This window comes from Hyperoodon ampullatus (genome assembly GCF_949752795.1).
Source record: "Hyperoodon ampullatus genome assembly, chromosome: 12".
Taxonomy (NCBI): Eukaryota; Metazoa; Chordata; class Mammalia; order Artiodactyla; family Ziphiidae; genus Hyperoodon; species Hyperoodon ampullatus.
This window is the reverse complement of record NC_136925.1, coordinates 10,337,476-10,409,564: the sequence shown is the minus strand read 5'-3', so window position 1 is coordinate 10,409,564 and position 72,089 is coordinate 10,337,476. Positions and strand designations below refer to the sequence as shown.

The window sequence follows — 72,089 nt, the reverse complement described above, 5'->3', positions numbered from 1 at the left end:
CTTTTTATTTGATTTTTTTCAGTGCTTTTACTAGTTAGAAAACACTTTCCCATCCTGAGATCTGGTAAGTGCCCACATTTTCTTCTAGATTTCTGTGTGTCTTCAGTTTTTAACATCAAAATATTTAATCAGTCTACAGTTTATTTTGTTTTATGGTTCAGAGTGAGAACCTAACTTTATTTTATTTCAGTTTGTTAAATAATTGTCGCACTCAATGAATCCTCTTTAATGTCTTCACAAACTTATGATGTCACCCTTATCTCACACAGGGTTTTTTTATTCTTGTCATTATTTTATTTTTTAATCTACTAGAGTTGGCTGGTTGTCTGTCTATTGATATTTAATTCCATTGTTATACTTATTTTCACATCCCACTACAATCTAGTGGGACAAACTTTCTCCATTAAACTTTTTTTTTTTTTAGTTTCTCCCTCTTATTTCTGATAAACTTTGGAACTGCTTTGAAAAGATATTCTTTCTGACTGATACTCCAAGAATGTTTATTGGAATTTTGATGGATTACATTAAACCTATTTTCTCCCCATTCAGTCACAAGGTGTGCTCTTCTATTATGAAAGTCTTTTTATTCTTTTCATACCCTCTTGTAATTTTCACTATACAGGTCCTATACAATTCTTTTTTTAAGATTATCTTTTGTAATTGTGTATTATGATATTTGGTTATTATTGTGAACAAGATATTTTTCTTTATATTTTGATTGTTTATCATTAACATGAGAAATATGATTGATATTGTATATTTATTTTGCATTTAATCACTTTACTGAAGTATGTTATTAGATCCAATACTTTTTTCAGCTGATTCCTTTAGATTACTTAGGTAATCATATTACCTGTAAATAAATGTATCTGTTCCCCAATTTTTTAAAATTTACAAATACGCCTTATGTTTATGCTTTGTGTTTGTTTAGGCTATCATTTCTAGAACAGTTGGAAAGATGGTGGTAATAATAGATATTCTTGGCTCGTTTATGATTCCACCTGTGTGTTGTTATAAAATATGGTGTTGGCTGTATGTTAAAGATAATTATTATTTATTATGTCCATGAATTATCACTTTATTCTGACCTTATTAAGCAAGTTTCAAAACCCAAAAGAGTTCATTAAATTTTATCAAATTATTTTCCAGATCTATTACGATGTTTATTTTGCAACCTATTGATGTGATCTATTCATTTGGAATTATATTCATGCATTCCTAGGACAATCCTCAAATATTCAGAGTTTTTAAATATAATCTGAATTAAGTATGCTAATCTTTTATCAAACTTTTGCATCTATACTAAGCATTTTTAGGTTTTGCTATAAAGGTCATCCTGGCTTTGTAAAATGAGTTAGAACATTTTTCCTACTTTTTTAAAAAATATGGACAAGAAGAGTATACATCGCAGGAGTAATTTATTTCTCATGTTGAAAAGTAACCATTGATAAAACTCTTGACTCTGCAGCTGCCTTGAAGGTAGTTGCTGAACACGTTTTCAATTTCAATTCTTTAATAAATAGTGGTCTTTTTAGGTTCAGCTCACAACCATTTTCCTTCATTACCTTTGAATTCTCATCATTAAGATTTTCAGCTTTACTAAGCTAATTTATTTATGCTAATACTTTTAAAATCATGTTTTAAAATTATCCTTGGATCTGTTATAAGTTCTTTAAATATTATATATTCTTTCTGATTTTATTTATTTGTACATTCTTTTATTCTTGATTAGATTTGTTAGCACTTTCAGATTGCTGTTTGTTCGTGTTCTTTAGGAGTTCAGTACTGTAGTTTATATGACAGATTTATGGTTTTTCTATTTTCTCATGCATTAATTTATACATTTGTTTGATTTCTTACACATTTTGTTTTAATTTCTTGAAGTTACATTCAAGTTTATTAATTTTTTTTGTTTTAGTTAGAACATAAAGTACTTCAGGCCACATATTTGCCTTTGAACACTTTCTATAATGTTTGATAAGGCATAGTTATATTTTCACTATTTTAAACAGTTTGTAAATTTACCTTTAATTTTTCTTTCCTAAATAACACTTCAGGAAGGCATTTGAAACTTGCAAAGTGTTTGAGTTTTTGATTGTTTATATTTTAAAAAATGTATTGTTTTATTGCATTGTGGTTGGAGAATGTAGCCTCCATAATTTCTGATCTGTGTGGCTATGGAACATTTTCTTTGTGACAGTATTTGTTGTATTTTTATTGAAGTTATATTAGTCTTGAAAATAATATACATGTATATTTATATTTTTCTCTTCTTAGGATTCTCTAAAAAACAACTTAACTTTACACCTCAAAAAACTAGAAAAAGAAGAACAAACAAAACCTAATGTCAGGAGAAGGAAGGAAATAACAAATATTAGAGCAGAAATAAATGACATGTGACTAAAAACACAATAGAAAAGATCAATGAAACTAAAGCTGGTTCTTTGAAAGATAAATAAAATTGACAAATCTTTATCTAGATTCATCGAGAAAATAAGAGAGAAAACTGAAATTAATACAATAAAAAATCAAAGAGGAGGTATTACAACTGATACCACAGAAACACAAAGGATCAAAAGAGACTAATATGAACAATTATATTAACAAATTGGACAACCTACTTATGTTTCTAGGATAAATTTCTAGAATCGTACAACCTACCAAGACTGAATCATGATGAAATAGAAAATATGAACAGAGCAGTTACAACTAAGGAGATTGAATCAGTTATTAAACACCTCCCAACAAACAAAAATCCAGGGCCAGATGGCTTTATTGGTGAATTCTATCAACATTCCAAGAAGAATTAATACCAGTCCTTCTCAAATTCTTCCAAAAAATAGAAAAGGAGAGATCTCTTCCAAACTCATTTTACAAGGCCAGCATTACCCTGACACCAATATGTGTGGAAGACACAAGAAAGGAAAGTTGCAGGCCAATATACCTGATGAACAAAGATGCAAAAATCCTCAACAAAATATTAATAAATGGAATTCAACAATACCTTAACAGTATCATACACTGTGATAACACAATGATCAAGTGGGATTAATCCCAGGGATGCAAGGATAGTTCAACATCTGAAAATCAGTCAGTGTGATACAACAATTAACAAAATGAAGGGTAAAAATAATATGATCATCTCAATAGATGCAGAAAACATTTGACAAAAGCCAACATCCATTTATGATAAAAACTCTCAGCAAAGCGTATATAAAAGGAATGTACTTCTACATAATAAAGACCATATTTGAGAAAACCACAGCTAACCTTATATTCAACAGTGAAAAAGTGAAAGATTTTCCACTAAGATCAGGAACAAGAGAAGGATGTCCACTCTTGCCACTTTTATTCACCATAGTATTGTAAGTCTTAGCCAGAGCAATTAGGCACAACAAAGAAATAAAAGACATCCAAATTACAAAGAAGGAAGTAAAACTGTCACTATATGCAGATGACATGATATTATATACAGAAAACCTTAAAGACTACATTAAAAAACTGTTAGAACTAATATGAATTCAGCAAAGTTGCAGGATACAAAATCAATATGCAAAAATCTCTTGCATTATTACACATGAATAATGAACTATCACAAAGAGAAATTAAGTAAACAGTCCCATTTAGAATTTCATCAAAAAGAAGAAAATAGGAATAAATTTAACCAAGGAGGTAAAAGACATGTACATTGAAAACTACAAGACATTAATGAAAGAAATTGAAGAAGACATAAAGAAATGGAAAGATTTTTTGTGCTCATGGATAAGAAGAATTAATATTTTTAAAATGTCTATACTATCCAAGTAATCTACAGATTCAGTGAAATCCCTGTCAAAATACCAATGGCATTTTTTACAGAAATAGAACAAGCAATTCTAATATTTGTATGGAATCATAAAAGACCCCAAATAGCCAAACCAATCTTGAGCAAGAAGAAAAAGCTGGAGGAATTATGTGCCCTGATTTCAAATTATATTACAAAGCTATAGTAATTAAATCAGTATGGTATTGGCATAAAACAGACACATAGATCAATGGAACTGAACAAATAACCCAGAAATAAACCCACATATATAGTCGATTAATTTACTACAAAGCAGTCAGGAATATAAAATGGGGAAAGGAGAGTCTTCCTCTCTCTCTCTTTTTCTTTTTAGCAAGAAACAAACCCGATTGTTAAAAAATGGACAGAAGATCTGAATAGACAGTTTTCTGAGGAAGACATGCAGATGGCCACAGGTGCATGAAAAGATGCTCAACATCACTAATCATCAGGGAAATGCACATAGAAACCACTATGAGATATCAGCACACACCTGTTACAATGGCTATTATCAAAAAGACTAGAAATAAAAATGTAGGTGAGGATGTGGAGGAAAAAGAACTCTCCTACACTGTTGGTGGGAACATAAATTGGTGTAGCCACTATGGAAAACCGTGTGAAGTTTCCTCAAAAAATGAAAAATAGAACTACCATATGATCCAAATGATCCAGCAATTCCACTTCTGGGTATTTATCTGAAGGAAATGAAAACATTAACTTGAAAAGATATATGCACCCCTATGTACATTGCAACATTATTTACAATAGCCAAGATATGGAAACAACCTAAGTGTCCATCAGTAGATAAATGAATAAAGGAATTGTAGGATAAAGTCTGCCCTCAATTCCATTAGTTTGATATCTTGGATTCAACCAATTTCAATCCATGGTTGGTTGGGTCTGAGGGGCATCCAATGATATGGAGGGCCAACTGTATTCATTGTACTGTGCCACTTTACATGCGACTTGAGCATCCAGGGGATTTTGGTGTGGGGTGCCCTGGAACCAGTCCCCTGGTAATACTGAAGGACAACTATATATACATAGTACAATGAAATATTATTCAGTCGTAAAAAAGAATGAAATCTTGCCTTTTTCTACAGCATGATGGAACTCGAGGGCATTATGCTAAGTGAAATATGTCAGGCAGAGAAAGACAAATACCAGTTGATTTATCCTACATGTGGATGTGGAATCTAAAAATATATATATGTTAAAATAAAACCAGGCTCATAGATACAAAGAACAGATTGGTGGTTGCCAGAGGTGAGGAGTGGGAGGTGGGAGAAATGGGTGAACTATTTTTGTTTCTGTTTTCAGTTTAAACAAGTAGATTTTTGTTTTTTTAAAGGAGATTATCCTGAGTGGACCTGACCTAATCAGGTGAGTCTTTTAAAAGAGGGTCTAGAGATCAGAGTTGAATGAAGTTGAGATTGAGAGCAACAGCACACTTCTGCTGTCCTGAAAAAAGCAAGCTGCCATGAGTTCTACAGTTGCAAGATAATGAATTCTGCCAACAAAGACATGAGCTGGAGAGAGGACCCTGAGCCCCAGTGAGACCCCAGCCCCAGTAATAACACCTTGGATGTAGCCTTGTGAGACCCTGAGCAGAGGACCCAGCTAAGGTGGGCCTGGAATCCTGACCCACAAAAGCAGTGAGATAATAAATCTGAGATAGTAAAAGGGTTCTGTTTATACATACACACATACATATACATATACATATATATACATGGCATATTTATTTATTTATCAAAGGCTAGGAAAGATGTGTTGAAGTCTCCCATAAATAAGGACATGGTTTCCTTTCCACATTTCAAATACTTGCTCTCTGTGTAGAGATATTATCTCATTCCACTTATAAAATTGAATGATTATTATTTTCTTGAGATACATATCTCTATTAATATGTGATGACCCTTTGGTCACCATTAATATCATTTACCTTTTCTGAAATTATTGTGCCCTGTTTTCTTTTGTGAAAGCCTGATGTATACTTGCACTTTCTTTTAACTTGTCTGTGCCAGTTTGTTTCAGAGTTTCTCTCATAACTATCATGTGATTCATGGTTTTGAAACTAGGTCTGAATTGTTTTTGCCTTCTATTACAGAGTTCTCAGTTACTCCAATTATTATGGTAACTGATATGTTTACTCATTTCTTTTGTCTTGATTGGTGACTTTTCTCATGTTTTCTTAGTAATATCGCTATGTCATAAGCTTTTGCACTCTCTAGTATTTGTTTTATATAAAGATTACCTTTGGATTTTCCAAAATTGTATTTTTACTCATATTTTTAATTATCAGGATAATAAAAGACAAGATAGATTTTGACTACCTTCATACACAATGAGGAATTTTGCTCATTTTCCTTCTCAGCTTTGACCTTTCCTCACTTTTGTGTTTCCCTTACAATAATATGTAATTATAGACCTAGAAAATTACACTAAATACTTGATATGTTTGCCTTCTGTTCTGTAAAAATATTAGCAACAGTTCTTGAGATTATCTTTCTGTTGAACAGGTCTGATGGATGCCCTAACTTCCTTTGTTTCAGGTCTTTGTTAGGATTTATCTCTTGGTTGATAGGAGTACAACTTTAACCTTTTCACATGGATAATTCATTTTCTGAGCTCTTGCGAACCTGAGACTATCTGTTTCCTTCTTACCTGAAGGTCAAATTCTCTGGGAACACAGTTTTTGAAACTTTTACTCTCACAATTTTTCCCTTAAGAGATGTTGCTGCATTGATTTCCATAATTTTGTTTGTGGAAAATAAAGTCTTATAAATAGCATGTGGTTCAATTTTATTAGAAGTCATTAATTCTTTTCCTTCCTTAATGCTTAAAATAAACTTTCTTAATCATTGAATTCAAAGTTTCTTTTTCCCAGAGCATAATTCAGTGTGGTTCTATTTCTTGTTTTTCATGAATTTTTGCCTTGAATATGGTGAACACTTTTGATCTTAATACTCAGATCATTTAGAGCAGTTATTCATTGATTTTTTTTCCCCCCTCTGGAATATTTTTATGATCACATCTATTCCAGTAGTTTTCTTTTTCTTGAGATTACCTATAACTCTTGGGTTGCGTTTTGGTTCTCTGTCTTCCATGACTATAGTCTTATTTCTTAGAATTTTCATCTTTTCTTCATTTTCCTCCGCTTTCTGAGAAAACTACTCAAGTTTGTCCTTAAGATCTCTGATTTGATTTTCCATAGTGCAAATTGTGGGGCTTATTGCTTTTGTTGTGGATTGAATTCAACTATTAAATATTTAAAATATTTAAAAATTATTTATTTATTCTTTATTTTCCTGATGGACATTAGGGTTTTTGTCAGATTTTGCTATGATAAATTACCACATGATAAGCATCCCTACTTATAACCCCTCACACACCTGTGTAAGAATGTTTCCAGGGTTAGGTGCCCACCCAGGAGTGGGATTTCTGAGTTACAACTGCATTTTTAGTTTTCTTGTATGTCTTTTGGTTATCACTCATGTCTCATAATCTTATCTGACTTTCTTTTCTTTCATTCTCTTCGTAACTTTCTCTCCTATTTCATACAGGAAATATTTTCTCACATCCTTTAGAGGATGACAAACATCATTCTAAAGTAGTTTAAATAATGTCAAGGAGTCTGTTTTTAATATAGGAGTTAAGAATTATGTTCCTTTCCCCCTTTCCTTTAATTGCACCATTTTCAATTTATTGTAGGTTTTGAAGTTTTTGTCTCTACCCTCACTTAAGTAAATAGCCTATTTTTTCTATGCAAATGGTATGTCAGTAGACCTTAGCACCACTATTTTTCTACTGTTAGACAAGCTAATATACCAACTTTTAGCCCCATTATTACTGTTATGTTCTACCTGACAGTTCCATTGGCTTATGATGGAGTCTTTTTTTCCTGAATCTCCATTCCTGACTTTCTGCCCATCTGGAAAGTTGTCTGTGAGCAACTGAAACACTGAGCACACCCTGCTCTCAGGGCTCTTCTCTCTGCCCAGTAGTTTGACGTTCCTGGAAATCCCTCCCAGATTCTGGCACAGGTTTGCCCAAGAGTCTTAATTTCCTTGCATTGTATTTTCAACTGTTTCTTTAATTTTAAACAAATTTGGGTGAGATGCTGTGAAAAGCTTCCTTATGTCCTCCTAGCCAGGTTCCTCTTTAAAACAGAGCCCTTTGTATATTTCAGATAGATTCTTCCAAGCTGGAAAGACTTGCTATATCTTGAGTTCCAGAGGGTGCTTTGGAGTTTTGTACCTATATGACTCAATTAAGCAATCAATGATGAAAATGAATAATTCAAAGAATTGTTCATCACACACATGCTAGTATTTTTTGTTGTTCTTGTTGGTGTTTGTGTTTTTTTTTTTTTTTTTTTTTGTAGCTTGGTGTTTCCTGTTGACCTACTTCTTCATAAAATAACAATTAGCTGGTCCTGAATATCTTACTGAAACTAACAGAGTGCCATCTGTTGATATGGGTGATACTCTCTAGTATCTGTCCTTGATTGCTTTGTGGAACTCAAAGCACTTCACAGTTTTGTTTTGCTTTTCATCTAAATGTCTCAGAGTCACTGTAAGGAAAACATAACATCTTACAGATGACCACCTTGAAGCAAAAAGCAAGGGAATTGTGCTGTAGTTGAACAGAAAGGCACTCCCCAAGTCAATAGTGCAATCCAAGTCACGTGATTTCTGTGTAGATGGTTTCTCCCATTTCTCAGCATCTGTGTGAACTTCCCATCTTTAATGGGTGTTTATAACTGTAAAGTTCATCCCTAACCATTGCTGCTCCCTCTGGGAAGTTTCTGTCTGCAAAGCACATCTTTGCAAGCACACTTTGAGGAGTGGTAAGGAGGAGAGGGTTACTTGTTCAGCCAGATGACACACCCTCACAGTGATTCTTTAAGGAATAATCAATAATATTGATTAAACGTTTTCATCCAGTAAGCTAGCAGGTATTTTAATGATCTTATCTTTGATTAGTTGTTTTCATTCAGAGAATCCTGGCTTGTCCAGATAATTAGAAAGAGGGCTTTATAGAGACCTACCATTTCAGAGGAAAACGTATGCAAAAACCTCTGAGTTTCTATTACATTTCTAAAAGTTTTAGTATTTCTTTTAGTGATTTATGGTTTGGAGAGATACATGCATCTTTAGGAGTTTGTGGTAATAGATAGCTAGGCTTCATTAACAAAGGGGTAGCTATACTTTCTTACTGAGGAATAGAAAGAGACATAGGAAAACACAGACTATTAATACTTATAATAGCAACAACTCACATTTTGTGTGCTTACTATATGTCAAGTTCTTTTCTACAGATATTATAACTCATTTAATCTTCAGGACTCCACACGAGATAGCTAACATCATCATCTTCATTTTACAGATGAGAAAAATGACAGTAAGAAACCCTCCCAAGACCTTAGAGCAGGTGTATTGTGTAGCACAAAGTCACACTCAAAGGAGTCTCAGACCAGTTTTCACACTAGTCCCTTCCATGACATCCTCCCTGCAGAGAGAGCCAAGAGTTTTTCAACCCTGTTTTATAAACCAAGCTGATGCACTTAGGCAACTAATCCTTGGTGGATGAAACAGTGCTCAGTTCATATGGGAAGAATTAGCAAACCATTTCCCAAAAGGACACATTCAAGAAAAAATAAGAGTGCTAAAGGGGACATGCTTATGGAGGTTAATTCAAAAGAAGTGTCTCTTTGAGATCTCTTTCCCCATTCCTTTGCCTGTTTCACTCCACTGGGACTAGCCCAGCCCCCAGCTTAACCTTTGCTTCCTTGGCTTACTTTGTAGCTTCAAAAGTGGGAAACATTGTGAAAAGGAGCACAAGTGTCAGAGCGGCAAGCTGGCTGAGGGACATTCCAGTTGCTTTGTGCGTCCGTCTGTGCTGTTTTCATTTCAGTTGTTCTTTGGCACCCACAAGTCAAAGACTCAGCTGGCTGTTGGCTTTTCAAGGGATGACAACTCTGCAATATTCCAAATGTCCAAACACAGCTCACCAGATCTGCTCTGTGTGGACTTTGAGCAAGCTGTAGTGAGTGGAAAAATTCTAAGGTCATGGGTTGTTGAGAAATAAAGTCGCAAGAATAGGAAAGAACAATCCTCTTTATTCTGTAGCTTTGGGTCTCCAGTAGGCTAAAGGGCTGAGAAACAAGGCCCTAAAACATAGCCCTGTTGTAGCTTAAGCGTGGGCAGGGCTGCTCTGTGGCTCCATGGGGCTTAGAGAATAAAGTCAAGGCACGTCACTCGGCATCCGAGGTGTTCCCTGCTCTGCCACAGCCTCCCATCCAGTCCCATCCCTCAGACATGTCAGGCTGCCATTCAGGGGCCACCCAACTGGTCAGCCATGCCTTTGTCTGCACCTGAAATGTATCTTAATTGACCAGTGTTTATGCCTTCATAGGTGCTAAACCTTTTTAATATCACCCCTTTTTCTCATATGTTTCATATACCATACTTTTCAAAATGAAATCCTATTTCTTCTCTTAGACTGTATGCTTCTTAAGATCATTGATTCTGTCTTATTCCATTTTATATTTACCATAATGCCTAGCACTTTCTGGGCCCATAGTAAGTGCTAAGTAAACTTGTGATATGAATAAGAGAGTTATAAATACTGGGAGAATATACATTTATGCTTCTTATCTTGCCGTGAGATGGGAAAACAGTTGTAGGTAGGCTGTCCTAAGAAGGAAGAATCTGTAGACCTCCCAATTCTGCTGGCACAGAATCTCCCAACGCCTATGAGAATGCAGCGAGAAATTGTGAAACCATTGCGTGGGGAGCAGAGAGAACCTCCTTAGAAGCTCAGTTTCTGTGGAAAGGAAAAAAGTTGAACGAATACACAGGAACAAAAGAGAGAAAAATAAAAAGTTCCTATGACTAGGAAATATCCCAGAGATTCACTCAAGGTAGATGCCCTGGACTCTAACTGTCTAACACCCATTGTCTCCCCAGGTGCCAAGAAATGAAGGCAGCTAATAATTATTCAATATCTATTAATGTTTATTAGATATATTTTAAAAATTCCATCTCAGACTTCAGTGCCAGGCTACCTGGATCCAAATTCTGGTTTTCCAGAATCTTGTGCTATCTTAATTCCTCAGAAGTTAAATTGGGATAATAATAGTAGCAACATCAAAAATGGTCAAGAGCATCATAAAATAAATAAATACTTATACAGTATGGAGAACATGGGCTAGTGTGTAGCAAACAACAAGTAAGCATTAGTAAATTGAAAATGTAAATATATTGTTTCCCAAGAAACATTGCTTTATGCGGTAGCTCACTGTGGTTTTACAGCACTAGAATGTTCATAGTAGTACTTATCATAGTAGCTCCAAAATGAAAAGCACTCAAATGGCCTTAACATTAGAATGGAAAAACAAATTGTGGTACATTCACATAATATCATGCCATTTGGCAATGAAAGCAAAAGACCTACCCCTACTTGCAGTGGTATGGATGAACCTCACAAGTGTTATATTAAGTGAAAAAAGTCAGACACACAAAAGAATACAAACCATATGACTGCATTTATATAAAGTGTAAAAACTGGCAAAACTAATATGGGCTGTTAGAAGTCAGGATAACTGTTACCCTCCTCTACAGAAGGCTTCTGGGGTGCTGGCAGTGTTCTGAATCTTTGTCTGGGCTCTACTTACCCAGCTGTGTTCGTTGTGTGAAAATCCATCAAGTAGTACATTTAGGATACATGTGCTTTTTGTATGAGTATTGCACTTAAATAAAAAGCCCCCCAAATGATGTAATAGTCAAATAAAAGTAGAACCTATTGCAGTAATGGGTTAGTAAATGATCAGTGATTAATATATCAACTAGGAGGGCCTCCCTGGTGGCGCAGTGGTTGAGAGTCCGCCTGCCGATGCAGGGGATACGGGTTCGTGCCCCGGTCTGGGAGGATCCCATATGCCGCGGAGCGGCTGGGCCCGTGAGCCATGGCTGCTGAGCCTGCGCATCCGGAGCCTGTGCTCCGCAACGGGAGAGGCCACAACAGTGAGAGGCCCGCATACCACAAAAAAAAAAAAAAAAAAAAAAAAAAAAAAATATATCAACTAGGAAAGCAGTTAGAACGATAATCTGTGAAAGTTTTGGAGTAGGCAGATGGAGACTTGGTGGGGAGAACCAACCAAAGAAAGATTTGCAAGGATTTTGGCTGCTGAATTATAACAAAACCTATAGTTGACCCAATAAGTGAGTTTTCTTTCACTTCTTTGTGGCCATCTCAAATTTGTATCACTTTTATTTCCTTCGAATATTTTAATTTTACTTAACACGAGTTCAAGTGATTTAATGGCATGGAAGAGGGAGTCATCCCATCACAGTTTCCTTCTAGGTCATCCCGTTATCCCCTCAAAGCACCATCACCCCCCCACCCAGGGCTCACAGCTAAATCTCCCTGCTCTCCTGAAACTGTCTCCCCTGACTTGTTCTTGCTCTTAAATCAAGCGATCCCAGTGTCCAACCCATAGTCATTCTATATTCTTATAATAACTATTGCCTTCAACAGGAAAAGAAATACAGCTAAGGAGTTAGTATTTATGATCACAAAGGAACTAGATAACTTTTTTGTGACAGCCTTGTTTATCTTACAAAGTGCAAGTTAATCAGTAATCTCTTTCCTTTCTAAAAATACCATTGATATCAGTGCAAATAACACCGATACCTAGAAATTACTGAATGAGTTGGTGAGTTATACTGGTCATCGCACAACTTATTAATGTGTCTATGAAGGAGGGACTTCGGGGATTCCCGAGGGTTGTGTGATTAAATACAGGAGTGTCAAGGAGAGTTTGCAGGTTGGCATGAAGTTTGATTTCTGGGAGGAATTGGTAATTCTGAAGAGGCTTAAATGGAAGAAGGCAGCTGGGTGATGAACAGCTATGGAGATGGAAGATCCTGGAGTGTGAGCTACTTGTTTCTCTAGGGGCCAAATAGAAGAGTAATTACATTCTGGTTGGCTCTTGGTAATTACTTCTTGATTGAATAAATCAATAAATAACTGAATGAACGGAAGAAATGGGGTCGTCTAAAGAAAAGGCTTTCAATCTAATGCTGAAAATCTTACAGTCTAATCTATTGTGCATGGATTTTAGATTAAGCCTTCTGAAATTAAAACTAAGAACCTTTTATTTTTTGGATTCTAGATTTTCAATCAAGAACATGCTCAATATTTCACAAGACTCAGAAGATCCCTGTGAAGTGCAATAGTTTGTTCTAGTTGACAGATGTGGCTATATCTAGGTAGAAATTCATATAAACAGCCTTTAAACCAGTTTAAAAGATTCGGTAAATTTTAATTGTGATGAGCACAAACTTTAAGTGTAACAAGAACAAAATAGTTAATTATATTTTAAGGAATTTTCTTTCATGTGGTTAATACCTAATTGTAGGTGTATTTCAGTACCTTCAGAAAATAGCATTTCCCAAAAGATTTAAAAGGCTGGTAAGAATACTGAGGAACCGGCAGTCCATTATCAGTTTGCCCCACCAGTAGAGAAGACAATTTTTTATTGTGTTATGTTATTATTATACTTTATGCATTTAAGCAATCCTTTCTTTTAACTAATGTCTGGTAGGTATTATAATTTCTATTTTATAGGTAAGAAAACTGAGATTCACTAAGTAACTTGTCTAGGTCACAATATGTACTTGGAGGAAGTAGGATTCAACGTAGGATCATCTGATTCCAAAATCTGCTTGATTTCTACTGTGAATCCTGTCTGTAGAGACAGCCAGATGAACGAACATACACACACACACACACACACACACACACACACACAAACAAATAGCAAATTTCTCCCCTTCTATCGTAATCCAAAATCTTGTCATGGCATCAAAAGCATACAGGTGCTATAATAATTATATAGGCAATCAAAAATGCAACAAAAGCGTATTCTGAATTGGACAGAACATGGTTTATTCTTCTAATCACTTAACTGAATGTAGTCACTCCATTGACTCGGGTTGTAATTGAAGCACAGTGGAAGGTGAGAAATTTTATGGTTAATGATTCTTTTTATTTACCTCTTTCCTTGTAAATGTCACTGGGTGCTGTGACTCTCTTCACTCTGAGGTATTCCCTTGTCTCCATGTCCTCGTTTCTCTGACACCGTGTTTCTTCCTACGGTGACAGTCTTAGGTGCTGGAACTGCCCCCTTTTACACCGGTGTGTCTGCAGAATTTAATAAAACAACTCAATTCAGCTTTCTTTAAATGCTGTCTGTCCATTTCAAACTGCTACCAAGTATGTCACTACTAAATCGAAATTTCTAGGGAGAGAAATAAACCATCTGCTGCTTTTCCCTTCAGCATATTTCAACCATATGGTACTAGGAATGGGAGGGTAACAGTGCTAGTAATTTAGACTTCCCAAGCTCCCAACACCACCATTCTCCAGCCGATTAAAAAAATCCTTACTACTGGCCTGGAAAAATTGTCTATGCCGAATAATTAAGGAGCAGGGTTAGGAAAGAAAATGTAACTGGAAGGTACATTTTGGATGAAGTGGGCCTGGGCTGAGACTGTAGTTCACAGAACACACACTGAACTCCCGTGAGGATTCTGTTTGACTTGATTCTGTGTGGAACAGAGCTCCCGCACTGTCACTGATGCACTGACACCATAAAAGCTAAGCCCTGGCATTTCATCTGATTTACATTTGTTGCGTATTTCAGAAGTGACAGGAGTTACTCCGGGTAACGCTATATAAACGTTTTCAACGGTGGAAGCATGACCACAAATATCTTTGACATAAAACTAATTAGAATTTTAAGTTTTTAAAATGTTTATTAGAGCTTAGAAATTAGTCATGCAGAGATGCAATGTCCACTGGTCAAATACAGTTATTCATTTAAATAAAAAGAGATCATTGAGTGTCATTTAAGAAATTCTCCCCTTCCTCAAGCTCATAGTTTTTTTATATATCTTTTCTTCTTAAAGTTTTAATTTTCACTTTTAGATATTTACTGAACTTGAAATTTATTTTTGTGTATAGTAGGGGTAGATACCTGATGTTTCCCACATAAGGAAAACCAACCATCCCTGTACAATTTGTTGGATAATTCGTGGTTTCTGACTAATTTGTAAGGATACTTGTATTACACAATATTTTTTGATGTATGTCTGGGTCTGTTTCCGATCTTTGTATTCTGTATGCTTTGTCAATTTTCCTATCCTTGGCCTAATACATCACTGTTTTAATTACAATAATATAGGGAGTTCTATCTCATAGGACAAGTCCCTGTTTAATGCTCATTTTCAGAATTGTCTAGAATATTCCTGGCCTTTTAATTTTCCAAGTAAATTTTAGGATAACTATGTCAAATTCCTTAAAAATGTGTTAGAGTTTTTATTGTAATCACATTGAATTTATAGATGAATTTTGGGGAAATTGAAACTTCATATTTTTGAGTCTCCCCATCCATATTTTGTTGGGTAGAACCCTAACATCTACAGGTTTTGAAGCTATTTTGAATGGAATCTTGTTTTCTTTTATATTTTCTAAGTAGTTACTGTTAGAGTATTGAACTGCTATTGATTTTGTGTGCTGATATCACAACCAGTGAATTTTCTTGACTTGCCAATATTTTAAATAATTTGTATATTTCTATGGATTTTCCATGCAATTGGGTCATCTCTAAATAAAGATAGTCACGCCTTTTTAATGCTTGTATCTTTTATTTTTTACTTATCTTAGTGCGGTAGCTAGCGTTTTCAATAAAATGTTAAATAAAATGGTAATGATAGTCATCTTTATCTTATTTTTGATTTAAGATGATGTGTTTAAGTCTTTACAATTAAAGACCAATGATTGCTTTAGGTTTTTCACAGATATTCTTTATTGACTAAGGAAATAACCTTCTTTTCCAAGTTTACTAAACATTTTAAATTATAAGCATAATTTTAAACAATTTATTGTATTTTCAGCACCTACTTTGGTGATTGTATCATTTTTCTCCTTCACTTGTTACTATAGTGTATAAATAATGGATTTTCTGATGTTGAACCATCTTGACACCTTACATAAATTTTTCTTGTTCATGATATATTAATTTTTAATAGCTTACTTATACTTGCTTGCATTTTATTTTGTGTTTTAGCATCTATGTCTATATGTGAGATTGATCTATACTTTTCTTGTATATTCCTTGGTGGTGTTGACTGTTGCTTTGTTGCTATTGTTCCTGTGGTTTTCTGTAACAGTTTATATAAAACATTAATTTTTTCCTTGGAGTCAAGGTTTGTGGAATCTAACAAATAATCTAACTATTAATAATCCAATTTCTGTAAGGTTCATTGCTTTATTGTGGTTTTCCATTTCATCTTGAGTTTTAGTGATTTATATTTTTCTAAATATTTTCCATTTCATCAAAATTATAAATATTTTTTATTGCCAAAAATTGTCCTAGTATGTCCTATGACTTTTTAGAATCTTTCAAGTATCTGTGGTTGGTCCTCTTTTAATTTAACATTGTTTGGCATACCATCACTCATTCTTTGTTTCTTGAATAGTCTTTCTGGAGGTTCAACCTGGTTTTCTTAATCCACTCCATTATTTCTTAGCTTTGCATTTATTAATTGTCCCCTTATTTTTATTATTTCCTTTTTTCTACTTTCTTTAGTAAAAAAAAATAAAGTAAACCATTCTTTTTTAGTTTTTTTGAGCTGAGTACTTGGTGCATATTTTATTTTTTATTTGTATTTATTTATTTTTTTTGCGGTACATGGGCCTCTTACTGTTGTGGACTCTCCCATTGTGGAGCACAGGCTCTGGACACGCAGGCTCAGCGGCCATGGCTCACGGGCCTAGCCGCTCCGTGGCATGTGGGATCTTCCTGGACCAGGGAACGAACCCATGTCCCCTGCATCGGCAGGCGGACTCTCAACCACTGTGCCACCAGGGAAGCCCCATACCACACATATATTTATACGTAACATGTAGAAAAATCACTCTAAGTATTTTGTAATTTCCATCGTTGTTTCCTCTTTGGTTCAAAGATTATTTAGCAGTTTTTAGTTTCCACACACACATAAATATTTTACTATATTTTTATTGATAGTTTCTAACTTAGTTTAATTATGATCTGAAAACATGTCATATATAATATAATTTCTTTACAGTTTATTGAAACTTACTTTGTGGACAACATCTTTTGCATACAACATTTTTTCTTTTTCTATTTTCTGGACATATATATATATAATACATGTATAAAATATATTATATATTTTAACATGTATAAACATTTTTATACATGTTAAATCAATATTGTTAATATTGTTGTTCAGATCTTTTACATACTTACTATTTTTTTTGTCTGCTTGATCTTTCAGTTTCTAATAGAAGTGTGTTAAATTCTACCATGACTGTGTGTTTTTGAGTTTCTCTTTGTTATCCCTCTTAATCATCCCATTGTCTTTGATGATTCTTCTCTATCAGCCAGGGCAAGGTCAGAGAATCAGAACCTCTCTGAGGAATGTTGAAGGACGAATTCAGTGCAGAGGTTTGACCGAATGTAACCATGGACTCTGATTAAACTGTCTGTGTCTCCTCTGGTGCTGGGCCTGAGGGTAGCGGGGCAAGAGCCAAGGAGGAAATGACCATGAAGTGGGCAGAGCAAGAATAAATAGGAACATAGTGGGCACAAGCTGGAACCTGTGTCTGTATCTCACTGCCTGCAAGCCTTGACCTTGTTGTGATGCAGCTGACCTGCAGAAGAAGCTGGTGCCCTTTGCCCCAGCTGTCCAACTGTGGACATTGGTGCAGAAGTCAGAGAAGCTCTGAACCCAGGAGCTGTCCCAGGCGCTGTAGCAGCTGAGCTGAGCACAAAGGTGACTATGACAACTTCTGCCTTCCCAATTTCATGCAAATTTCTATTGACACCAACCCTCACCTGGAAACAAACTTGGAAAGGAATTCTGGGAAGCCGAGCTCCAGTTTAGCTGGGCTGACACAGTGCTAAGCCACCATGGGTTCCTTTTGGAACTATTGAGACAGGAGGGAAGGGGGTAGAGCACAACCTTTCAAAGAATGACACAGCCATTGAGGATACAACATAAACTGGTTAGAACCAACTAGGTCCAAGACAGCAGGAGATTCCACTTCCAGTGGAGCTTGAGCCTCATTATACACTCATTGTAATACATTAGCCACATGACACACCCACCAGCACCATGACAGTTCTGAAGCTGCCTATAATAGGCCAAGAAGTGGGCAGTGGCCCAGCTCCCTGGCAATCCCCACCTCTTCCCCAAAATAGCTGGGATAATCCTCCCACTCATTAGCTTATGAAATTACCCCGCACAGCCTGGGCCTCGTCTCCCTTTCTGAGGCGAACCACATTCTATCTATGGAGTGTTTATCTCTCTAAATAAACCTGCTTTCACTTTGCTCATGGCTCACTCTTGAATTCCTTCCTGCGTGAAGCTAAAGACCCTCACTTGGCGGCCCATCCCAGGGACTCACCTGAGACCTGGGACATGACCATCTTCTCTTCCCCCATTTTTTTTCTGCACACTATTATTTAGTTTCTTTCTTTAGTCCTTTAAATGTTTTTAGCCTTTAACTATTTTGCCTAATATCAATATTCTTATGCTGCTTTCCTTTGTTAAGGTTTTGTTTGACAGACATTTCCCTTCCCTTTATATGTAACTTTCTGGTTTTGGTAGCCATGGAAACGTGTGGCTCAGGTCTCCTGATCAGGAAGCATAATTGACCAGGTGCCCCAGCAGTTGCTCCTCTGGATCTACCACCATGCTCATTATGAGCCAGGTTTTCCACTGGCCACTCGCAGCAGGAGACTGAGCAGATCAGTGGGACTAATGCAGGTGTACTTCTCAGACATGCAGAGCTCTTAAACCAGGTGACTGACTCAGGGACTCTCAATTAGGGTCACAAATTCCTGAAACTGCACTGCAATCCAGACTCTCCTGCTGGGTCCTTCCTGCCTCCTGTCCTGCACAGGGTTCAGACCTGCATCACAGTCAGAAGGCTCCCCACATTCTGCCCCTTTCCCTTTTGTCTGCACAGGTGTTTATCCAATAAATTTCCTACACATTGAATCCTGTCTTCGTGTCTGCTTCTTAGAAAATTTGAGCTAATGCACAGTGTTTGGGTGTGCTTTTAAAGCCTGTTATTAAGAAGCCTATAATTTTAATTTCTGTCCAAGTCTTTCTCTTAATAGATGAGTTTAATCTACTTAGATTTATTGTGATTTATTGGGTTGGCCAAAAGGTTCGTTAGGTTTTTTTTTCTGTAAGATGGCTCTAGTAGCACTTATTTGTCTTTAACTTCATTCGAAACAATTTTGTTAGATTGTATGCGACAACTGTCATATCAGCATGCATTTAATAAAAGACTTATCTGGCTTCCCTGGTGGCACAGTGGTTAAGAATCCGCCTGCCAATGCAGGGGACATGGGTTTGAGCCCTGGTCTGAGAAGATCCCACCTGCCACGGAGCAACTAAGCCCGTGTGCCACAACTACTGAGCCTGCCGCTCTGGAGCCCACGAGCCACAACTACTGAGTCCGTGTGCCACAACTACTGAAGCCTGAACACCTAAAGCCTGTGCTCCACAATAAGAGAAGCCACCGCAATGAGAAGCCCGCACACCGCAACGAAGAGTAGCCCCCGCTCGCTGCAACTAGAGAAAGCCTGTGAGTAACAACGAAAACCAAACGCAGCCAAAAATAAAATAAATAAGCTTAAAAAAAAGACATCAAAATTGGTGAATTTTTGTGTACCCATTTTAATATCGAAGATGGATGATTAAAAGCAACATTTTCGGCATATTATGCTTTATTATTTCAAGAAAGATAAAAACGCAACTGAAGTACAAAAAACAATTTGTGCAATGTATGGAGAAGGTGCTGTGACTGATCAAAAGTGTCAAAAGTGGTTTGCGAATTCCGTGTTGGAGATTTCTCACTGGAGGATGCTCCACGGTCGGGTAGACAAGTTGAAGTTGATAACAATCAAATCGAGACATTAATTGAGAACAATCAACATTATGCCAGGTAGGAGATAGCTGACATACTCAAAATATCCAAATCAAGCATTGAAAATCATTTGCACCAACTTTGTTCATCACTTTGATGTTTGGGTTCCACATAAGTTAAGCGAAAAAAAACCTTCTTGACTATATTTCTGCATGAGATTCTCTACTTAAACATAATGAAAACGTTTCCGTTTTTAAAACAAATTGTGACGGGCGATGAAAAGTGGATACTGTACAATAATGTGGAATGGAAGAAATCATAGGGCAAGTGAAATGAACCACCACAAACCACACCAAATGCTGGTCTTTAAACAAGGAAGGTAATGCTGTGTATATGGTGGAATGGGAAGGGAGTCCTCTATTATGAACTCATTCCGGAAAACCAAACGATTAATTCCCACAAGTACTGCTCCCAATTAGACAAAGTGAAAGGAGCAATCGATGAAAAGCATTCAGAATTAGTCAACAGAAAACGTATAATCTTCCATCAGGATAACACAAGACCACATGTTTGTTTGATCACCACACAAAAACTGTTGCAGCTTGGCTGGGAACAGTCTGATTCATCCGCCTTATTCACCAGACTTTGCACCTTTGGGTTTCCATTTATTTCAGTCTTTACAGAATTCTCTTAATGGAAAACAATTTCAATTCTCTGGAAGACTGTAAAAGGCACCTGGAAGAGTTGTTTGTTCAAAAAGGTAAAAAGTTTTGGGAAGATGGAATTATGAAGTTGCCTGAAAAATGGAAGAAGGTAGTGGAACAAAAGGGTGAATACATTGTTCAATAAAGTTCTTGGTGAAAATGAAAACTGTGTCTTTTATTTTTACTTAAAAACTGAAGGCACTTTTTGGCCCACCCAATATAATGTATTTAGTCTTACTATTGTATTATTTTCTGTTCACCAGCTTTTTTCTTTACCTTGAACTTTCCCCTTTCATGGTTTCAATTGGACTGCTAAAACCTATCAGTTAGAAAAATCTTGGGATACTGGAATAACAAAACCCAAACTTTTGTTGCTTCAAATCAAGGTTATTTTTTACTCATTCTACAAGATCATTCTGGGCTGGCTCATTCACTCACAGAAACTCAAACCAATGCAGGCTCCATCTGGACACGTGCTTCTGTAGGAGAGGCAGAGAAAAGAGAATATGCCCAGCACCACAGCTCTTCAGGCTGTCACCTACAAGTGACACTGGCCACTTCCACCTCCATCTCACTGACCAAAAGAAGTTGGTCACTGTTGAATTCAAATGGGCAGGGAAATGCAATGCTATTGTGTGTCTACATAGAACAGGATGTTTGTACCTGGTCATACTGACTCTATTCCTTTTACTCCCTTCTGCTGAGATGGAAGCTATAAAATGTATTATTACTTTAATGGTTTTCCTTAAATATGTTTTAAACATAACCACTTAATTATACTTATTTTCCTAATAAACTCTAAAATGCATGTAATGTTTTTATCTTCCACCCAAGTTCAACAGAAACCCTAATTGTCTTTAGAACTATATCTTTTATTTTGCTTTGTTTTTCAAAAACAATTTGTCAATTCTTTTTTTGACCATAGTTCTACATTAATGATCATATCTTTTATTTCAAGATTTCTAATTATTTTTCATTTTTATATCTACCAGTTCCTATCACAATTCTGCCTATTTTTGTTTCATAATTTTATGTTTCTTTAAATCAGGAGCATGTAACCATGGTTCAGTCCCTATCTGGCTCACTGACGTTTCTATAAATGCAGTCTTATTGGAACACAGCATCACCCATTCATTTATGTATTAATGTATGGCTGCTTTCTTGCTATAACAACAGAGTTGAGTAGTTATGGAAGAGACAGAATGGCCAGCAAAGCCAAAAAATATTTATTACCTGTCACTTTACCCAGAAAATGTGTAGACCCCTGCTTTAAATGTATAATAGGACCTCATCATTTTTTCCTTTGGGTCATCTTAAACATACTCTTAAAAAGTCTTTGTCAGGGCTTCCCTGGTGGCACAGTGGTTAAGAATCTGCCTGCCAATGCAGGGGACACTGGTTCGAGCCCTGGTCCGGGAAGATCCCACATCATGTCACGGAGCAATTAAGCCCGTGTGCCACAACTACTGAGGCTGTGAGCCACAACTACTGAAGCCCATGAGCCTAGAGCCCGTGCTCCACAACAAGAGAAGCCCCTGCAATGAGAAGTTCACACACCACAAGGAAAAGTTGCCCTGCTTGCCACAACCAGAGAAAGCCCACGTGCAGCAATGAAGACCCAATGCAGCCAAAAATAAATAAATAAATAAATAAATAAAAAGACTGGAAAGAATACAGCCACAATTACATTAAAAAAACAAGTTTGTCAGACTGTTTTACAAAATTAATTTCATCTGGAGGGCTTTCTTAGAACTGTATTTCTTCATATATTTTCAAACTGTGGATTACAGGCTCATTTGGAGTGAAATCGTTTTTGTTTGATGTGTTGTTCTTACTTTTTTTCCCCTCTCTCACTGTTTCCCCTCCCTTCCGGCTGTTTCGTAGTTACCAACGTTGGGTCCCAGCTCTGCTGTACAGAAACCAGTCTTACAGTGCAGTCTAGGCTGATGATTCTTTCCCTCCTGGTGACTGTGAAGGTGCTTGTGCATCCAGACATCAAAAGAGAAGACGAGTTCTTCTAATTCCAATGCTCTTCCCGCCTTTAGGCTCCCTAGATTCGTGGTGTTAATACTTAGCCATAGATGAAGATTAGTAGTGTGTTCTGAGCCTCTATTTTATCAGAGAAGGCAGAATCATCATAGCCACTGGTTTCTTTTTTTTTTTTTTTTTTTTTTTGCAGTACGCGGGCCTCTCCTGTTGCGGAGCACAGGCTCCGGAAGCGCAGGCTCAGCAGCCATGGCTCACGGGCCCAGCCGCTCCGCGGCACGTGGGATCCTCCCGGACCGGGGCACGAACCCGCGTCCCCTGCATCGGCAGGTGGACTGTCAACCACTGTGCCACCAGGGAAGCCCCACTAGCTTCATTTAATGCCTGGTTCAGATCCCTGTTATTGATCATTCAGGAGCAAACTCTTACTGAACACTGCCTGCTTCTACACTGGGAAACCACCAGGCCTGTAGCGTTGCCTTGCTCATTGATTTGTATTTCTGCTGTTTATGCACCACAGAATTGTTTATCATATCATATTTTTAAACCTGGGTATTATTTTTCTTTAAACTTTCTTAAATCATATTACTGGCATGTGTTTGGAGCAGAGGAGTGTATCAGAGCATAAAGTTATGGCACTATCTTGACCGAAAATTTCCATTATGTATTCTATGCAATGATATAATGGTATCAGTGTATTTGTAATTAAAGTCATAAGCATTGAATTAAAATGAATTTACCTGAGTGATTGTGATGGAGTCATTGTAAGACATAGTTCAATTTAATTTTCTCATGGGATACATCACATTTTGAAAACTCGAAGTTTTAAATGGAATTATTAAAAAGTAAATCAAATCTTTAATTCAGCAGAAAATAACATTTCATAGAACACAATAAAAATTGATTGCAACAGAGAATCTTAATTCTGCCTTTGAAAATGGCAAAAGAAAAATACAATCTGTTACTTAGTAGAGTTATAAGTTTTTCATCAAGGCAGAGGTGCAAAGACAATTATATGGACAATTATATGGCAGCTCAAGAACTATGCTGCCTTTAATATCCATTAACAGTTTTTCATTTCATCCCCAAATCTTTAAATTTAGAGCCCTAACGGTTAATGTCCACCTGTTAGTTTATTGCTTATTGAATGAGGGAACAAAAGAAGTGATAATCCATTTTTTAAAAGATTGGATTGATTGTCTTATGTAACCTTTTTTGTTCTCTTCTTGATTTCCAGACGAACCTTGAGAGTCATATGTTGAAGGTGGAAGGAGGCTGAGTCCCTGGGTGACTGAGACTAGAAACATATACAATGGGTTGTTGGATGAGTGAGAAATAAACTGCAATACACCACTAAGTGTTGGTGGTTAATCTGTGACTGTAGCTAGTGTTACCTAAACTAACACAATGCTGGAGGGTAAGCTGCTATCTCACACCCATTGTCCCAGTAATGATCTTTTTAGAATGTGTTTTTAGCTTAAAGACATGATTTTCTGCAGCTCTAATTCATGTATGTTAGAGGAAAGCAGGAAAAATTTGCCTTATATTCATGAAAACTATTCCTACATAACCCACTCATGAGTTTTTATGACTGAAAACAAGCTATATTTAGGTAATGAAATTCTATTTTTATTTTCCATTAAAGCAAAATAAAGACAGTTTGTTTATTAAATGGTATCTCAGTGATCTCTATTGAATGGCTGCTTATTTAATTATTTAAACTTAAACTTAGTCTCAAAAACTGGAATGGGGGATTTGAATAAAGTGTATAAAATTATGAAAGTTATCATTTGCATGGGTATGCTGCATGGTGTACTAAATCCTAGATAACCAAGGACAGGGCTTGCCTAGTGAAGCTGGAGAAAGACTAATTTAGAACCAATAAAATAAAGGAGTTTCAATACTTCTGGAAACCATTTGCACTACACTTACTTGAAATTGCTTATCTATTTCTTCAACAGGTATTTACTGAGTCATTGAAATGTATAAACTACCACACTGGACCCTGTAAGCAATGAGAAAGAAATATGAGTCACTGTCTTACAGCCTGTGTCCTCCAGGTTCTTTATTTTAGAGGCAAGATGTACTCAAATACATCACGTGATATAGTGTATGATAAATACCAAGAGCTGTAGAGCAGTAAATGATGCAGGGATTAAGTCCAGAGAAGGGATACAGAGCCTCCAGCTGCAGCAATTACAGGAGGTTTAGCAGTGAAGGCAAGACTTGACATGCAACTTGATAAAAGGAAAGATTTGGTATATTTGAGACAAGTTGAACAACCAGAGCCAAAACCAACAAAACAAGGCAAGATGATTTATGGTGAGAGGGTCTCCAGACCCTCCCACAATTGTAATAGTGAGGTTGAGGCATTCTTATCTAATTTTACAATGACATGATTCTGGGATTGCATGACAAATTCATTATCCATAAAAAATAGAGATTTAGGGTTCCTAGTACATATTGAGCCTGAAATAGAAATCTTTTGCCTTCGTTATGATGAAGATAATACCAAATCTAGATTTGGTATTGGAAAAGTTAAAGTCAGGTTCTGACATCATAGGATAAGCTGAGATAGTCGATATCTCTGGACCTCAGTTTCTTATATAAACTGGGGATAAATATTTCTATCCTTTCTACATGAATGGCAGGTGTGAAAATCAAATGAGAAACATATGAGAAAGTGTTTTGTAAACTATCAAATGTTATGAAGATGTAAAGGGTAGAGGATGGATTAAAGGGTAAATGGTGGATTAAAGATAGTCTTGGATTTCTTTTGCACTTTTCCCATTAAAAGGTGAAACTTTTGCCCTGTCCCTTGACTCTGGGTGGATTTGTTGACTTTTTGAGCGATAGAACACAGCGCGAGTGATGCTGTGACTGTTTCCAGGACCAGATTTTAGGAGATGGGAGACTTCCATGCTCTGTATTATGCAAATTTTTCTCTTGGAATTGAGCTACCAGGCTGTGAGGGAGCCCAAGCGACCACACGGAGAGGCTCAGAGTAGAGGAATGAAGGCCCCCAAACAACTGCCTCAACTAAGTCTCCAGACAACAGCTGTCACCAGCTTAACAGTTGTGAGCTTGAACCACCTTGGATGTACATTATTTAGCACTAAATAAGCTACTCCAGCTGACATCGTGTGGAGCAAATATGAGCTGTCCCTGTCTCACAAGGACATGAAAAATTGCAGATTTGTGAGTAAAACAAATGATGGTTGCAGTTTTAAACTACCAAATTTTGGGGTGGTTTGTCACTCAGCAATAAATGATTGGAACAGGATGTTTAGCAAATGAATTACTATACTATTTCAGAGGATGCTATAACTCATCATACATGTTTTATTTGCTTCAACTATAATTTTCATGATACATTTTGAGATATCTTTGCAAGAAATATGTTCTGCAGCAAAGAAAAGAGTCTTTGGCTAAGTCTGGCTTCATTGAATCAGCTCCACCATTTGACTCAGGGCCAGTGGATCCAATGATACTCAAAATGTTTATGGCAGATCAGGATGGGATATGGAGTGTGTGTAAAGAGCTCAGAGAAAAATCAGCACAGCAAGGCTGGAGAAAAGTCACACCCTCTTCCTCAGTTTACTCTTCTGCTTTTGAAAAAATAACTCTTGGTTTGCTACTGAGACTTTGCAGACACTGAACACCTGAACAGAGAACAGGAGATGACCACAGGACCCGAGCTGTGTAATCTATTTTTCACTGGGTATTGTCTGATATATCTAGACTGAAGAACCTCTTATAGCATTTTTAAAAAAAGATTCATTATTTATTTATTTATTTATTTTTGGCTGTGTAGGGTCTTAGTTGCAGCACGCGGGATCTTGGTTGCGGCATAAGGGATCTTTCATTGTGGTGCGTGGGCTTCTCTCTAGTTGTGACATGCAGGTTTTCTCTCTTTAGTTGTGGTGCACAGGTTCCAGGGCATGTGGGCTCTGTAGTTTGTGGCACACAGGCTCTCTAGTTGAGGTGCACGAGCTCAGTAGTGGCACGCAGGCTTAGTTGCCCCGCGGCATGTGAGATCTTAGCTTCCTTCCGGTCCCCTGCATTGTAAGGTGGATTCTTTACCACTGGACCACCAGGGAAGGCCCTCTTATAGCATTTTTTAAATGCACTCTGCTAGAGCCAAATTCTCTCAAGTTTCATCTGTGTGAAAACAACTTTATTTCACTTTATTTTTTGAAGGCTATTCTCATAAGGTATAGAGTTCTAAACTGGCAATTTTCTTTTTTCTTCAACATTTTAAAGAGTTATGCCATTGTCATATGGCTTTTATTTCTGATGAGAAGTCTACTACAATTATTATTGTTTTTTTCACCAGAATGTATTGTGTGTGTTATCTGTTTTTAAGATATTCCCTTTATCTTTGGTGTTCAGATGTTTGACTTTGTATTTATCCTGTTTGAGATTCATTACATTTTTAATCTTGGATTTGTGAGTTGATATCTTTCATCAGTTTTGGACACTTCTTGGCCATCTCTTCAAACATTTCCTCGGATCCATTTTCTTCAGCTCCATTTTCTTCCTAATATACTTCTTGGAATCAGATACATGTACATTTGATGCTTTGGGATGCTTTTCTCAGTTATTTAAACATTTTTTTCCTCCTTTCATTTTAGTTTGGATAATTCCACTTCATTTGACTCTGAATTTACTGATCGTTTCTTCTGCTTTTCTAGGTTCCTTTAAAATAAGTTGAATGAATCCTATATTTATGATATTGTATTTATAAGTCTTAGAATTTCTTTCTTTTTTTAAAATTTGGTAAGAGCTCCAAGTACTAGACTGAAATGAAATTTCCCATCTCTCTCCACATGTCAGCCACCTTTTCCCTTAGTTTTTAAAAGATATTTATATTGAAATTCTTATTTGCTAATTCCAAAATTTTGGACACATTTGGATTTACTTCTACTGACTATGTATTGTGTTGATGGATCAAATTGCCCTGCTTGCTTGCATACCACACGATTTTTCATTTCATGTCAGAGATTGTGGGTAAAAGGACTGTCAATATTATTGACTCAAGAAAAAGGAATTCCTCTGCCTGTGACAGGCTGCAGGGGATGAAGTAGAATAATTCCAATCTACATTGAGCTGGGTCTGAGGTTTGTTGTGGCTTTTGTTAGATCTGTCAGTTCACCAGAGGTTTCAAATGTTTTATGAGAGGGATCAGGACTAGTTGATATAAGCACCAATGTGATTCTTTATGTTTTACAGCCCAATGACTCTCTTTCCATGCCACCCATTTTGGGGGGTTCTTGTGGTATTCTCCTGGCTCTGCATCCCACTTCTGACTTTCTGAGCCTCACAAAATAAATTTCTACTTTGCTGATTTGCCCTTAGCTTTTGCCTGTTACTGCATTGCACTGGGATAAAAACCCTGAGTGACATGAGGGATGATATTTCTTAGCTCTGCTCTCATGTCCCCAGTTTTCAGGCACTATGTACTTATTCACCTTCCAGGAAACCTCACTCTCCCTGCTTCCCTGTCCCCAGGCTTTGGAGCACTGCCCTGTGTGGCTGTAAAGCCTCAGGGCCAGGATCTCCCTCTGGACCTCTGTTCTGCTTCCAGCTGACCATACATGTATTCAGGGAAGGCCCTGTGGGGTAAGGCTGATGATCATGGATGAATACACTCTCACAGGACCTCCTTGGGGTTCCCACCCATCACGACAGCCATATGTGGCTAGTACAGGTTTATTAAAAATTTGGCTAGTTCCTCTTTACCTCTGTCTATGGTGTATCTGCTCTTCCTCTTCTGTGCCCATGGGTTGGGCATCTTCTCTCCTAGGAAGTATTCTTCCCTTTTGGAATGTAATTCATTTATGTATCTTTTTATCTTCAGTTCTCTAAAGGAAAAAAAGACAAAGCCATACTTTTATAATTTGTCTGCCTTGTTCTCTTTGTTAGAGTGGGAACAGTGGTTTATACATCCTCACCAGAAGCACCTATACTCTTATAATAAATTCCCTTTCTGCTTTGAATAGTCAAAGTTATTTCTGCTGTTTACAAACAAGGGCCAGAATTGATATTATTCATCAAATATTAAAAAACAGAAATATGTAACAATCATAATCACATACATTGAATTATGAGATTATTGAATTTCAGGTAATATTTAAATAATAGTTATAGGAAATCACTATAACCAAATACATATGTGTATGACTAATGTTTCAAGATCTTAAATCTTTTGATTCAATTAAATTCCATTTCTTTTGATTCTGTCTTGAAGCAAGATTTTTTTAAAAAAGTATAACTTATAGTTAGCCTTCTTCATAAATATAGGAACATAATCTTTTTATATAGCCTCAGACTTTCACTTACTGTATATAATATACATGCAATATGCAATATTTCATATACATACATATTTTGATACCATTAGTAATTTTTTTCTTCCTCTTTTCTGGGACCTCTACAATTTCTTATAAATCTATGATTATAGGAAGACCAAAACAAGATATTGTGTTTAAGAGAGTGAGAGAGACAGAGTGCAGTATATTTATTAGTATTATTATCTTTTATAAAGCTTCTCCTCTTTCCCCCATGGATCACCATATATTCCACAGACAAAAGGTCGTTAAATTATCATGTGTTGAACTTGGAAACAGATGCTTAATCCTCTATCTCCCATCCTTGCATCTTATTTTATGCTCCTTATCCAGTGGACACATGATTGGAAACAAATGTTTCTAGGTTGTCAAATACATGTATGAATTTTCCAGCTTGAAGCTTTCTGAATGATCACAGTGCATTCATCCAATGATGGCTCAATGCAGGTATGTTTTATTTTTTAAATGATTGAAATAGTTTAAAATATGATTCCAGAAATGTTTGGTCTCCTTTGCTGTTGTTGTTGTGTTGTTGTTGTTGAACTTTTTACCCATTTCCAAAGACCCAGTTGCCTTTTGTTTATTGATATCTCTTCTTAAGCTTCTAATTGTTATACTCTTTAGTATATTCATGAACCTCCATCTTTCCAAACTCCCATTTTCAGTACCTGAAACCCATTTTCCATTTGATAGGAATGGCCCTCTCACTAGTCGAGGGAATTGACTCACCACTTGTTCAGTAGAGAGAGGCTTGCTACTGATTGGAGCAGACAGGGCAGCTGGTCAATGAAAGACATGGACCATAGAATGAGGAAGCCATTTGGTAGATTATATTAAAGTTACATTGATAATATTATATATGTATATAACATTGACATATTAATGTCAGCATTTGCTACCTTTCCTTTATGGGGCACTACTATGGGACATCCATGTGGGAAGATTATGCTTCCCTGATGTCAGGTTTTACCATGTGACTTGCCTTGACCAGTGAAATATGAATATCAGTGTCACAGGCCAGTTCTGGGCAGACATGTTGAGAGTCCTGGCATGGTTCTGCCATTAATCCCCTTCCCTTTTCTCTAAGAGTAGCAATGTCCCAGGTAAGAACAGATCCTTCAGGCTGCATCCCAGAAAAAAGAAAACACATGGAACGAGCTATATGTAAGATGAACAAGAAACAAAACCATTTATGTTGTAAACCACCGAAATCTAGAAATGGTTTCTTACTGTGGCATAATCTAGTAAAAGTTTACTTTTACCCACAGGGGATTTTGGAGGTTTAGAATATTATGGTGTGTTGATGGCTTGGTTCCTAAAGCAAGTATAGAAGTACACTTCTTCTGGAAGTACGTAAAATATTTATGTGTGTTCATTCATGAAAAATATTTCTTATGAGATTAGCGATGACAACTTCTTTAGGCATTTTCCCAGATTCCCCAGTGTCATCCAGATGCTCTTTCTCATTTTACCTTTGGTATCCAACACAAACATACAAATATTGGTTTGTTTAAGTGTTTCATCAACTAGACTCCTTGGGAGAAGGGGCTTTGTCGTGTTTGACTTAAGCAGGGCATCTAGCATACAACCCAGTCCAGGAAGGCACTCAGAGATGTTTACTGATATGTAGGTACCAATCCACAATCTCAAAGAGCCAAGGTGGCCAGTCACTTTGGCTCTTTGAAACCTGACCTGATCTGAGCTCATTTGGCAACAAAACCTGATCTGAACTGACACAAAAGTACTTCTAGTCATTAATTACCCACATATAATAAATATTTATAATTTTGGCTGAAGATGTACTAAACATTTTATTCTAGGGGGCTGCTCTCAGCCCCGCAGGTGATGTTACATGATACACAGTAGATTATTATATTACTTCTCTAAAATCCCCCAAATCCTGATTTATAAGACACATCCTGGCTCCAAGAATTTAAGATAAGCAATTGTGCATCTGTGTCAGCAAATGAACACTTTCTGGACTGCTACCAGCTCTTTTTCCTCTGTAGTTATGTCATATGCCATATATACTTCCATCCTTTATCAGATAAATGCCTTCTTGGATTCTTCATAGCCATCTTGAGTTAATTTCTACCTTTCAACTATGTAGCACCTTACTGCATGAAATTTCAGCATCCAAAGTTTTATAATAATGTGACTTTACTCATGTGCAGATATAAATGTTGATGGCTCTTGCTTATAAGGGCTGACACACTAGCATTGAAGAACCACACATAAATAGTAAGATACTTTTAATCTATAGGGTAATTTCACTGTGTAAAAGTGGCTAATTGGAGGTTCAAGAGAAAGATGCACTTTGAACAAACATTTGTTTTTAGTGTCGTTATTCATGTAAGAAATAATACCCATCCTGGATTAGGAATTCATCACCAACATAGTGTTACACAATGGGTGGAAGATCACACACACACACACACACACACACGTACATGCACAAGAACCACATTGTTTGTCAGATGGTACCAATGAGGCTGGCATCTCAGTTGTGACAATGTGATTCCAAATTTCTTCTAACTTATAAGTGGCACTGATAAGTTAGTGCTGGTCATACTTAGATCTGTAGAGCTACTATATTTTCTCCATGTATGAAATCTTATTTAATCATAGGTAAAATTGTAATAAAATAGACCCAAGAGTTTCAGTGCTGCAGTCTAAGCCCTTCACTGCTTTATATTCTGATTGTGCTGCTGCTGTAAAATGAACAAAGAGTAACATGGAATTTGATAAAGACAAGAAAACTTTTATTAAACTTTTACAACAGTGAAATAAATTATTCATGCAATTGCATGAATAATGGTATCCATGCTGATTAAATCAGCCAAGAGGAGGCAAAATATTCACGTGCATGGCATGAGTTCCATTTTCAAACAGTTCTGAAATGAAAATGTAATATAAAACAACACAGTAGTTGGTCTCCTAAAATGGAAAGGAAAAAAAATGTGGAGTACAGTATTAATTCAGAAGAGGAGGGAAAAGTTTAAAGCACTTGCACTTCTGAAATCCACTAGCCAGAAGGAATTTTCAAAGACAGAAAAAATAATCCACCACTTCAAAGGCATTTAATGAAAGAGAGAAATAGCAAAGATGGCACAGTGCAAGAGGGACAGATCTAGGCTTAGCGAAGGAGGAGAACGGCTCTTTATGCAACGACCCGCTGCCTGGCTTATTCTATCCGGGGCTTGAATAAATAGGATTCTCTCCCAATTGGCCTGTTGGGCCCATACCAGCCTTTTAGGATGGTCCAGAAAGGAGCTGCTGTGGGTGATCAATAAGGTGCTTTCCACATCTCTGCCACCTGCCTGAAGATTTGTGACTATCATTGGTCCTTCCATCAAAATGCTCACAAAAAAGAACGTGTCAGAGTTCAGAGTTCTTCACTTTCCACATCGCTGAGCACATGAGCTGGAGGAGAAAATCCCTGCCACCCACAGAATTCCAAACGGCTGAGTGCTCACCCAGTACACACGGGAAAGTGGGGAGGGAGAGGAAACAGCTCTGACATGAGCCCAGCAAAGAGGGGTGGGGAGGCAAAAGGGCACGTGGGGGGGCGAGGCTGTCCAAGGGGGGAAATTCCTCATTCCACCTTCAGAAGACCCCCTCCCCCAGGGCAGGATGCTTCCCGTGATGAGGCCGGACCTCTGATCCCCGGATCGGCGCGGTGGAATCAGGGGCAACGCGTAGGGCCGCCTGCAGGCCGCCGGCGTGTGCAGGACCCGCAGCGGACGTCCAGCCAGCCCGGCCCCCCTCGTTCTGCGTTGGTGCCGTGGCACCTGCTGGCTCAACCCTCACCCTGACTTAATGTGCGACACCGAGAGCGCCCTGAGCAATTCTCTCCCCCCCCTCCCTGGGGACTGTCTATTCCGCTCTGTCGCCTTCCCTCTCCTCCCATGTCCCCACGCCTCTGTCGTTCACCTGTTCTTTGGACTAGACGAGCAGCTTCTCTTAGTATCCGCGGGCCTGCGGGGCCACAAATGGTCCAGGAGACCCTTGATTCTGTCTAGGAGTAAAGACAGAGAGTTATGGGGCCCACCCTGAAACGCTCTGGCCCTCAGGAGAGACACTGTACCCGTTTCAGTCTTACCTGGAACTTTCTTTGAGAAGAGCCATCTGCTTGTAACCCCAATAGTAGCCCGGTTTCTCCCGTTGGCCAGGGCACCTCCTTTCTTTGGACAAACAACCAGCTGCTCCCCCGTCTGCCTCACAGAGGCAGCCCAGGGCTCTTCTCCAACGTGAATGAGCATCCTTCTGAGGGTCCCCATTTCGCATAAAGCTATTCTGGCTTCTGCTGGTCAGCTCCCGTAGGGGACCGCTGCTCCAGAGCCGCAGCCCACCGGCCGTCTCTGTTCTTTCCCAGGCTACTGCCATCAGCCATCTCTTTCCTGAACCCAAAGCTACAGTGTTTGGCAGAATCAATGAAGCCCCGGAGGGTACAGGACAGCATTTATAATACAGGGTGGGCAACCTTTTAAAGGATCGCTGTCAAAGTCTCTGTAGGTCTTTCAAAGGACCCCGTGGTCCCCACTCCTTGGCCTTGAAGCTGACACGTGTGCTGCCCTGGGCTATCCTTCCTTAGGCCTCTCCTCCAGAACATGAAGCCCCAACTCCCCACCCTGTGCCTGTATGAGGAAGCAAAAAACATTATCAAATATCGAATATCATAATAATCTTAGCAGTGTCACGCTAGCTCCCAAAAAGACATCTGATACTTAAAAAAAAAATAGAATGTAGTATGCATAAATCCTGTTCTGCGGTATGGCCGTTTGGATATTTCACCAGTGAGGGCTTTCCCAAGAACCGTGATTACATATGGTGGTTGCACGCGTGTCAGTATAAAAGGACCAGCAAACTGGTTTCTCGCACACAAAGCAAGAGTTTGTGCCAAAGGCAAATATTAGCTGTAAGCTTAGAGCCACTGAAAGTGGGTTTTTCCTTGATGATGCCACTGGAGAAAAAAGGAGACAACCTCTAGTAAGTAAATACGTTGTAACATAATGCTGAAAAAGAGAATTGTTTAAAGACTAGAGATCCATTTCTCTTTATTATATACCAAACTCCACTGCCCTTAGTGGCTTTGTTGTGTAATGATGCTGCCTCTGAAAAAGAAGAATGATCTCCCTCAAATCATAAAGCGGAACTAGGCTCCATTCTCACATGGTATAGCATTGCACCACGTGAATCTGACAGTACTGGACCACCAACAAGATTTCTTGAATCTTTCCTGTGCGAGGCATCGGGCTCGGTATTCAGGATAAAATGATGATGAAGTTGTGGTCTCTGCCCTTAAACTGCTTCTGGTCTGACAGGAGAAACAGATTTACACATACAGCGTGCCTTATACAGAATGATAGTAATGAAATAGGGTCCAGTGAGTGCATGGTGGGTTCTGGGAGGGATGAGAAGAGGAAGAAGATTCTCAGGATCGAGTTATGCTTGAGCGGAGTCTTGATGATAAGTGCTGTTTAACCTCCTTAAAACCAAACCAGCAGCTTCAGGGCTCAGGATGACACATTCCTACAGCCGCTGAACTGATTCCTCCAATTTTCCCTTGTCATCACAAACTCTGTATTGTATTATATGTACCAACCACTCTCTCTAAATGCTCATGGTGAGAACACCCAAATAATGGCCAAGGAGGGGGAACAGGAAGATGGGGAAATTGTGTCAGTGACAGATATATATTTATTCAGGAAAGGCATGAGTGGACAAAATTATGAGTACTGTCTGTCAAACTGCACTATGCATAGTCTAGTTACTGATCTCAGAATTTATAACGTGTGCTGTTTTTATATGTGAACTTGCTCATAGAAAGAAAAATGTTAAGAGTCCAGCCCAGTATAAATTTATAACTGCTATATAGTTTGAAATATATTTCCATCACATAAATAAAATTTATGAAGGAGAAAATCTAGTTGAGATATGTTTAATGCATTCAAGTTCAAACATTCCTTGTCCTGTAGGAGACGGCCGCGGGAAATTCTACAGTTTGTACAAGAAGGGAAAACCTATATCCCTTGCTGCATGTAAGTGTATTAGTTTCTTCTTTTCCTCCACTTTCTGTGGCAGAAGGCTCAGATATGCTAGGGGATGCGATGAGGGGAGAAGTAGGTATTGCCTCAAAAACTCAAGTGTATGTAAGCTGAATTTCCTAAGTGTCCGTTTCTCTGCAGTGAGCATATATTTTAGGGAAGAAGGCACCTACATCTAATTGTGATCATGGTAGAACATTGTAGAAAGCAGTAAAGGAAGACTTTGCCTCCTTTGCAATGAACTGATAACAATCTATTGAGTAGCCTTTATATTCTCAGTACTTCTTCTGAAAGATGAAAGAGAAAAACTACTCAAATGATGGTCTTAATCCCTTCAATGGGTTCCCAAACCTTTCAGTAAAAATTGAAGGCTAGAAAGTCCTGCCCAGTTCTAACTCTGACCTCTGGGTCTCAGTGGGACCCCATCTCCTTCCACTCCTCCCAAGCTCACTCCTCAAGTCATCCATCCTGGACTCTTGAACCTGAGGACATTCTTCTGCTGCACGTCTCTGGTACCTGCTGGTCTCTCTGTCTCTGGGCTCTCTCACCAGACATCCTCCTGGCTCACAAGTTCTTTCCTCAGATGTCCTCTTTGCTGTGAGACGTCCCATCACCACATGTAAAATTTCCGAGCAGCGCCCCTACCCCCATCCCTCCGCCCTTCCTCTCTCCAGCCCCTGCTTACAATTTCTTCATTGCCCTTTTCACTCTGTCATACCAAGTATTTTACATTTGCTTATTGACTCTTCCTGGAATGTAAGACGAGGATCTTTATCTTCCACTGCTGCACATCCAGAGCCTGGAACCACACCTGGCACATAGAAGGAGCTCCAGAAACTGCTTATTCAGTGGATAGATTTAGTTGTTACTCTTGAGAAGCACGACACCAGGCCTGAGATGAAGACTCCCTGTTACGTGGGTAAAAGTGGGATAACCTCAAATGGGCTAACACGGGTCTCCCTCCCCACTCGTGCCAGCAGAGAAGGCCCCCTAGGCGATCAACCATCCTGATCAAACAGACCAGGGGCAGCTGTTGCTCGTCCCTAGGTAGTGGGATTCAGTTCCTTTCTAGCCTGTGGATTTAGTTAAACAAACCGATCACGCCCTCCTGTGGGAAGCAGGGGGCACCTCATCCTCTTGATACTACAAAGCCTGCTTCCCACAGCCCTAGATGTTCACTCCATTCCTGAGTGCAGCCCTGTGTGGCCCTGGATGGCACGGTATACCCCTCCCCTGGCCGTGAGCATATGTGACTAAGAAATTGCTGTTGAGCCATCTGCCCAGTGTTGGGGTTGTGTGTTTGGCCGTCCCCCAGGGTTACGAGGGCAGGAATTCCTCCCTCATCAATGGAGTGAATAAGAGGCAATTAAAACAAGGAGCTGCAGCAAGGTAAGACATATACAAGAATCAATAATATAACTGAGTGTCTAAAAAGTGGTCAATTAGGTGACATTAGGTAAAACTCCCGTGGGAGTTCGGAAATATTTGTAGACATCAATAATTTTAACTTAGTAAACAAAGTCTTGCAGTAAAGACTTTGGAATAAAAAAGAGTAGTCAGGGTCCTGTTTAGTGCACACTCTTCCGGGTTATCTCTGCCTTTCATTGTCTTTGAGTTATTATACAGCTCTGTACTTGCGGAAACTGATAATAATGCAAAAGACTCTTGTCCATAGAAATAAAAATAATTGTGTCTGGTGAAATGCAATTGACTATCACCCTGTGGATAGACCCACTTTGCATCTATGTGCAATTTCACTTCAAAATGCCCTTAAATATCTATGTCTGTATCTACATCTATATCTGTATCTCTGTCTCTCTATACACCCAAATAAGTTTCTAAGAATTCTCCTTTGAACAATCTGTAACATTGTACTGTTTTCCTCATTAATTGATGACTTAAATAAAATCTGTGACATGCATTCATTTGACATTTGTATGAGAGGCATGATTTTATCCTTTTTTTAAAAAAAGTGTCCTTCAGTGATGTCTTTTCTACTGAAACATGAGCAATGGCTTGCACTGTCCTATGCTTATTCTTGTCATAGCCACTTTACATTTTGAACAATGTGGTGAATTATGATGAAATCGGGTGCGTGAGGAGATGACTATGTCTACCTGAAAGCAAACATCTGGAGGAAACATGAAAATCTCCAGCAGCCAAGATTCAGAGACTTGGCTCTGAGTATGCAAAGCATCTGGATTTCTCTGAACTGATTAATATCCATCCACCTCTTCTATTTCAGCTTCATCCAGACAAAGCCTTTGTGCTGACCCCTTACCTCTTCCTAGCACTACACAAACACTGTCATTTATTGTACAGAGAGAATTTTTCCCTACCTGTCTCCACCCCTCCATATGGTATATCTGATAATAGACTTATTTTTACTTAATTATTACTTAAACTATTGCTTGTAGCCACCATAAGGACAAAGGAAAATAAAGACTTGTTTATTTTAGTGTCCTGAGAAGTCACTTTATTCTAGTCTTTAGCTAGGCAATTATAAGATCATTTCATTTATTTTCATAGAATTTTTTTTTTTCCAGTACGCGGGCCTCTCACTGTTGTGGCCTCTCCTGTTGTGGAGCACAGGCTCCAGACGTGCAGGCTCAGCAGCCATGGCTCACGGGCCCAGCTGCTCCATGGCACATGGGATCTTCCCAGACTGGGGCACAAACCCATGTCCCCTACATTGGCAGGTGGACTCTCAACCACTGCGCCACCAGGGAAGCCCTATTTTCATAGAATTTTGTGGGTTCTCTTTCCATGAGAGCTGTTTCTGCTAAATATTCCACAAAACAATACACAGATGAACTAAAAAAAATGTATCTGTTCATTTGTATCCAGCATCACACTCATGCAAAGAGAAAAATAAGGGGGGGAAAACATTGAAGAGTCATGACAGGCTTTAAGAAGTACCTAGATGCATCACACAAACTCAAGGTCATGACTAGGGAGGAAGGGGATGGAGCCAAAATTATACCTGGACCTGAAAGTACAACATAGCCTTCACGTCAGGACCTGGAATTGTGATTCGAAGGAGGGGTCAAAGCCAAACTGTGAAATCAACCACTTTCCTTTCTATTTTTTATTACAGATTTACCACTTGGCAAGTCTTCCAACAACTGTCACCAAGTCCCAACGAGCGCAGGGCAGTGAGTTGTCCCAGTTTATATTCAGTTTTGTCAATTTGACCTTCACAGGTCTGTAATTACTGTAATCACAGCCTGCTGAACCTGCTAACAACCAAAGCATCCCGATTGGACCAGTTCAACGATAGCCTTTGTAGTCGGGGTAAAATCATGCCAGAAAGGCTGGCTCTGTCACTTGCAGCCTTTTCAGAAGACACTGAATGATAGGGACAGGTATCAAGCAGTTCACTGCCTAAAAACCTGGCTGTGCAGAGAGTGGCCCAACTCTGTCTCTGAGAGAACCAACCACCCCTCCCTGTGGCCGTAATTCTTCCCACGGTGCTTGGCCACGTGGACAGAGTATCATCTACTTTTCAGACCTTCACTTTGAACACCCAGCAGTGTCTATGACATTCTCAAAGGCTGAAAAGAATTAGTAAACTCGGTCAATGTGAGATAGCTCCAAATGCCTTGCTGGTGTTAGGGACTTTTTCCCCCTGAATAATAGGGAAAACTGTACTGAATTACGAACACATAAACCTCACATTCGTGCTGCCTTTTTGGTTGTTTCCTTCTACTAATTGCCACAGATTTACCATGAATTATCTATGACATCTTTCTCCACACTCTGGACCAAAATGGGAATTAATAAGATTCTGACTAAGATTTAGAATACTCTTTGGTCATGAAACAGAGTTTGTGGTTCATGTTTTTGTGGTTGTTTTGGATTTCCAAATTGGTTCGATTATACTTATTATAAGTACAATTGTAGAATGTGAAGGCTGAAAGGAAATTAGAAAATATCTAGCCTATATCTTTCCCTTTTTCTTTTTTGCCCTTTTTTTTTTTGCGGTACGCAGGCCTCTCACTGCTGTGGCCTCTCCTGTTGCAGAGCACAGGCTCCGGACGCGCAGGTCCAGCAGCCATGGCTCACAGGCCCAGCAGCTCCGCGGCATGTGGGATCCTCCGAGACCGGGGCACGAACCCGTGTCCCCTGCATCGGCAGGCAGACTGTCAACCACTGCGCCACCAGGGAAGCCCTTTTTTGCCCTTTTAACAAGTTAAACAGTGTATAACATCAGATAAAAGCAGAACTTCTCCAAGCCCAGACACCCAGAAGTCCACCTGCTAAGTGTCTCTTTTATCAACTGCCCCCAGCAGAGCAAAACCCTAAGGCTCCATGGAATGCAGTTTGAACACTTGTGGGTTAATCCAGGGTTCCAAAGCCTAGAGAGATAAAGGGCTTTAGTCAAGGTCACTCCTCACTCCTGGAGTCACCTTGCTCCAGCCATCTGAGTCAACCGCAGATAAACATGAAGCGTATTTCGGCAAGCAATTCCTTACCATGGTGTTCATACTTCCCCACTCTCTTCACCTGGATATTCTCCTCCAAAAGGCAACCAAGTACTTTCCTAGTGACTCTGGGTCCAGTGTCAGCAGGACTAGTGAAATCAGTGGCGTGAGCCACTGCCACCCCTCGAGCAAGCCTTGGTCAGGAAATGAAGAGGATGCTCATAGGATTGATGGCCCTAAAAGTGAGACCCTGTTCTCATGGAGGGTACCTGGTGCACACACACTGTGGGACACATGTCCAGGTGGAGAAATAAGCTCCTCAAAGCCCCACCTCTCTCACCACCAGAGTGCAGTGTGTGCTGGGCCCATGAGAACATCGCAAACTTGCACTGTCCACTGTCTCTGTCGGAGAGTGTGGAAAATTACTGTGCTTGCTTGGGCAGCTCAGGTTGTGTTCGGTAAACAATCTCACAAGCACAGTGGAGTGAATTCTCTGGAGAGCCTTACACTGTTATTAGGATTCATCCCTAGTTTACTATCAAGGAAGATGACAGTTGGGGCCCACTGGAACATGAAGGTTCTAGGCCCGATCACTTCTGAGTCCAGGGGAGCCATCAAACCAGGAGCAGCTCAGCATAAACTGAATGAAAAATGTCAGAATGGAGAGGTTACGTAGAGAACAGAAGCGAAACTCATATTTATTGACCAGCTGTTACGCAACACTCACTTTGCTGGGTCCCCTTGAGGCAGGAGAAAGATGGGCCCCTGGGGCCAATGATTTGAGTTCATTCCCTGTGGAATGAACTCCGAGAAGGGAATAACAGGACAGTCAAGAGCGGAGGCTGGGCCCTGCCCAGATAGAAGATAAGAGACCACATATTCCTCATTCTCGAAGTCAGGAGACCTCCCCGACTGCACATGCGCAGAGAGGCTCCTTGGAGGTCAAAAGGGAGCGATGCTAAGCTACCCATAGGCCTCTTTGGTAGAATCCATCTTGGCTAAGAGACACACACACACACACGGGAGGACCCTGAGATAAACCAAATATGGACTCAGAACCACACAAAGCAAGATGATTGGCCAAAGGAAACCCGGAAGAAATGCCCCATAAAAGTGATTCAAACTGCCACGAAGTCGCGACTCTCTCTCTGAACCTGCCTGTCTGTCCACACGTACTGTACTTCTTTTTTCTTGTTTCACTACTTTCCGTCTTTGTGGGAATTCTCTTCTGCAAAGCCATAGGGCCAGGGCCTTGTCACTGACCACAGGTCTAGTGGCTAGGATTCGGTGGTCTCACGGCTGAGACCCGACCTCAATCACTGGCGGGGAACTGAAACCCTGCTTCAAGCTGCTGCAGACCAAGGCCACCTGAGATCACTCTTTTTATGCACTTTGTGAGTAAAATAACCCAGCATGAGAGTCACCCTCAGCCCCAGAGCACTTGAGGGTCACAGAGGAAAGGGCGCCCAGCTCACGGGTCCTGGGTCTGTCTGGTGACACTCACTGCAAAGTCACTTCACAGAATGATGGTGGCAGGAAGCTGAGTAACGTTAGGAATTTTGAGATTCACGACTCAGAGGCTAGAAAGAGAAATCAAGAGTTCCTAGGACAGCACTGTTTATGTTCAAGAATGCTGCAATTTAATTAAAGGCAAAAGAGCGTGATACCCTCAGGTCCCAGCTCGCTGGTACATTGTTAAATAAGTTACCACCATTTAACCTCTGAGGACTGAACAGAAAGTGCAGTTTGTAAGCCAAATGAAGCACTTTTTTTTAGGAAGAGTGATGAAGATAAATTGGTTGTTGGAATGAGTGAAAACCTCAGTGCTTCTAAAATGTTGTTCAAGGAGTTGCCAAAAAATTAAATTATGTTACTTATTCTGAGCAAATAATAGACTTTAATTATCAGACCAACCATTCTATAACTATCTAATATCCAAGGTATCCAAAGGGAGCAAATAGTTATGACTATTGTAGGTAATGTAATGTTCTACTTCTAACGTTCTAAAGTCCGTATATTAATCACTAAAAAGGACCACTGTTTATCTACACTGTCTCAGAGTAGGGAGGAAGTGGCCTTCAGGAATGAAGAAAACTGATGTACAAAGTGAGGAAAGAAAATTTAAATACAAAGCAATTTCACTAATAAAATGCTCAAGCCGTCTAGGGTAATTTGGGTACTTGGTGAATCACTGCTTAGCAATTCATGAACACTGTGGGTGCCTGGAATTCAATTCCATTGTCCTCGAGCTGAATTGCTTTGAAAAAAGGTCACATGAGAAGGAGAGGAAGTTTTGACTTTCACATGCCAGTTATTGCTAAGGAAACCACTTCCTCGGTATTCACAGATTCAGCATGTCTGCAGTTTTGGCTTCCATACAAATTACATTTTGGTGCAGCATTAAGAAACAAACAAGGGTGGAGAGTATTTTAAAAACTCAACTCAACTATGACATGTTCACAGAACAAAAAGAGAAGACTTTTCAGACGCCCTTTGTTTTCCGAAGCGCTCTATGTATGCCTGAGTAGAGCCTCCAGGAGAGAAGAGGATGTCTGAGATTTAAGGAGAGGGCCTGTGATGGCCAGTAAACAAATGAGAAGCGAATACAGCTTTGCTGTGTTTTCTGATTGGCAATGGCTCTGAACTATCTCCTACTTGTAGTTGTGGACAAAGAAACAGGAGATGAATTACCATGTTCTAGGACTGAGTGTTCCTTTCCAATTCAAATTGCAATAAGAAATAAAAATGGTTAGTCTTCCAGTGTTAGATTATATAACTTGTCTCCTCTGTTTTTCTGGTTTCATTTTGCTTTGTTTTGCTTTCATTTTTGTCTTTTAAGGGGAAAAAAAGGAGTAAAATGAAGGGATATTTTAGAATGGGGCTGTCATGGGCCTTATTGCAAATGCAGCTGAACTCAGAAGTGGTTATTTTTGCTCTAGTGGGCCTTAACTATTTGGTGGTTGCTTTGCTTTTATTTATATTTCTATTTTTAACCCAAATAGAAAGATCTTGTGTAAACTACCTCTTTGTTCATTGTAGAAGTCCAACTATTTTTAATTCTCTCTGCTGCTGAGAATAATGATTAGGACACAGAAGATCACAAATCTTAGATGTCTGGGGTCCATCTGTTTGAATATCCTGAGTCTCTCTTCTTGTACCAGGATTTATGGTTTATCTGTGGCCTTTCAGTTCTCAACCTTACTCATGAATCATAGGTTCAGAACTCAACTGCACTGTTATTAAAAGTAATCTGCAAACAGCTACTCTGTAGTGAACTTATAGGAGAAGGGAGCTCCTTTGGTATTACATGGTAGCAACTATGAAAGAGGTCACTCTTAGTTGTAATAAAGTGTAGTATGAGCTGAGCATTGAGAGTTTTAATACCAACAAATAATAGAGGTTATATCAAGTGCGTACCTTAAAAATTTTAAATGTGTTGCTTTTGAAATCATAAATTTAACTCTTTTTAGCACCTAAGAAAGCTAAATATTTTTGGATTGACAGAGAAGAATACAGGAAGATGCTTCTTTCGTTACTTATTGATAATCATCTATGCACACTCTCCAGAAATTGCTTTAAAGCTCTCTAATTCTGGGTTGACACTCAAAAAAAATTGCAAACATTCTTTGGTTTTAAAAAGGACTGGGATGGTGATGATGATGATAATATAATAACAATAATAGTAGAAATAGCTAACGTATATTGAGAATTTAATAAGTACCAGTCCGTGGGGTAAGCATTCTACTTAAGTTATTTCATTTAAATCCTCACAACAGCCCTGTGAGCTTGGCGTTATTATTACCCTTGATCTTCACATGAAAAACTAAGACTCAGAGAGGTTAAGGAAATGCTCAGCTTCACTCATTTAGCAAGCAGCAGGGCTAAGATGTGAAAACTGGTAGTGTCTCCGCAGTCTGAGCTCTTACTACTGGAGTAGGTGTTTATAGAGATAAGACTTTGACGTGGACTGATCTGAGATGCCAAATGATTAAAGTCGGGTAAAGACCCCACCGCTTCTGGTCCAGCACGTGTCTATGGAGAGCTCACGTCTGGCTCTTTTGAACTTAAAGTCCAGATACCACAGTCCTCTGGGTAGGAAGAGGGTCCTCGCCAGCATCAATCATCCAGGAAAGAGGAGGCCTTGTGCAAGAAAAGGAGGGAAGCTTTGAGCAACAGACTCATGAGAGTAGTATCTTGGTGTGAGGCTCTGGGTAGTGGGCCCCGCCCCCCATCCCTTCCTCCAGGGGACAGACTGGGAATTTGCAAAGGATCCCTGTCCTGTTGCGGGCAACAAGCTGCAGAAGATAAGTTAGGTCTTGTTCAGCTGGAAAAGCAAGTTTCATGCTCTGCCCTTCATCCATTTCCCTTAGTGAAGTCACCTTGGAACCTTCTCTCTGTCCAAGAGATTCTCCAAAGCTACTAAGGAAAGGGTCCTGCAACTGTTGTGTTGAAATAACTTTCCAGGTCGGGGGTGCCACGTCAGCAAACTGAAACTTAGGTCGTTTTCCTGTAAATGCTCTGCTGGACCAGAAATTCGGGCATCCAGGAAGCCGATCCCAAATCCAGGCCTTGTCACCTCAAGCAAAGTGGAGTCTGTGGCCCCGTCCAGTCATTTTCTCTTCCTTGTTCTTTATCTTACAAAAGCTTCCTGGCTTCAGCCTTGTGCAGCACTTCTCCAAAAGGTGACTATAGCTTCACCGAGTGTTCAAGTTTGTTTGTATCACCCCAGTTGTCTTCTTTAATCATTTTTTACTAGTTTGGATCTAACCTTAAAGGGAAATAGGAATTTCCCCTAGCTTCTCACTCTTTGGGCCAAAGGGTAAGATTTCACCAAGGGTACTGAGTGAACCTATCGAGAAGACCAAAGCTTTGAGGTCAAATCACCTCACACCATAAAGAGATCCTTCTTTCATGCTAAAGTGAGAAAATCTGTCTTTCTGCCTCCCTTCCACATCTCTCCCTCTTTGTTCCTTTCTTTCTTCCTTCCTTTCTCCCTTCCCTTTTCTTCCTTCTTCCCTCCCTCCCTCCCTCTCTCTCTCTCTTTCTTTCTTTCCTTCTCTTTCCCTTCCTTCTTTCTCTCCTTCCTTTCTTTCCTTTTTTTAAGAAGGAGGCACTGTCTCTCAGCATCTCACAACTATCTCCCCCACTAGTTCTGCAACCCCCAGGCCCTCACCATCCTGGGTTAAGGCAGTAACTGCCACAATTAAATACAGATGTTAACAAAGCACCTCAACTGACATCGAGCCCAGCTTGGTGAAATGACACCAACCTCCATCCAGTTGCTGAAGCCAAATCTTAGAGTTACTCTTGATTCTCTCATTTCTTCATTCAATTTAGCATTCAGAGGTGCCAAAATCCACATGAAAACATCTCGCATCCGCCCTCTTCTCTGCATCACCGTGACCTCTTGTAACAGGGAAGAGCCAAATCTGACTACACGTTGGATCTGTTTCTTTTACTTTAACCTTTGCTTCCCATTGCTTTTGTTCACTAAAAGGATACTGTCTCTATGACTCTGTCCACCCGTGGATGGCTACAAGAAAGAAGAAGTTAACACATCCCCTCCCAGAGGCTGGCCGTTCCAGGGGATATTTGCAAAACTTATGGCCTTTTAACTTTACTTCCTCCTCTCCTCCCCCTTTCTGTTCTATAAAAGAAACCGGCATCCAGACCCCGATAAGGTGGTTTTTCAGAGACACTCGTCTGCCATCTTCTCTGTCGACACCTCGTCTCCGATTCATGGCCTGTCGTGTGGCAAGCAGAGGTAACGCTCTCACCTGTCCAGCTGCTCCCATACCGTGTCCTCTTAACTCCTTCCCCGCACATCAATTAAGGGGAGCTTTTTGCAATTTAGTAAGAGGACATAACTTCTGCTTAAAATCCTCTGGTGCCTTCCCATTGTGTTTAGAATAAACCCCAGACTCCGACCATGACTTATAAAGCCACATGTGATCTGGACTTGCCCATCGCTTGAAAGTCTCCTCCAATTACTGTACCCTCCACTGCCCTGTCCAGCCCCGGCTGTGGCCTTTTGATGGTTCCTGGGATACACCCAGCTCCGTCTGTTCCAGAGCCTCTGCCCATGTTGCTCTGCTTCCTGGAATTCTCTTTTTCCTTGTCTTCTAGTGGCTGGCTCCCTGTCGTTCTGATGTTACTTTCAGTATCACCTCTTCAGAGAAGATTTCTCCAACCTCCCGGCTAAAGCGTCTGAGTTTTGGTGGGAGGTTGCCTCCTGCTAGAAGGTGGGCTTCAGGAAGGCAGGGCCTTCTCTGTCCCATCCAGTCTACTGTGTTATACCTGAGGCCAAGAACTGTGCTGATGGTCTTAGGAGGATCTCCCTGGATCTGGCGAAAGGAGAAGCAAGCGCTTGTTATTAGCTATTATTATTTAGTTCAGCTCCGATTATAGCCACACCCTAAGCTGAAGTTTGGAGGAGGCATAGGACAGGGGGGTGAAGGATGGAGAGAATGGAATCCACTTCCTTCTGGTTCCCAATTAATGTGGCCTTAAAGAATGACGGGGATGTGGATGTTAAGGGCTCTGATGTGATTGTTTCCACCTTAGCACTCACTATGACACAGTCTAAACTGTAGCTGTTAAGTCACTGTCTACACCGATCAGCCAGGATTGCCCAAGTTAGGGTGGGGTTAAAACACACGACCCCACATGTCTCAGTGACTTGACATGATTGAAACTGATTTCTTGCTTGTGACATACGTTCATCATTTCTGCTTGTTGTAGGGCCTCGGGGGCCGAATCAGATGGAGGACTCACCGTTTGGAAGTTGCCAGTGGCTGAGCCAGAGGGAAAGGAAGGGCAGGAGTGGGATGAATTTCCTCCACTGGAAGGGACACGTGTCACCCGCTCCCAGTTGATTGCTGAGAGCGAGTCACGTCAGCGGTTAGAGGAATGCAAAGAGATGCAGAGCAGCACTGATGTCGGCCCCGGCGGTCAGCAAGGAGAGAAGAGGAGACACAAGGTAGTCCCTGACCCATAGAAAGTACTAGAACCTGAGGGCAGAAGCGATGCCCTGGGTGGCGGGCAGCAGGGCTTGCTTGATGAGCCCAAATTCTCCAAGGAGGAAGCGACGAGCAGCTTTCTACTTCCGGCCAAGAGAAGAATAGGGGCCCAAGGTCATTTTATGTCTCAGACACTCACGTCTTCATTCAAGGCTGTTCTTTCTTTGCTGTCCATACGTGTATCTTACAGATTTAGTCAGTTTCTGTGTTGGTTATTCTCTGTTTGCCCCAACAAGTATGCTCCCTTCCCTGCCTTGTTTTATGCCCAGGAGTTGCCCTCTAGGGATGCATCACCCAAACTCTCTGACCCTCTGGTCCTTTGTTGAGTTGCTGAGTGGGAAGCACAATGTCTTAGTCTGTTCAGGCTGCTGCAACAAAAAGCACAGAACAGGTAGCTTCTAAACACAGAAATATATGGCTCACAGGTCTGGAGGTGGGAAGTCTGAGATCAGGGAGCCAGGGGGCCGGGTGATACCTCTCAGGTCCCCGGCTTCTCCTTGTGTCCTTACATGGCAGAAGAGGCCAGGGCACTCTGTGGAACCTCTTTTATAAGGCACTAATCTCATAAGTTAAGCACTTCCCAAAGACACCATTGCCTTTGGGGGTTAGGATTTCAATATACGAATTTTGGGGAAAAGGCATAAACCTTGAGACCATAGCACACAGGTAGGAAGTTGGAGGGCAGGATTTGAGAGAGGTTGGGGTGATTACCCCACCCTGAAGCTCCCTCCCCTAACCTTGCTGGCATCCTTGCAGGGGCTCCTAGCTCTGTGGTCCCAGGTTCTGTCTTGAACCCTTTCCTCGCAGCTCAGACCCCACAAGGATCCTGCCAGCTGCACCCTCCCTCGGTCCTTTGGGCCCTGGTTGGTGGAAGGTTCTTGTTGCTACTGGTCCCTGAGAGCCTGGTCATCCCTCACTGATACCTTCACTCTGACATGTCACTGTCCGCCACCTCCTTATTCCGTTCCCTCCCTTTAAAGACTTTGTGTCTGTTGCCTGCTTCTTCTTTTTTTTTTTTTTTTTTTGTGGTACACTAGCCTCTCACTGCTGTGGCCTCTCCCGTTGTGGAACACAGGCTCCGGACGCGCAGGCTCAGCGGCCGTGGCTCACGGGCCAGCCGCTCTGCGGCATGTGGGATCTTCCCGGACCGGGGCACGAACCTGTGTCCCCTGCATCTGCAGGCAGACTCTCAACCACTGCGCCACCAGGGAAGCCCTGTTGTCTGCTTCTTGCCATACTGACTAATACAACGTCTTACTTATTGGATTCCAAACAGCTGTACGTATCCTCACCCACCGTTCTTTTCTTGACATATTTCTTAGATGTGCCTTATTTCTCTGCTTTCTTATCCCCACGGCTCTCTCTTTCTCTTCACTGTGTTGACTGCAAAACAAAAAAATGCACGTGAGATCTGTGAGTTAAGTTTTATTTGGGGCAAAATGAGGGCTATAACCCGGGAGACATTTCAGCTAGCTCTGAGAAACTGCTCCAAAGAGGTAGGGGGGAAGGTCGGTATAGATGTGACTTTGGTGAAGGGGGAGTACGTATAACTGAGCACATTTTTTTGGCAGAGGTTTCTGCTCATCTCGTGAAGGTTACTGCCAGTTGCTAGGAGAAGACGTCACCATTGATGATTTTAGGGCTTTTCTAGGTAAAAGGAGATGCAGGAATCGGGCTCATAACATCGTCTCCTGAAAATACCTAACTATCTGAAGGACTGTTCTGTCAGTTTTCCCAGAGCACAGAGGGCCTCATTCCTCATCTCCACCCTGGACTCCTTTCAGGGGGTGTTGAAGGTCAGCGGCTGCAGTGGCTCATGATTTCATCTTTGTAGAGGCAGATGGCAAGTGCCAGTTTGTAGGTGACACCTCTTAGAACTTTGGGCTCTGTGATAATAGCTAGTGCAATCGAAAACATTTATCGGTTTTTGTCGAAACACCTTATTTCATTCAGCAGAGTGCTGGCCGCTTGCTTTGTATTAATTTGCTGAGGCTGGACTAACAACCCATCTCAGACTGGGGGGCTTGAAGAACAGAGCTTTATTTCTTCTCAGTCTGGAGGCTGGAAGTCCAAGATCAAGGTGTTGGCAGGTGTGCTTCTCTTGTGGCCTCTCTCCTTGGCACACAGAGGCCTCCTTCTCTTCCCACCCGGCCTCTTCCCTCAGGGCCCTAGGCCTCTGTGTCTCCCTCTTATAAGGACACCAGTTTTACTGGATTAGGGCTCCAACCTAAGGGCCTCATTTTAGCCTAATCACCATTTGAAAGCTCCATCTCAAACTAGGGAGGTGTTCTGAGGTTCTGGGGGTTGGGACTTTAACATAGAAATTTGGGGGGAACGCAACCCAGCGCACTCGATACACTCCTATCACAAAGCAGGATCCCAATCGGCTTTTGTGCATCAAAGCCTTTAGTTTCACCTTCCATCTGCTGGAGAGAGGAAGTTGCCTCTTCTAACCCTTAGGCTTCCCAGATTTCTGGACCCTGCCTGTTTCTCTTTTATGGGTGTTTGCAAACTGCTTGATTGTTTTGGAGGATAACTCCTTCTATGGTGCCTTGCGAAATACAGCCACTGGTAATCAATACATGCCACTAACACTGCTTTCTAGTCTTTTTCTCTAGAGCTACATTTTCTCCTGCTATGTTATCACAGGCAACAGTTTTACCAAATGTTTTGGTAAAACACCCTTATTACATGGATGACTATTGTTCTGGTCTCCAGTGGTAGTTGGCTCACCATCCCCCCTCCAGCCCTTGGCCACTGCCGTATATTTTAGGCTTGTTGGCTATGGTAGCACTCCATGTCAGGGGGTCAATGCCAGTACTATTCAGGACAGACCAGTTTTGCCACAAAACATTCTTATTCATTTCTTGCTTTTGCTGCACATCCACCTGGTTGACAATGGGCCCCTGGTGGTCGCTCAGGGACCCTGACTGATGGAGTGGCCACCCTCTTGCCATGTCAGGGGGATAAGAGAGCCATTGCCCCTTAAAGCCTGTCCTCATATATGATACATGTCACTTTTTTATACTTCATTGACCAAAGTGAGTCACATGGGTGCTTTGTTAAAATTTGTTTTTTATTGATATAGTTAATTTACAATGTTGTGTTAATTTCTGCTGTACAGTAAAGTGATTCGGTTAAACATATATATATATATATATATATATATATATACACATTCTTTTTCATATTTTTTTCCATTATGCTTTATCACAGGATATTGAATATTGTTCCTATAGTGCTATACGGTAGGACCTTGTTGTTTATCCATTCTCTATGTACTAGTTTGCATCCGCTAACCCCAAACTCCCACTCCATCCCTCCATGGGTGTTTTTTTAACTTCAAGGGGACAGGAAACTACTGTCCTATCTCGTGCTTGGAAAGAGAACCAGAAATTCTTGGTGAACAGCACTCATGATTACTATTCAGCATCCATTATCAAGAGCTGGTATTTAGTTCTGGAAATTAAGAAACTAATTGGGAAAAAACAAAAATTGAGATCATCTGTGGCATAAATCATGGGTCCATGATGTTATTTTTGTTTTCTGAACATCGTGACTCTATTTCTCCCAACACACACACACACACACACACACACACACACACACACACCTTTCTTTAATGCCACAGAATTATGTATTCAGCTCTATGAATGGCAGCTGGCTGTCGTGTGTCATTTGGTAATTTCCATACCTTCTCTTTCTTACTGCAAAAGAAGCTTGCAGAGGCTGTGTTAAAAGAGTCAGGTATAGCCCTCTTCTGCTCTTTTGTGCTTGTGATACATGTGATCTGTATCTCCTTCCCTTACCAATGCATTTTAAAATGAAGTCATATTTAAATTTGTCATTTCTATAAAGCAAGAAAGGTATTTGCTGCCATGCACTGCCAAGCAGACTGGCAGATGCCACTGACAAATGGTAAAAAATTCTTCTCTGGTTCAGTATTTCCATAAAAACAAACTCTCTTTCAGTTATCACTTCTGAAATAGAATATAAACCTAATTCTAAATAACAAAAAAAAGATCCAGTGGCCGGCAAACCCCAGCACAGTGTGTCTCTAGAAGTTAGTGAATAAGTGAAGTGAATCATAATTCCTCACATCCAGAAGAGGATTCACAATCCAGGGTACCCATTAAAGTGGTTTCTAGCCTAAAATAGACAGGAATCACTAACAATGCGTTAACTGTGGAACCAGGTAGGAAACATCCAGTGGAAAAATGTGCCTACAATTAGATGGTTTTGATTTGGTACAGCCTTTTCTCAGATCCTTCTCTGGGAATAAATTATTTTGTTTGAAATCTTTCCCCCATGATCCCATCCTTTTTTCTGATGCCAGCTGGGTTTTCTAACATACAAATCTGGTGGTGTCATCAGATGAGTAGCCTCCGGAACCAGGTTACTATCGAGAAAGAGTTCTGCCCCACGTCCCCTCCCCTCCACCCCCCTCACCAGCCTGTGGTCATGACCTCTCCAGGCCCATCACCCCAGGGATGCCACCGTCCCAGCGCCCTCCTGGCTGCTGCTTGGCAATCAAAGCTCCACTTGAAGCTCCCTCGGTCGCCAAGTCCCCTTTGTGTGTTCTCCATCCAGGCTCCCCAACTCGTCACCTCCTGGCCTTGGCCAGCCTTGCTCTTCTGCATTCGCTGCATGGTGATTTCCTGACTGCCTTGTTTTCTGTTACGGATTTGCTCTGAGCTCTGGTCTGGGCAAGCCCTGACTGCCACTTGCTTCCTGGCTGCTGACTCATTGGTCTGCTCTGTTCTTTGGCTTGGGGGACCCTCAGGATTCCTGACGACATGGCCCCCTGCCTCACTGGCACTCCTGGCACCAGCCTGTCCTTGGTCCTGGAGCCACCAGACACCCCTGGTCCCCTCCCCATCTTTTCAGGGATCTTTTCCCTATATACTGCTTTACTGCACAATCCTGGGTAAGTCATGTAATCTTTCTGTTTCCTGGTTTTCCCATTTTACAAAGATGAGTCTAGGTAAGCTGCAAGCTGCCCACACAGGGCTTGCAAGGAGCAAGTAAAATAAACACGTGAAAACACTTTAAGTGCAAAGTGCAAAACTGATGTAAGGTCTGATTTTTATTGCAGTGCGGTTTTCTCTGAAGCACCTTTCCTGGGTGTCATTTTCTTCATCCAGAGCTTTGAGATTTGAAAAGTATTGACTGCTAGTTTGATAGACTAGAAGGTAAGAAGGAAAATAATAACTGTTGCTATTGGCCATATACCATACGCCAAGTCCTGGGCTGGGTGCTTTCTATTCATATCTAATCTAATCGTTACATCTACTCTGCAGGGTAGGTATTATGATCGTCATTTTATAGTTGAGGAAACAAAGGCTCAGAGACACAAAGTCACTTGTCCATGGATGCACAGTTTGTAAGTCATAGAACAAGAGAGTGTGTTCACTTCTGTTTTATTTCAGAGCTGTGATGCTCAGCACATGTCCTCCTGAGATGCACCACTGGGCTTTGCCTTTCCTCTGGTCCCACCCGGCCAATTGGATTCACGCTTTGTTTTCCCTGCCCCGTGGCAGTCATGATGTAAGGCAGCCCTCCATACTGATAGCCATGCCCTGGTGTAAGCTCTTCCCCTTGAGCCTGGGCTGGACTTAGAGACTTGCTTCTGATGAATAGACTACAACAGAGGTGAGGCGATATCACTTCTGAAATTAGTTTACAAAAGACCGTGGCTTCTGTGTTGCTGCATTTTCCTTCTCCCTCTTGTTCAGCTTGATGAAACCAGCTACCTTACTGTGAGCTGCTCTATGGGAAGGTCCTGGGGAGGGGACTTAGAGAAGACACCAGTAGTTGCCAAGGACCAGAATCCTGCCAACAACCCGTGAAGAGCTTGGAGTCAGGTCTCAGCCCAATTGAACTTCAGATTCACTGACATCGTGAGAGCCCCTGGGCTGGAGAACTCAGCTAAGCCATGCCTGGATTCTTGAACCACAAAACGGTGACATAGTAAGTGCTGTTGCGGTTTTTCTTTTAAACCACTACTTTTGGGGGTCATTTGTTCCATGGCAGTTGATGACCAATACACATGCTGTATACTGAGAAGCAACATTGATGGAGTCTACTGTCCTTATGGCTGGTGAATGAGGAAACTAACTGACATGCTCCACTTTCTCACCCAACAAGCAACACCTAATAAGAGCTGAGATTGGAACTCATGTCACTCAAAACCCAAGGCATCACATCACCCTCTAGGCCGAGCTGCTGGGAGACACATGCCTTTTTACAGGGGCCTTTGGTCAGGGGTGAAGATGACAAGGCTGTTGTTTTGGTGCCATTGTACCAATGAAAGCCGATAAGAATTTTACGTCTGAAGATAGATTGGTAAGGAAGAATTTGGGGACCACAGATCATAGAGGACTTCCTAAATATTTCCAGGTAAGTTAATCCTACTCTACTTGAATATAGAACCACTCTGACCTCAGTCAGGGGTCAACATTTTTCTGCAAAGAGTCAGAGAGTAGGTATTTTAGGCATTGCAGGGCACATATGGTCTCTTGTACATTCCTTTACTAAAAACAAACAAACAAACATTAAATATGTAAAAGCATTCTTAGCTCAGAGGTCTTATAAAAACAGGCTATGAGTCACATTTATCCCAGGCTGTAGTTTGTCACCCCCGACTGAAATTAAGGTGGCCCTCAATGACTATGTCTTAATCTGAGTATGGTTCTCCATGGGGTTCCAAGAGGGAATTAAGCCCTAATGTCCTAAAGCATCCATGATATGTAATCACTCAACTTCTCTCCTGTGGATTTAGAATGGTATTTGTTATGTACATACTTGGGAGAATTGAATAATACTCACTCAAAAGACTTTTGTGTTCTGAGGTTCAGATGACAAGCCCTGGCTAGTGGCACACGTAATCACACACTTATTCATTCAACAATCATTAAGTAGGCACTCAGTACTCAGTGTTGGTTTATGTGGTGTGACAGCAGAGATAAGTGACTCTGGGCTATCCCTCAAAGACATCATGTTGAGTGGACTACAGGAAATTTTGAAAATAATTTCTGAAGTCATGCTCAGGCAGAAACAATGTGATGACTCTAATAAGTATTCCTTTTTCACTAATCTGATATTTTTGCTATAGACTGAGGACGTTTCTTTTTCTCCACAGGGCTGTGATCTGTGCTATGCAGACCTATTGACAGTTGTCTGAGAAATGAAAAGACCCACTGGAAATATCTGTCCACGGCTAGACCTGGGTGAGAATCAATCCTTGCCCACCACTGACTATGTGACTTTGGGCAATTACCTAACCTTTTTGAGATACCTTTTCACCATAAGATGGAGAAAATAATAATACCCACTTCAGTGAGCTGTGGTGTAAATTTAAATGAAAAAAAACATGCAAAGCCCTGAGGGGTGATGTTAAATACATAGCAAGAGCTCAACAGAAGTACCTATTACTGCTGTTTTCAGGGTATGACCCATGATTTCAGGGGCATCAGACACATGCTCTTAATTTTTTAAAGTCAGATCCATGTATATATGTATATGAGATGTGCCCATAGAAAGGAAACATCTGCAGTTTTGTGTAATTGCTTTGGCCTCCTCAGAGAACTGGGTCAAACTATGGAGGGTCAAACATACCTAGTTAGAGAATCTACAAATCCCAAATATGTGCCATTTTTAGAAGGATGGTTTGATTTCTTCTCAATACAATAAACGGGTTGTGCAGGAAGATGGGGAAGGGAAGCATCACTTCAGCAAATTCCTGATTTTAACTTGTTTTTTCCATCCCTTTTGAGAGTTTCTTCATGCAGAAAAATCTCTGTCACTCTTCTGGATTCTGAAGTAAGAATAACAGAACCGAGCTTTAGTGAGCTCTTGCTTTTCACCAGGCTCTGATCAGTTAATCCTCACTCAGCAATAGGAGAGACGGAATATTTTATCCTTCACAATTTACATAACAGACATCTTGCACAGATTGCCCACCTAACTTGACCTAGGTCGTACGGCTGGGGCATCTGTGGCCTGGTTTAAATCCAGGTAGGTTTACTTCAGAGCCCCACTCTTAATTCCACTGTCCCACTACATGGCTACACAGTAGAAAGACTTTGAGTCACATATGCAATTAAAATGTTCTGGTAGTCACATTTTAAAAAAAAAAAAGGAAGCAGGTGCAATTAATTTTTAAAATTCATTTTATTGAAGTATAGTTGATTTACAATGCTGTGTTAATTTCTTTTAAAAAATTAATTAATTAATTAATTAATTTTTGGCTGCGTTGGATCTTCATTGCTGCACGCAGGCTTTCTCTAGTTGCGGCGAGTGGTGGCTACTCTTCGTTGCAGTGCATGGGCTTCTCATTGCAGTGGCTTCTCCTGTTGTGGAGCATGGGCTCTAGGCGTGTGGGCTTCAGTAGTTGTGGCGTGCAGGCTCAGTAGTTGTGGCTCATGAGCTCTAGAGTGCAGGTTCAGTAGTTGTGGCGCACGGGCTTAGTTGCTCTGCAGCATGTGAGATCTTCCTGGACCAGAGCTTGAACTGGTGTCCCCTGCATTGGCAGGCGGATTCTTAACCACTGAGCCACCAGGGAAGTCCTGCTGTGTTAATTTCTGCTGTACAGCAAAGTGATTCAGTATATATACCTTCTTTTTCATATTCTTTTCCATTATGGTTTATCACAGGATATTGGATATAGTTCCCTGTGCTCTATAGTAGGACCTTATTGTTTATCCATTCTATATGTTTGCATCTGCTAATCCCCAACTCCCGATCTTTCCTGCCCCCAAAGGTGCAGTTAATGTTAATCATATATTTAAGTTAACCAGTCATCTTTAAGATGTTACCATTCAATATTTAATCACAAAAAATAGTCTTCTTTTCACACTTCAAGAGTTATCACTTCTGCACGGCTCCATTAGGACCTTTCACGTGGTTGGGAGCCGTGTGTGGCTGGTGGACTCCATAGTGGAGAGCATAGCCCTGTGCCTGCTCAGCCAGAGTTACTGGACTTTCTATTTACATCTCTATGTTTACATAATCTTTATTCTTTTGTTTTGGTATCTTCAAAACTATTAAAAAGATCCTGAGTACTAAAACTGAAAGTAAGTTTTAAAAAAAAGGAAGAAAAGAAAGCAGTGGTAATAGGGTCATTGTTTGGGGATTTCTAACAATGTCTAAGGAAGCTGTGTTCTTTGGTGACTTCTGTCAGATTGCTCAAATATTTTGAGTTCAACTGCTTGCCCATTTAAGAACATAAGGTTCATTTATCATGTTTCCTCCTTGGCCAAGCAGAAATCTAAAAATAAGCTCTTAAGTTGTTAGGTTTGACTGAACTCTTTATATAAATATCCGTTTGCAGTTGTTGTTTTAGCAAAAGAAAAAGCCAGTCTCCTAAGTGTTTTGGTTCTAAAAACTTAGGAAACTGATTTTGCCCCTAAACACTTCCTTCCTCTAAACCACATACAGACTGAAAAAAAAAAGGACGTGAAAATTAGATTTTATTTTATTTTTCCTGCAAGAGGACAGAAAAGACAATCCCTTCCCCCATACGACATTCTTTTGCCATTACCCTTCCCACCACCAAATTCCAAATGATGATTAGAAGATGAAAAATTGGCCCCTTCATGTAAAGCTTAACTCTGTAAAGTCTGTGGAGTCTTGGTTTCAGGTGTCACATCTCATCTGACGAGTTTGGAAGGGCCTGCAGGAAATCACTATGTCACATAAACCCCTTTTTGTGTCTCTGGCAATGTTTCCCCCAACACTGGACACAGAGAAGACAACAGTAGACAGTAAGTGCTTGTTGAATTAAAATTTTTTAATTTATTTGAGGAAAGTCAAGAAAAATTTCTATGGACTATTATAAGAGAAAAGTGGTTTGCTATTTCCAAATATACTAATGGAAACACTTAGAAGAGGTATTTTGATTAGAAGGAAATGACCTGGGGGCAAGGAGTGACATGAAGATGTGGGTGAAAATCCTGGAAATTAAAAGGGTGACTGGCTTCTAGAGATTCCCCCTTGACTCTGTCTTTACATGAAATTTTAATATGAATAAAATATAAAAACTAAAAAAGATAAAAGATAAAAAATATGTAGAAGAATATCTGTAAAATTTTGGTCAAGGGGAAGATTTTAAGGTAGTAGGTAGGAAACTTAGAAAACACAGTCATATTTAACCTGTCTCTCTATAGAAATATATATATATATATATACACATATATGTGCATGTATGTATGTATTTAATACATATCTTATGCAAAACAGTGAACTGGGAAAAATATATGCAATTAGAATACTATCAGAAGACATAACAAATTGCTCTTCCTAATATACGAATGACTGCTAAAAGAAAAAGCAAGTTATAAATGAAAAAAAAAACAAAGAAAATAAACTATAAAGATTTTCTTCCTCACTAGTGAATCAGAAGTGCAAACTATACAAAAATCAGATGAAAATTTTAACTCATCACATAAGCCAAACAAACAAACAAGTAACATCATCCAACTATAGTGAATGGATTGAATAAATATAATAGACTTCAAGCGATTTCTGGTGAATAATGCTTACTAGTAACATTAATGATAGCTGTCTGGGCTTAAAACATTTTAGCAAAGTATCTTTCAGAACTATGTGTAGGGTAGAGTGAAATCATATTCACTATTAATGTTATATGTCCTTACAGAGAAAGACAAATATCACTTATATGTGGAATCTACACACACAAAAAAATGATACAAGTGAACTTATCTAAAAATAGAAATAGACCCACAGATATAGAAAACAAACTTATGGTTACCAGAGGGGAAAGGGTGGAGGGATAATTTAAGAAGTTGGGATTAACACATACACACGACTATATATACAAAATAGATAAATAACAAGGACCTACTGGATAGCACAGGGAACTACACTCAATAATTTTTAATAGCCTATAAGGGAAAAGAATCTGCAAAAGAATGTATACATATGTGTGTGTGTGTGTGTACATATATACGTGAATGTATATAACTGAATCGCTGTGCTGTACATCTGAAACTAACTTGACATTGTAAATCAACTCTACTTCAATAAAATTAAGAAGAAAAGAAAAGCAAAATAAAGTTATATGCCCTTATGTGTTTTAGAAAATGAGAATTGCTATTAACCAGCTGGGTAATTTGCCTTAGGCAGTAGCCTTCAGTTTGCCTAGATGACCACTCTGGCAATGGACTAGGGGCAAAAGGCATAGGGCTGGCTTTGGGCCTAGGCTGCCCACGGCCTCATCCTTTCCCTGCTGCAGTGGCTGGGGATTCTGGTCCTGCTGATGACACAGGCGGGGGAAGATTCCCGATGGCATCAGACTGGATGTGATTGAAAAGGAAGCCTTTACTGGGTTACACTACTGCAATTTGTGGGTCAATATCTGGTCCTTGTGGTCTAGCCCAACCCAACTAAAACAACAATACAGATAGTATTCTTTAGGGACTATAGAACAAACATAGTCTCTCTATATAATATAGAGAGAATGTATATATAATTCTATATTATAAAATATATATGTATTTAAAACATATATATGTGTTTTACATACATATATGTTTTATACATACTATACATATTTATGTTATATATGTTTTACATACATATATATGTATATATAAAATATATATATTCAAATACAGTTAAATATAACTACAGTTCTTTCTAAGTCTTCCACCTATCTTAAGGTCTCTCTCTTGACCAAAATTGTACAAGTAGTCTTCCACATATTCTTTTGTTTTTGTTTTTATATTTAGCTTTTACATTTTGCTCATATTAAAATTTCATTTAAAGCATTCAGACACATGTTACACAAACTAGCATCCTCGATTGGATGAACTATTTTGGATAATTTGGAAGCACTTTTGAGATCTTATATTACTTTCAGGTTGTTATGTAAATAGATCATCACTCACCTGTAGTTACACTTGCTAACTGAGCACCAGGCTATGGTCCTGATTAAGATGCTTCAAGTCTACTTCTCGTGGTGGCGGCGGCAGCTGCAGCTTCTGAGGCTGCTAAGATGCTAAGATGAATGTCTCTCCCACCTTCGAGTCATTCTTGCTCTTCGAGGATGAGAAGAAGATCAGGCACCAGATGCCTGTTTGTTCACCTCCAACAAGGAAGGCCACGTGCTAGGAAACATCATCAGATCGCAGCTGCTGAAGGCCCCCCAGGTGCTGTTTGCTGGCTACAAAGGCCCCCATGCCTTGCAGCACAAGACCCTCATCCATGTGCTGACCACACTGGATGCCAGCCTTCACCCATGCCATCACAGACCTCTTCTGTGAGCTCTCCCTGCTGGAAGAGCGCGTCTGGCTGGCCATCAAAGACAAGCAAGAAGGAACTGAGTAGTGGGTTGCACCTGGCCCTTCTCCAGGCACCAGGTGGACAAGAGCACTTCTTCCAGACATGGGCCTCCTTGTAGAAATTCCAGCGAGCCCCTCACCCCTGACACCGATGTGTCCTGTACATAGAGTCTGTTTCCCCTTCCTAATAAAGTGTGGCAGGAAAAGACCCAGCTGTGGGCGGAGGCAGAGGTGACTTCACAGCAACGGACCGTCAGTTCAGCGGAGGTAGACGACCTGTTCCAAAACCACTCGGGGGCCTCACTTCAAAGCGGCCTGGCCCGGAGACCCAGATTTCTGTCTGAGAGCATGGCAGGAACAAACTCATCTGGACAAAGACTGGGAACCTGCGGCTGCCAGGCAGTGTCTGAAGCAGAGGGAAACTGAAAGCCCATGTGCTTCTAAGAGTCTCTGCTCTAGAAGCCTCAGCTGCCGGACCTGCTTGCCTCAGCATAGGGACACCTGATGGGGCCCACAAACAGCTCTCCCCAGGTTTCTCTTCCATAGTGGAGTTTAATAAAAATAGTCACCGATAAAAAGCAATCAATCAATCAACTTCTCATACCGGTTCTGAACGTCCTGTCCTGACTAGCACCCCATTCTTTGGAATTCTTACCCCATTTCATGGTTCCATGTTCTTCTGCTTTCTCCCTCTCTCTCCTGGGGTGCGGTCCTCAGCCTTGCTTTCCCCACTGTCACTTTTGGACCCATGGAGCACCGTTCCCAAACTGTGATCCATGGATGATTCAGCTTCTCCTTTCAGGCTCCAGCCTTGGACCCAGGGGCCTTGTGCCTTTGAATGCCTTACTTGGTCATTCAACCCCAAAACCTCAGCAGTGGGGTAGGGGAGAAGGTCAACACCCTTAGGTGGTGATAGCAATAGAGTGGGAAAGCCATCATCAGATCTTCTCTCTCTCAAACTCAAGGTTAATAATCCAACATCAAAAACCATTGTGAAATTCTATGAATACTTGGATTATTAAGCAATTTCCACACTTAGATTTTTCATGGGTCCGGAATTTCCAAGTGAATAAAGCTTGGAAAATTCTTGTTAATAAGTTCATTATTAACAAGTAGGTAACTTTTAACATAACACAACTAGTTTTACAGACCTGGTTATAGGGCCTGGAAGCTGTTAACTGATACTCTGAGATACTGCAGGAAATCATTACTTCATAGAGGTAGTTTTTTTTCTAGAGAGCTAGGATTAATTATATTTCAATAATTTGTCTTTATGAAGATACCATGGTAGTAATTTTTCCTTAGTGAAAATAAGCTGAAGCTGGACAGAAATAAATCCTAAATCTTCATCAACTAAAGAATAGTTATATAAATTACTTTTTTATTTGTGTAATGTAATCTCATGCAACTATTAAAATAAAAACTAGAAAGACAAGGTTGGAGCATAGAAGATTAGCATGAAATAATGCTACAAGAAAGAGAAGAACATGGTGCTTCCTTTAAGGTTAAAAATCCCACCCATGGCCCCTGAGTAGGGAATTCAGTGGTATAGCTGTTCTGAATTAAGGTTGATCAATGAATATTCTTCAAGTTTGGATGGATTTTCAAAGGTGGGTGCTGCTGAGGACTTCATTTCCACGAGAACTTGGACAGCTTTCCCAGAGAGGAAATAGTTGAACACAAGGTCTTCATGGTTGATCCCAATCCCCAAGCCTCACACTAAATATGGAGAAGGAGAGGTGGAGGGGTTGCAGTTGCCATTGGGATGTTTACCAGACAAAACATGAGAGTCGTGATACACAAGCTTTGTGTAGAGACACTGATGAAAATTCAGGAAGGAGGGGATGGAGGTGGGAGGGCAAGGGCTGGGGTGATGGTGGGCTCTATCCTGAGCACAATATTTAACAACTACCATTTGGTGTTTTCTTCAAACACAACTTCTTCTATAGCTTTTTTCTCCCATTCCCAAGCACTTGCGCCAAATTTGGAGTAAAACTGAAAACTAAAATGAGTCAAAGAATGAGCTGAACAATGTGTGTGTGTGTGTGTGTGTGTGTGTGTGTAGGAGTGTGATATAAAGAAGGTAAAAATTTCCTGTTCTGTGTTGGGAGATTTAATCATGTCAAGAGAAGGACCATTTTTCCTATTCAGAGCAACAATGGTTTGTGTAGAAGTGAGGCCAGAATCACACCCATCACAGGGACTCCAGCTGTGGCCAGCGCAGATGGGATTAGTGGAGAGAGAGGAGTATGATGGCTGTTTGGAAACATGCGGCTCCTGAACTAAATGGGACAAAATTCATCTCTCCACAGCATCTGCAGGGTGTATACTCCCTCAGTGAGGTCTGGGGAAACAGGAGTCATATCACCACATAAAATATGCATAGAAGAAGATGTTGAATAGACTTTTCTCAAAGCCCTGGAACCAGGGACAGCACTTTGAAATTGGAGGCTGTGTACTTCATTTATGAAAACCTTGGGCTTTAGAGCAAGAGAGCCTGGGTTTGCATCCTCGTTGCCTCACCTCCTGGTATATAAACTTCAGTGGATTCTGTTAACTTTGTGCTTTAATTTCTTCATCTGTGAAATGTGGTTGGTGTGAGGATTAAATGAGCTAATACCTATAAGAGAATCAGCAGTTTCTGGCCCGTAGAGTTCAGCTATGAGGATGGTGATAATGACTACAATGATGATAAAGATTAAGGCTCAAAGCTGAGTAAAAGGAAGCCAGCTCGTGATCCATATTTTAAAGAAAATCCTCAACCATGGGATCAAGGTATCTCTAGACCTCATTTACATGTGGCAGAACTGGCCGTGTCAGCTCCAGTGAACACTTCAAAATTCTTTGCCTTCTCTCACAGACACATTCGATGTTAGGCTGGGTAGTTTGGGGTACTGTAACAGGATGTGGGGTTGGCATCACACACAAAATCTATGTGAGTGCTCTTGGTCAGAGGGTGGCTTTCCTCTGTGCAGATGTTTAGGAGCCAAAGCTCCTTGCATGCTGTGCTCTGACCATCTCTCCAGGCATAACAGTCCTCTGCATTGAACTGACAGAATGAGGAAGAGAAACCAAGAAGCCACCAGCACCTTTTTTTTTTAACATCTTTATTGGAGTATAATTGCTTTACAATGGTGTGTCAGTTTCTGCTTTATAACTAAGTGAATCAGTTATACATATACATATGTTCCCATATCTCTTCCCTCTTGCATCTCCCTCCCTCCCACCCTCCCTATCCCACCCCTCTAGGTGGTCGCAAAGAATCAAGCTGATCTCCCTGTGCCATGCAGCTGCTTCCCACTAGCTATCTATTTTACGTTTGGTAGTGTATATATGTCCATGCCACTCTCTCACTTTGTCCCAGCTTCCCCTTCCCCCTCCCCGTGTCGTCAAGTCCATTCTCTAGTAAGTCTGCGAGCCGAGACCTGGAGGTGACACATGACCTCCATTGTCTTTCCACTGAGGTCAGTGGAAAGGGGTAAGATCAAGTCCCATAAATCCCACCTACATGCCTGTGTCTCCCTCTGGGTCATGGTATCCTTGAGACATGAGAAGGAGAGCAGCATTTTCACAGACAGCGAGGTCTCCTTTCAAGAAGAACAGAGGGACAGAGGTTGAACTGCAAGAAGGGGACCCCAGGCACCTCATTCTCGTCTAAACGCTTATTGAGCTGCAAAGCTGGCAGCACCATCCTGGCATGACCCCTGGGACAGAAGGGGAGGGGATCTTAGGAGATGTCGATGTGTGTTCTCCAAAGTTAGGGGGCCAGATGTGAGCATGGAGACTACGGCTACTTCTCACCTGTGGTTTCATCAGGCAAAAGTCCCACCAGAGCAGCGGAATCACGCAGCGTGTGGCAACCCTGGTTTTGGATATACCGGAAGAAAATGGAGACAGGCTCCCGATCCATCAGAGGACCCACAAAGGACCCTGAGGCTCTGCAAGGATGTACGTATAGTCAGAGAAGATACGCAGGTCTTCAGGCAGCAGTCTGAGGAGGATGAGAGGATGCCCCGCTCCGAGAGGTGTTTGGAGACAGCGGTCCTTGGATGTGGTTGCCCCTCCCTGAAAGGATCCTCAGTCAAGGAGAAGCTGAACAGAGCCCCTGAAAAATCACACACAACCTCTATGCAGAGGCCATCGTATTGGTGGAGACCCCAAGGAGTCCATTGAACGGTTATCTTCTCCCTTCAACAGGCAGCCAGCTGTGCCAGACACCTCCCACTTTTCTATTTCTTCTTCCTACATGACGGCTCATAGGAAGAGGATGGGAGGAGGAAAAGAGCAGACCATGCCTCTTAGGAACCAGGGGTCACACAGGTTAAAGATCAAGGCTGAACTTCGGGGAAGGGAACATATGAGAGCAGACTTAAAATGAGAAGGATTGAATGATACTCTTCTAATATCTGAAAGGGACCAGGAAGCTACGGGATCTTCCGGAGATAAGAAGGGACTGAAAAAGAAATCCCCACAGTTTATGGATAAATACAGCGATAGGAAAAAAGGACAACAAAAACCTCCAACACGTCATGTCCCTCTCAAGACCAGCCCGCGGGGTGAACCGGTTTCCTAAACACAAAGGTGTAAAAGCTGCAGGGGGAAGAAGACACCACTTGCCTTTTAGAATCTGTTTGCACTGATTGACTCTTACTGTTTGCCTCATCAGTTGACTGGTCTCTGCCAACACGAATTTACACTGGGGAGGAGGTGGGCTGTGTGCCCCTTAATCTTTGTGCTTTGCAGAGTCCAAGTGGTCTTGTTGTGGGCAAAGAGGGGAGGCGGGAGAGGGCGGAAGAGACTACTGTTCTCCATCCGGGTGGCATTAAGAGCCTTGGGGCTGGTATGATCGACAGAAAACTGCCCTTTGGACCAGCAGGACCCAGGGAGAATCTTGGGAATCTAAATATTTAAGGGGAACTTTTTAGGGCCCAGGATCTCCTGCATGAGCAGGTGAAGGCTTAGAGAGAACGAAAATCAATTTAATGGTTTAAATGCTGTCGTTTTTTAGCTGTAAACTGGGGAGACAGGAAGACATGCGGATTTCAAGGATGAATAATTAAGAGGAATATGTATTCATTCATCAGTTTTTTATTCAAAAACATGTAGTGAATACCTACTATGTGCCACGCTCTACACTAGATGCCGGGCATACAATAGAGGGTAAAGCATCTAAGCTCTGCTGGGCTAAATCTGTGAAAGCAAACGCAGAGAGCTTTAAATGGGCACTGGATCTGGTCTGAGGGTGGAAGAGAACGGATGGAGTGCCAGTATGTGAGGATAATGGGAGACAGGGTTCTTCATGTTTAGGAATTCCTATAATGTTGTTTTAATACTCCCTTCAGAACAAATAATAATCATGAAGGAAATGAAAATCTTGGCATGGTGAACCAAATGGAGAACTGCTTTCGTGTTTTTCATTAGAGTCCAAGTAAATTAAAAGTCGTTTAATGCTGACACAGGGTCTCCATCACCTCCTTTCGACTTTCCCTGCTGAATCCAGAAAGCGTCTTCCGTTTGTCCATTTCCCCTCCGTTCCATTCATGCTGGGACCTGCCACATCCGGCTCATTCCCCTGTGAAGCAAGTCATGACAAGGCTTTCCTCTGCTGTAATTTCAGAATCCTTAAGTAGTTTCAGAGGAAGCCTATTTAACAAAGTAATAGATCACCCTTCCTTGTTATATCCTGAAAACGTAGGACAAGAGAGCTGTTGTTATCTGAGGATCTCAAAACCAGGAGTGCTTTGAAAGGAAATGATGTCTCGTGATTCTCAAGTAAAGCCTGAGAAAGTACATTTAGACGCCCAGGTGGGTTATGGGAGAAGCTGAACAGTCTCTGATACAGGAATTCAAGCTAAGCATGAATTAGAGCATCCCCAGCTCACACCTATTCCACACACACACACACACACAGAGGGATCCAAGACGTATAGGTACTAAAAAAAGATTGCACACTTCTAACTAGCCTGTGGACAAAGTATAGGCTAAAAATGTAAACTTAATAAATTTAGACCTTCATAGAAACACTTAAGTGGCTAGTGACATAACATCTTTCTGTAGTAGAAAATAAGGGATTTCTGTAGTTTCAAGGTCATACCAGGAGCATCCACCCTCAAAGAGGTGTATGGGATTCTCCGAGCTTCAAGGTGAAGGTAGCAGTCTAATCACAGGGACAGAAACAGAAGGGTTCAGGTCACACTGTGGCATTCTCGTGGACTTGCGTGTGTGCTCGAATTGAGGAAGCTCTCAGAGATGTCAGTAACCTGGGCTGACTTCTGCCCAATGCATGGGGGTGGGGGAGTCCCTCACAGTGGCCCTCACTGGGCAAGTGGAACTTTTGACCATGATCTCAAAGCGAGGAGCGAAGAAGTGAAAGAAGCACAGACGGGGAAGGAACACTGACAGGCTCCCTCCCTCCATGGGAGACTGGATAAAACGAATAATGCATAGCTCTGATAATGCCTTCGCTGATCATAAAACGAGTATTTGGCTGTCTATAGATACTTTTTCCCCCTGAATTGGTTCTTGGGCTAAATACAATTATGTCCTCTTTTCTAAGATTCCATTTAACAACCTAAAATCAAGTAATTATAGAAAAGAGCTAAATATTTGATACCAAAGTTACTGTGGTTGATAGGGAGAGAGCTAATTAAAACATAAAAAATCTTTTATAAAAGCCAACAGGTAAGAATTGAGATGTAAGGTTAAAAAAATAAATAAAAATACAAATAAAAAAAGCCAATAGAAATACTCATGAATATGCACAAAAATTGACCTCCATAGAACTTATTGCAGTGTTTAAAATATAAAAACGTTTCCATTACTTCTTCCACCTAATGTGGTGTCAGGGCCATTTTTGGTCTTAACCTTAAGTACTTTTGTAGCATGTACATTTCAAACCTGGTCCACAGTGACAAGTATGGGCTTGGTGTAGGGGATGTGAAAGCGCGTGGAAACTTGCCAGGACATTTCTGTTAATTAGGTTCTTCAGTGGTTTGTTAGAAACTGTTGGAATCTTGGGAAGGAAGGTAAAGATTGACAGGTGGAAACCCAAAATATTGGCAAAGTTAAAGCTTGTACATTATGCGAGAGAAATGGTCCCATTAACGGTCCCTCAGAGAGACTTACCCACCCTCTTTGCAATGCTGAAGCCAGGTGGGTCTCCCGGCTGTGAGACCCGCCAGGTAGGATGGAAGCATCAAGGGACCTCTCTCCCATAGTCTGTGGGACTGAGCTCTGCATGCCAAATTTATTTTAAATTCCCAACCTGATAAGTTACTCTCCTTCCCCCTGGGGGAAAAGGGAGTGAAGGAAAGGGAAGAGGGCAGGAGGGTTTAGGGAAAACCCTCTTCACTGAAACCAGAACAGCTGAGAAAATGTGTTTCCCTCTCATGGCAATGACTCCTTAATCCCTCGGATTTTTTCATTCTACACTCTTGATGGCTGCAGTGTGTGGTTCAAGGTGGCTTTGAGGGATTAAGCATCAAACACTTAGGCTGTGTAATGCGGTGCAATTGGTAGCATTGTTTCGTATGGCTTTGAATCCCAATGTTTTCTTTCGGGTCCTAGGCTCAGAGCTGTGTTAATGTGCTTGGACGTGTTAAGCTTATTACAAACTGACTAGCTGATAAGAATGCTGGCAAATAAGCCACTAAGACCTTCATACTTGACTTTAAATGGTTCAGTTCCACAACCAAATCAATGACACTTGGTCTTGCCCTACAGATGTTTGTTCAGCTATATCAGTTACAACATCCTTCAGAATTTTACATCCTAGATTTTATTCTAAACACAAATGAAAGATGTTTCTGAGTTCTTAGAAGCATGGGAAATGTGGTATTCTTATAAGATGCAAACATTAAAATTCCTTCAGGCATTTCTCTTTCTGTCACAATATAAACCAAAACCAATGTGTATATACACACGCATACATACAAGCATGCACACACACAAACACACAGGCTGGTAATTGTATTGTCTACTATGAGGATTGAACGGGTTATGAATACTTCAAATTGAAGCTGTTTTTGGTAAGAAAAGCAATCAGAGAGAGATCAAAAAGTTAAACATATCTCCATGCCAAATCAACAAATTGTTTTCTTTAATAAAACCTACAAATCTTAGTTTTCAAAATGGTATTGAGGAAACAAACATGACTGCAGTGCCAATATGGTCGGTGTTACTGTCTCTCTTCCCGCTGACTTCTGGTCAACAATTTAAAAACAAAAGCAGTGAGGACTTTCATGAAATCCTGTGGCCTAGGAGTCTTAGCATTTAGTGATTTGGTGGCTGCTAGAAAATGCCTTACAATTTTAAGGGGCACGTTTGTTCTTGGCGGACATCTGTGAGTATATGCAGGGAATTTCTGAATAAAAGTGTGCACTTATAGGACACACAATACTGTGTATCAAGGCTGACCTGTAGTTATGCCTGTTTCCCCTTCATTTCGAGAAAGGTACAAGGGTGCCCTCTTGGGCCCTGGTGCAAAAGCTTTCCTCACACTTTCTTGAACCCTCCAGGTCCTCAAGTCAGGAACCACAGAGGCCAAAGACAAGGTTTTAGCAGCTGAACCAGGGCCTGAGTAATGATAGAAGCTGCAGAATAGAAGTCAGGTTTGTGAGTAATGGCCAATCTCACCTCCAATGGTCCCCAGGCCCTTTCTAACTGTGTGTGCCCCATTCCCATACCAGCTGGCCCTACCTCCTCCGTCAGAAGAACTTCTTCAGAGACAGCATGCTTATACTTTGGCTTTTTTGGCAATAATAATAGTGTTCCTTAGCTAAACCACACAATACTGGTTCTTAAAGTGCCTCCAAATTAACATGTCATTGTGGCTTTAGCCATAAAAACTGTAGAATCTGAGGGTTGGGAGACCACTATAGATGATGTAATTTAACCTATTTGTTGTATCACAGAGGGAATAGAGGTTGGGACGAATGTAACATAATTAAAAAACCACAGGAGTTGAATGTAGGGCCGGTTTCCTGAACTCCAGCTGAATTGTTTCTATTACCTACTGTTTACGACAAATACATGAATGTGTCAGCATAGATATTATTTCTAGTTCATAGATAAAGCTATTAAAGATGATGGAGGTTAGGTGATTTATCCAAGGTCACATGACCAAGTAGGGACAGAGGTGGAAGGAACCCAGTCCCTTATCTTCCAGTTAGGATTTTTGTTTTACACACCCATGTGCATGGGCCCAAACTCAGAAACTGAGACACAAGTCTGCCCTCCTCAGTTTCTCTACTGCTAATCAGACATTCGTTGGGTATCAGGTGCTTTCCTAGTCACAGGGATGCTGTTGAATGGAACAGAGTCCGTGACATCCAGGTTGTGGCAGCCATTCTCCAGATGAACCCCCAGTGACTTTTGCCTCCTGGTATTCAGGCCCTTGTCCAGTTCTCACACGGGATAGGGGTGACCTGTGTAATCATAGGATATTGCCGGACCACTGTGTGTTACCTCTCAGTCTAAGTCCTAAGACACACTGTGGTTTCTGGCTCGCTCTCTCTTGGATCATTTGCGCTCAGACAACCCATCTGCCATACTGTATAGACACCGCAGCAGCCCTAGGGAGAAATCCATACAGGAACTGGAACCTCCGCCTGGTAGCCAGCAAAAACCTGCCAGTCATGTGTGTCAGCTGCCTTGAAATCAGGTTTTCTAGCCTGAGTCAGGCCTTCAGAGGACTGCAGCCTGGCTGACATCCAACTGCAACCTCACGTGAGACTTGGAGCCACCCAGTGAAGCCATCCCCAAATTCCTAACTCATAAAAATGGTGTGAGATATAAAATGTTTGTCACTGTTTTAAAGGTGCTAAGTTTGGGGTAATTTATCATGCAGCAATTGGTAACACATAGAGGGAGTGATCAAATGAACACATACATGAATACGTTGAATAATTTCAAGTATAGTGTTGGAAGAGATAAATAGGACGGTCTGATAGAGGGATGGTGGAGGAACTGCTTTGCTTTTGTCTTACTTGAGCTGAGACATCACTGTTCATGAAGATGTCACCATGGAGAGGTCTGGGGCAGGGAAGAAACCCCCAAACAAGCCGCAGTAGGAGCAAAGACCCTGAGCCAGGAAAAAGCTGAGCACGTTTGAAGCACAGAAGGAAAGCCAATTTGGCTAGAGTCCCGTGAATTAGGGAGAAGGTTGAGGAAGATGAAGTAAGAGAGACAGGCAGGGCCAAGCCACCAAAAACCTTGAAGGTCATGGGAAGTCCTGGAAGATTTGTAAACGGAGGAGACCGGGGATCTGATTCACTCTTTAGAAAGATCTCTGGCTGCTGTGTGGACACTAGGTGGTGACAAGGTGGGGATGCACCCAATTAGAGGCTGATGCAGTTGTGCTGGAGAGAGTCGCCACTTGAACTAGGGTGGTAATGGTGGAAGTGGATGCATTTGGGGTACATTCTGAAGGCAGGCTGGCAAGACTTGCTTGTGGGTTGGGTTTGGAGTGTGAAGGAAAGTGGAGCCAAGGACAACCCAGAGCTGTGAGACCCGTGGTTGAGAAACCACCCTTGGCTTCAATTTTTTATCTGAAAAAAAAAAAAGAAAGAAAGAAAAGACAAAATAATAACTGAATCTATCCTTGTGAAATGACACGCTCTATAGGGAATTTCTTTAAAAAGTATTCAGCACTCTGTAACTTTAAGAGTCTAATGCCCTCACTCAAGTTCATAAGAGCTTTTCTCCTGGAGAAAGACAGCAGATGCTGGCACACACCAGGCTGGTGGTGTGAACTTGTGATTCAGGAGGGGTCCCTGCTAAGAGCTGCAAAGGACATTGTCCGTGGGGGAGTAGACTAGGGGAGACTGAGTCCATCCAGGGTCCTTAAAGGAGGAACTGATTTTCAGAGAGAGAAGTTTCTTTCCTTCAGAGAAAGAAATTTTCTTAGGGTTACAGTTATGGAGGAGCTCTTTTCTCTTAAATGTTTGTGTTTTCTGAGGACTTTAAGATTTTCTGGGCATCAGTTATAGTGACTACTTCATGAAGACAACAGTAAAAGGCAGCTTATTTCTCAATTGTTATTCTTCCCACCTAGGAAATTTGGTTCTTGTAAACAGTAAAATCAAAAGGCAGTTTTCACTCTTATACAATCAAGCCCTGTGCTTAGGAATTAAGTACCTATTTTTAATGCCAGCATGTATTTCTAAGAATAACATCGCGATTCAAAAATGATAAGGCACACAAATATGTGGACCGTTTATGTTTGGAAAACTAATAAAGAATCCTCTTACACTTGATCCCTCAAGGCAAAGACCATCGTGGGTCACTGGGGCCGTATTATGTTTCAGTCCTGTGATTCACTCTGTGTCAGCTGTTCTCAGCTCATTCACACACACAGATCCCAGCTACTTAATACACAGTTAAGCACATGTTCTAAAACAAGATGAAAATTCATCCAAACACCGAACAGATGTGAGTAAAAAGAAGAGGGGAATTTAAAAATATTTCTGTTGCTATCAGCAATTATTTTGTCTCCTGAATGGCATTTGGCTATTGGTGTAGAATGTGAATAAGGCTGGTGTGGTTACTGTGGAAGCTGAAACAATGGCAGGTTTCCCATTTTCACTCCCTGAGATTGTTTACTGAAAGTTCCTTATGCTTTTCAAACTATATTTTAAAGAAAGTATCACATTCAAGTAGAGTAGTTCACATAGATCAGGAAATGATTCTGTTGTACACCTTCTTGTAGTTATAGCCATATACTAAATGTTACAGAAGTCACTTTTTAAAATACTTTTTTGGAAACATTTCCTACATCTGAAAGTAAATGTATTACTGTCTTTACTGATGTACAAATTTCTCCTTAAACAATATTCAACCAGTTTAAATTAAGTAATTAGAAATTGTTTTTCGCTTCATAAGGTACTATTTTATTTAAACATCACCATTCGATTGCTGGAAAATAAGAAAACATAAATGTACTCCAGCAAATTGATTGCATATGCCAAATGATTTGATGATTCAGAGCAATATTTTAAAAAGCAAAAGAAAAAAAAGTAAAAAGAAAAGATAATTCAGAGTAATATAAGTAGATTTGATAGGTGGAAATAAACTTTCCAAGTACAAAAACTATAAATAGGGACATAGTATCACAAGATGTCCATCCAAATGAAATGCCAACCAAGTCAAGGCAAAGACAAATATGGTGATAAAAGGAGCAGAAGGACAGACTACTACATTTGAAATAAATAAATAAATAAATAAAAATTATCCTAATAGAAGCCTGGCATCAGAAAGCCCGACAACCCATATTAACTGTGAATGACACTGGGACATATATGTCTCTTATTTACATGAAAAATAAAACTTGTGTAAAGAAGTGCATTAGCCAAAGTTCTCGGGCAACACAGGCCAATAAGACGTGTGTATAGAGAAAGATGTATTTTAAGGAACTGGTTCAATGTGATGGTGGAGGCTGTCAAGTCCAAAGTGTGCAGGGTGGGCGGGCAGGCTGGGGACCTGACGTTGCAGCTGGAGACTGAAGACTGTCTGCTAGGGGAATCTCCTCTTCCTTGGGAGGGGCCCGTCTTCTTCTTAAGACCTGTAACTGGATGATGTCCACCCACATTATGGAAAGTAATCTACTTACTGAGAGCCTACTGATGTAAATGTTAATCGCATGTAAAAAATACCTTCCCCGTAACATCCACATGTGTTTGGCCAACTATCTGGGTGCCCTGGCCTAGCCAAGTTGACACATAAGTTTAACCCTCACAAGAACATAGTAACTCAGTTATTCACTTGCACTGATGATAGGCGTATTAACTCTTCAACGATTTTGGAAAATAATTTAACCATTTTGTTAAGAACTTCAAAATGTTTACAGTCATTTTTACCAAATAAATACCTTTCTACCTCATGGAAATAAATCTAGATGCAACCACAAAGAGAATAAACTGTAGAGGAAAAGATTGATATATGTGACATATTAAAATTGAAATTTTTGTGGCATAAGACACCATAAACCAAGTAAAAAACAAGCTATCAACCAGGAAAGACATTTGAAACACTTGCAGCAGACAAAAGATTAGTAGTCAAAATACATAAAGTCCTACACTCCCACAATCAATGTGAAAAAGATTTAAAGCTCAGCTGAATGTCTGTGAGTCTCTTTCTGTTTTATAAATAAGTTCATTTGTATTGTGTTTTAGATTCCAAATATAAGTGATATCATATAGTATTTGTCTCTCTCTTTCTGACGTACTTCTCTTAGTATGATCATCTCTAGGTCCATCCGTGTTACTGCTAATGACATTATTTCATTCTTTTCTATGGCTGAGTAATATTCCATTGTGTATACACACCACATCTTCTTTATGGGTACCAAAGGGTATAGTGGGGGGTGGGTGTTGGGGCGGGAGGGATAAATTAGGAGTTTTGGATTAACAGATACACATTACTATATATAAAATAGATAAACAACCAGGTCCTGCTGTAT

General features: G+C 40.5%; 1 pseudogene across 1 annotated transcript; it reads left to right on the top strand.

The window, feature by feature from the left end:
* Window positions 1-58,355: 58,355 nt before the first annotated feature.
* LOC307061151 (DNA-directed RNA polymerase II subunit RPB11-like) lies at window positions 58,356-58,679 on the top strand (annotated as a pseudogene). Its single transcript has one exon. The product of its transcript is annotated as a DNA-directed RNA polymerase II subunit RPB11-like (transcript).
* Window positions 58,680-72,089: the final 13,410 nt, after the last annotated feature.